The following is a 52902-nucleotide window of genomic DNA, read 5'->3' as shown; positions in this document are numbered from 1 at the left end:
GTTACATTCTGATGTACACCGACAGAGTCAAGAATGGTAGTAAATGCTTTTGTTACTGGATCACTTTCATTTTCCATATGAATATTAAAATCACCAACAATCAAGGCCTTGTCGGTAGTAACCACCAAGCTTGTTAAGAAATCTGCAAATTCCTTAAGGAAATTGCTATAGGGGCCTGGCGGTCTATACACAATGGCAATGGTGATTGGAGGTGTAGAACTACACTTAGATGTGCTAGCAAGACTTAGAATAATAAATTCAAACGTACTAAAGCTATAACCAGTATTTTCACGCACTCCTAGGTCGGTCTTAAATATTGCAGCAACTCCGCCACCTTTGCGATTATGCCTATAGCTATATTCAGCTGGAGTGGATTCATTTAGTGCCATGAACTCATTCGGTTTTAGCCAAGTCTCAGTAAGATATAGGGCACTAAGATTAGAATCAGTAATGATTTCATTTACGAGCAATGTCTTAGGAGCCAGCGATCTAATGTTCAGGAGTCCAAGTTTTAGGTTTGCATTACACCTACTATCCAGAGTTGAAATAGGTCTAATTTCTCTAAGGTTTGTAAGACACGAACTACGATGGAATGACCCCCCACGATTAAAACCGCGGGGAACAGACACAGTCTCAATAATATGAAGCCTGGGTGACGACTCTAAGCGACTAGCAGGCGGTCGGTTAAGCCGTTTTGCCTGTCGCCTTGGCTTGGCTCTGGTTAGTCAGCAATCTGCCCTAAGACTGTGAGCTATGCTTTTTGACAGGAGATTGGCACCAGCCCACGTGGGGTGAATACCGTCCCTCTTCAAAAGCCAAGGCCTACCCCAGAATGTCCGCCAATGGTCTATATAACCCACACCATTTATCGGGCACCATTCCGACAGCCAGCGATGCAGCGACGATAATCTGCTGTACATTTCGTCGCCACGTCTAGCTGCTCAGAGTGACCAGGGTTACATTCCACTACGTGTTGTGTGTGTACAACTGTGTACATGACGAATAAACCTTTTCAATCTTCAATCTTAAATTTTTGTAAAGTACAAATTCCGACCTTCCTGGCAATATATTAGATGTTCTGGGGCCTCATTTCTACATGCCACTTCTGTGGACTTTTAGATTATGCAGGGCAGCTTCCCTATTGTTACAGTGTATAGGGCAAAATGGATAATTACAAATCCTGCCCCAAACACTTTTAAATGTTTTCGTAAAATACAAATTTAGCCTTTTCCACTACTATATGCCAAGCCTGGGGGACTTATTTCTACATGATACTTCCATTTTTAAATGTAACAGATTTGCTTTGCAATTTTCTTTTTCTTTCTTGTATTAATTCTGATATAATGACTTGTACAGTGCCAACCAATGTGACATTTCTATGTGTAGATATTTCACATGAGTGTTTGCAAGGTGTACAGTAGCCTTACTTATATGAGAAAATGAAACCAGACAACAACCATTTTTATTTATTGATTTATTACAATTTATTTTACTCATCCAGAACAGGCACCCACAAACTGTGATGTTCATGGTAGCTGGACGTCCAAATGCAAATTATACGCGACTAGAGAACGCTCAACAAATGATATATATTTTGAAATATATATTTCAAAAAAATTTTCAAAAAAACCAACAATAAAATAATTGTTAAACATTAACAACAATAAGGATTTCGGACAATCGTATTGTACTCTGTAATATGGATGACAAAATTGCACTGGCTGAACGCGCAGCTGCTGCGCCTTGCTGAGCTCCTCGAACACTCATTTGTTTACATCCAGCGTATACTCCACCCCTGCAGCTGACGGCAGATCGCGCTCCACGTCACGTTTGCTGCAGACACACCTCGAACGCACCCCGTGATTAGGTAACGTCGTATGGGTTTCTTTCTATGCCACGTGATCTGTCTACGCTGCGTGTATGGCAAGCCGTTTTAACATTTAATCAAGTCACACTCCTATCCGTAATTACATTTTAGATATACATAATATAATTTCTCCTAGTCAAAATTATATTCGTACTAGTCAGAATGGCAATTACAGATATCCACAATTGCATTCTTACTAGTAGAAAATGTATTTCAAGATATCTAAAACTTTATTTCTCCTAGTCATAATGCTATTTAAGATATCTTTAAATCTTTACAAAGTATAAGTGGCCCTTTTGACATTTAATCGCTAGACTGGATACGCATTGCAGATATCCGTAATTCAATTCTTCCTAGTCAAAAAGAGCATTTCAGATATCCACAATGACATTCTTCCTATCCACAATTGTCATTTCAGATATCCACAACGTCATTCTTCCTAGGAGAAACTACGTCACTTTTGCCTTTCATGTCTATTGGGCTTTCAATTTCAGATATCCACAATTACATTTCAGATATCTAGAATTAACATTCTGGATATCCGAAATTGAATTCTTACTAGGAAAAACTCCCATTTCAGATATCTACAATCCAATTGTTACTAGTCATAATTTAAATTTCAGATATCCGAAAGGAAAAAAAAACATTCCAGATATATATTATGTAATTTCGAATATCCAAAAATACATTGTGAATAGTAAAAATGTTATTACAGATATCCACAATTCATATTATGACTAGTAAAAATGCAATTGCAGATATCTACAATTAGAATTACGCCTAGGAACAATGCAATTGTAGATATCTACAATTGTATTGTGGATATCTGTTGAAGAGTAGATAAGACGCCGTTTTAACATAAAAACGATCCATTTACTATCCACAATTACATTTTAGATATACAGAATATCATTTCTCCTAGTCAAAATTATATTCTTACTAGTCAGAATGGCAGTTGCAGATATCCACAATTACATTCTTACTAGTAGAAAATGTATTTCAAGATATCTAAAACTTTATTTCTCCTAGTCAAAATTCCATTTAAGATATCTTTAAATCTTTACGTAGTATAGATATCTTTAAATCTTTACATTTAATCGCTAGACTGGATATGTATTGGAGATATCCGTAATTCAGTTCTTCCTAGTCAAAAAGAGCATTTCAGATATCCACAATGACATTCTCCCTATCCACAATTGTCATTTCAGATATCCACAATGTCATTCTTCCTAGGAGAAATTACGTCACTTTTGCCATTCATGTCTATTGGGCTTTCAATTTCAGATATCCGCAATTACATTTTAGATATCTAGAATTAACATTCTGGATATCCGAAATTGAATTCTTACTAGGAAAAATGACGTGTATTCCGCCAGTATGTTTCCCTGTCGTCGTCATTTCAGATATCTAGAATGGCGGTGCGACGTACATCCGGTAAAAATATATAAAAATATAAGCCAGTGTGGCAGAATAGCTATTTTGGGCGCTGTGCCTTTAAATTTGCGGGGCGATTATTGGTTTCCAAGGTAGCACCCTATAAAAGTGGCAGTGGTTGGCTGGGAATCTAACGCTGGCAAGGTGTTCTTTTGGTTACCTGACTTCGCTGTTTAAAGGTATGCAGCGGGCTGTTTCGCGTTTGTCCTTGTAAGTCACCCTCGCGGCTGTTTGAATGTATGGTTTATTTTATAGATCTGCATACGACGGATTCCTTGGAAGCTACTGCTTGGTAGGTGGCGGTGGGCAATGCGGAGGGAGTTTATCCAGCCAGTTGGGAAGATCATGACGTGCCATTAAGTGCTGCTGTTTTGCCTGCTCTATTACAGCTGTGGTCTGGATTGCCTGCCCTCCAGTTGCTGCTGCTGCTTTGCCTCTTTGGTTATATTGTAAATGTGGATTGTAATTCTGTTTTAACTGGTTCTTCCAGGTTTACCTGGTTAGAGCTAGGGTTTTTTTTTAGTTTTGTGTGTTTTTTTTAAAGACTGTTCTGGGTTGATACGCCACTAGGGAGGAAGGGAGCTTTGGTGTGTGTGTGTGTGTGTGTGTGTGTGTGTGTGTGTGGCAGCAGGGCCCTGGTGTGTGTGCATGGGGGTGTAGTGCTTTTGTTTTAGGATGCCTGACTGCTTTACCTCCTGTCCCGTGTGCACCAGCCCAGAGGTTGTACTCTGTATTGTGGACAGTGTATTATTGTGTTAATAAAAGATTGTAAGTGGAGTCACGTCTTCTGCTGCCGTGTATAACGGACCTGAGTGCTTTCCTTTGTGGAGTGTTAGGAACTATTTCCCTGGGTGTAATTCCCAGGGTGGCGTAGTCGGTGTCTCCGGGGGTGGCTCCCCCAAACTCACAACTTAGCACCACGACACCAGCTAAATAATTGATGTCATCCATACTGTCGCTATGACAGTTCTCTATAAACTGCTTATTACAAATAAATTAATAACTACATACGTTTTAATAGAAAGCTAATAACTTGCACGGTAAAATATAAAACGTTCTTTGTTTCACGTTGCTGAATATAGTTTTTGCTGTTAATGCAGCAGAACAGAAAGTGATCAGCATGATACGTTTAGCTGATCTGCACTGTTCAGCACAAATACAGACTCCAGTGGAATTAAATCAGTATTAGCTGGATTTACTAGTTTTGCTCCAGTTTCATTTTTGATTTGGTCACCCAGAGGGTCTGCTGACAGACACAGCTATATACAGTATAGCGCAAGTGGCGTGTTGAGGGGCTGTCAGCTGTTCGCAGTCCCATGCAGACCAAAATTATGCATTTTGTGAATGAATGACCGTCCCAGGTCATTCATTCACAAAATGCATAATTTTGACCAGAGCATGTAAGTGGAGCTTATCGCTCACGGACCTGTACGCTCTTCCAACTCCCCCCACTCACAACCACTTCGCTCATTATCGCCCCCCTCTCGGGCCAATTTTAATCCCGCTCCAAGGAAATCGCTCACCGCTGTCTCCAAGAACGAACGTTTTAGCCTTAACTTTAGCCTGTCATCAAAGTAAATGAGCAGTCAAATCCACATTCAAGTAGAAATGGTTTATTTCTAGGTCAGTCCTGCTTCATACACAGCGTGTGAGCTGCCCCCCTGCCACGGATTGCCTCCCCTGACGTCATCGCTCCATTTAAAGGCAAAGTCGCTTCTCCAGTGCAGCAGAAGCGAACGCTCGCTGTAAATTCATTTTCTTGCCTTAAACCGACTGAAAAAACTCAAATTAGTTGTTTATTATGCCTTTTTACATTGCAACCTTAAGTTATCATTCACAACCTCCTGTAATTTGTCACAAATGTGACGGTAACTTTTTCATTAAAACGCTACAGTAATGCTTTTCCTCTCGACAATGCTCGTCTGTGCAAATACAGTACAGTCGCTTTCAGTCGCAAAAAGGGACTGATTTAGTTGAAAGGTATTTTTGACACGTTGTTGAATCCATTCGGCTGAAAATGTTCTTCTATTCTGTCGTCGTATAATATAATACGGCGTTTAACTTAATACTCAGCACCGTCACGCCTGGAAATGATGTAACATCGATCCACAGAACAAAAGTCACCAAAATTTCACCACTCATTCTTAACCCCGTGTGTACATTACAGCTAACAAGTCGTATTGCAAATCGTCCATCCATAAGGAAAGGACTCGGGGGGGCATTTTATAGCAGGCCACCTTGCCACAGAATGCCCCCCCCCCCCCCCCCCCCCCCCCCCCCCCCCCCCGTCTAACTCTGGCTGGGAAACTGCTACATGCACCAAACTTGCACCAGTCACTCATATTTACCCCTTATTTATGCTGTATGAATTGCTTTGGGCTGGGCCATAAGGCTGAGATTCTAGCTGGGGGGGCATTTTATAGCAGGCCACCCTGCCACAGAATGCCCCCCCCGTCTAACTCTGGCTGGGAAAATGCTACATGCACCAAACTTGCAACAGTTACTCATATGTATCCCTTATTTATGCTGTATGGATTACTTTGGGCTGAGCCCTAAGGAAAAGATTCTAGCTGGGGGGGCATTTTATAGCAGGCCACCTTGCCACAGAATGCCCCCCCGTCTAACTCTGGCTGGGAAAATGCTACATGCATCAAACTTGCAACAGTTACTCATATATATCCCTTATATATGCTGTATGAATTACTTTGGGCTGGGCCATAAGGAAAAGATTCTAGCGAAGGGGGGGGCATTTTATAGCAGGCCACCCTGCCACAGAATGCCCCCCTGTGTAACTCTAGCTGGGAAAATGCTACATGCACCAAACTTGCAACAGTTACTCATATGTATCCCTTATTTATGCTGTATGGATTACTTTGGGCTGAGCCATAAGGAAAAGATTCTAGCCGGGGGGGCATTTTATAGCAGGCCACCCTGCCACAGAATGCCCCCCCTATCTAACTCTGGCTGGGACACTGCTACATGCACCAAACTTGCACCAGTCACTCATATTTACCCCTTATTTATGCTGTATGAATTACTTTGGGCTGGGCCATAAGGAAAAAATTCTAGCTGGGGGGGCATTTTATAGCAGGCCACCTTGCCACAGAATGCCCCCCCGTCTAACTCTGGCTGGGAAAATGCTACATGCATCAAACTTGCAACAGTTACTCATATATATCCCTTATATATGCTGTATGAATTACTTTGGGCTGGGTCATAAGGAAAAGATTCTAGCGGGGGGGGGGGCATTTTATAGCAGGCCACCCTGCCACAGAATGCCCCCCTGTCTAACTCTGGCTGGGAAAATGCTACATGCACCAAACTTGCAACAGTTACTCATATGTATCCCTTATTTATGCTGTATGGATTACTTTGGGCTGAGCCATAAGGAAAAGATTCTAGCCGGGGGGGCATTTTATAGCAGGCCACCCTGCCACAGAATGCCCCCCCTATCTAACTCTGGCTGGGACACTGCTACATGCACCAAACTTGCACCAGTCACTCATATTTACCCCTTATTTATGCTGTATAAATTACTTTGGGCTGGGCCATAAGGAAAAAATTCTAGCTGGGGGGTCATTTTATAGCAGGCCACCTTGCCACAGAATGCCCCCCCGTCTAACTGGCTGGGAAAATGCTACATGCATCAAACTTGCAACAGTTACTCATATATATCCCTTATTTATGCTGTATGGATTACTTTGGGCTGAGCCATAAGGAAAAGATTCTAGCCGGGGGGGCATTTTATAGCAGGCCACCCTGCCACAGAATGCCCCCCCTATCTAACTCTGGCTGGGACACTGCTACATGCACCAAACTTGCACCAGTCACTCATATTTACCTCTTATTTATGCTGTATGAATTACTTTGGGCTGGGCCATAAGGAAAAAATTCTAGCTGGGGGGGCATTTTATAGCAGGCCACCTTGCCACAGAATGCCCCCCCGTCTAACTCTGGCTGGGAAAATGCTACATGCATCAAACTTGCAACAGTTACTCATATATATCCCTTATATATGCTGTATGAATTACTTTGGGCTGGGTCATAAGGAAAAGATTCTAGCGGGGGGGGGGGCATTTTATAGCAGGCCACCCTGCCACAGAATGCCCCCCTGTCTAACTCTGGCTGGGAAAATGCTACATGCATCATACTTGCAACAGTTACTCATATATATCCCTTATATATGCTGTATGAATTACTTTGGGCTGGGCCATAAGGAAAAGATTCTAGCGGGGGGGGGGGGGGCATTTTATAGCAGGCCACCCTGCCACAGAATGCCCCCCTGTCTAACTCTGGCTGGGAAAATGCTACATGCACCAAACTTGCAACAGTTACTCATATGTATCGCTTATTTATGCTATCTGGATTACTTTGGGCTGAGCCATAAGGAAAAGATTCTAGCCGGGGGGGCATTTTATAGCAGGCCACCCTGCCACAGAATGCCCCCCCTATCTAACTCTGGCTGGGACACTGCTACATGCACCAAACTTGCACCAGTCACTCATATTTACCCCTTATTTATGCTGTATGAATTACTTTGGGCTGGGCCATAAGGAAAAAATTCTAGCTGGGGGGGCATTTTATAGCAGGCCACCTTGCCACAGAATGCCCCCCCGTCTAACTCTGGCTGGGAAAATGCTACATGCATCAAACTTGCAACAGTTACTCATATATATCCCTTATATATGCTGTATGAATTACTTTGGGCTGGGCCATAAGGAAAAGATTCTAGCGGGGGGGGCATTTTATAGCAGGCCACCCTGCCACAGAATGCCCCCCTGTCTAACTCTGGCTGGGAAAATGCTACATGCACCAAACTTGCAACAGTTACTCATATGTATCCCTTATTTATGCTGTATGGATTACTTTGGGTTGAGCCCTAAGGAAAAGATTCTAGCTGGGGGGGCATTTTATAGCAGGCCACCCTGCCACAGAATGCCCCCCCTATCTAACTCTGGCTGGGACACTGCTACATGCACCAAACTTGCACCACTTACTCATATGTATCCCTTATATATGCTGTATGAATTACTATGGGCTGGGCCATAAGGAAAAGATTCTAGTTGGGGGGCATTTTATAGCAGGCCACCTTGCCACAGAATGCCCCCCCGTCTAACTCTGGCTGGGAAACTGCTACATGCACCAAACGTGCACCAGTCACTCATATGTATCCCTTATATATGCTGTATGAATTACTATGGGCTGGGCCATAAGGATGCCCCCCCTATCTAACTCTGGCTGGGAATATAATGTAAGGTGTAAAAAACAAAAACAAAAAAAAAACAGAATTTCATAAACTTTCTCAATAACTCTGTTTTTAATCTATAATAATAAAATTAACAGTAACGACAAATAAATAAATATGACATTCGTGATAAATAAAATTCTGTGGAGCAATTAATAAATTAACGCAAATTAACAGAAAATATAATTAAATTAAATCAAATCAAATTAAATTAACAAAACATTATGTGCAATAATTATTAAAGTATGCATGGGGGATGCATGCATTGCACCCTACTGGCTAGTGGCTGCCTAATATTTATGTGCATGCTGGGCACAAGTAGTCCTTGTCCACCGAAGGATGCTGGACACAGTTTATGTGGAACCATCGTTCACAAATGTCACAGCAAATCTGCAAAATAACCAGACAAACAAATGAATAAATTCTTTAAGTGTTTTTCTGACAAGTTTTAAAATCTGTGCCTACTTATACTAGAGCATTGATGTTTACACCTAGACTAATGTTAACACCAAGACTGCATTGCAGAGTGTAATCTGATTTATCAAAACAGTTTTTATATTCATTCACTCTCTCTCTCTCACACACACACACAAACATACATATTTATGTGTGTTTTAATTGCATTATTACACAAAGAAAAGTGGAGAGTGACAGGAAATTGTAGGAAGAGAGGGGGGTGAGATGACATGCAACAAGCACCCCTCGAGTTTATAATTTAAAGTTACCCATAGTGTGTCTCCTTCCTCACTACCACAATAATAACAGACACCACTGAGAGCATCTGCAAAAACAAAAAGAGGTTAAATATTAACCTAGAAGTCTTTTATAAACATTGTATACTAACAAATGTTTCTTAAATATTATTTCTACATATGATCTGAAAATGCTGTATTTTATTACGTTAGTTCTTTTTAATTCATGTCTAATTTAAACAGAAAGGGATTATTTATGGCCTTCAAAAAAGAATACACACCAGATTCCTGGAGAAGGGTTGTGGCTATATCCAGCCTCATTTTATTAATTTGTTTCTCTGAGGTGTCAAAAGTTAAATTATCCCCACTGAGAATTTTTTCTGCAAACTGAAAAAAAGTTGGATCGGTATAATTTAGAAGCACAGAATAACTAACAGATTAAAATTAAAAGATTTATGTTTACAACTGAGTTGTCATTCAACATTCTTAAAATGAATTTGCAGTTTAAAACAATAAAAACAATACGAACCTTTAACGCCAGGACACCACAGGAAACTGCATCTCTCTGGAGAGAATGAGGAAGGGTGCCGCATGACCACCTTGAACTCATGTAGCCCTTCTGCCTCATGAAGGCCCTGACATACAGAAAGAAATGCTTGTGAAAATGCTGCCATATGATTTAAAAGCACACTAATTAGCTTTTGCTTTTCAGTAAGGCACCAGAGAGAGCTGAATTTACCTTGTGGTCTCCTGGCACCTTCTCAGATCAGCTGCTTTTTCTCCCAAAGGATCCAAAAACAGGCACCTCTTTTCATGTGGATATAGAACCTATGTGTTTGTAAAGTGTGAATATTACAATATTTCAAACATTAATAAACATTATACATGTGTTACAGAAAGAGCTACTAAACAGTTCCTTTTGGAAATTTTGTATCTTAGGTTACTAAAGATTACTAAAGAATGCTGATATGGTGTTTTTCCAAGCTCAGAAATATAGAAAGACTTAGCCAAATCACTGACTCCCTGTGGAGGCTAACAAAGATATTGTAACTATTTTATTGCAGTACTCACTGCCAAAAAGTCTAAGAAATCAAGATTGTATATTTTCAGCTGATCAGATATTATTTTTTCATGTTCTTGATTTGCTAGTTCTGTATAAAGATGGATTAAATACCCTTCCATAAATCTAAATGCCATGTTCATTGTAATCTGTTGCACACGTCATAAAGCATTCAAAAGGTGAAAAAGCATATTAAATATTATTATCAATACAGTTATCTAATAATGAGATAATATGACTGATGCAAAATACTGTTTGAGAGAGTGTAATTCACAAATGATAATCTTACTGTGAGAATCCAGTGATGACTCTTGTTAAAAATCCTCACAATGACATCACTTGACATTGGATCCATCTAAGATTTCATAAAAAAAACATCATTATTTTTGCCCTCATTGAAGACATAATTACAATTGTTCAATCATGTTCCACTAAGTACCCGCAGTCTGGAGAGTTTGCGATCCCACATTGCTGTCATGGCGTAGGAATCAATGAGAGCTGCTTTGTGCCCTTTTTCTTTGTTGTATCTCTGCACCAGCAGTCTTAAGTATGCATTGATGACCTGTGAATGAAGATGACATGATTAAGAATTCATGTGAGAAAAACAGTGATATTTGGTCTAATACATTGTATTTACGTTGTAAAATTGAAGATGAGTCTTCTCATGGTTTTGATACTCCTGAATGGTTATTGATATTTATAAATATCAATTAAATATCAAATATTTACAAATAACTGTTTACATGTAAACAGTTCATAATTGATCATTGATGATATAAATGCATATTATAATAATGGGAAAATACCTCACTCTCCAGTTCCATCTTAGGACCATTTTAGCAATGTCCCAGGAAAACAATTTATAGGGTCCCACTTTAGAAAATAGAATATGGACATTCTTTCCTGCCCAAGCATCCTGCAGATCTGTGAACAGTATTAGACAATGTTGATGTTACAATTTACTGTGTAAGTTTAAAATTGATCTATGTCAACACATTTTTATCTTATAATCCTTTTACTTTCTATCTTTGTGACAGTTGGTATTTTTTGGTTTGATTTATTTGAACAAACATTGCCTGGAACTGTAGGCAACCTCAGATCCTTACTAACTAGAAATAATATAAAATAGTCATCAATACTAAATATCCATCCATCAAAGTCACCGCTTAATGCGAACTGGGGTTGTGGGGGGGACCGGAGCCAAAGAACAAGGGGCACAGGTGGGAACCAACCCTGGGCAGCAACACACCACAAGGCGCACACACTCAAACAATTAGGGGACCAACGTAGAGTTGCCAATTAACCTATCGTGCACACCTTTGGACTGTGGGAGGAAACCGGAGCCCCTGGCAGAAACCCACGCAAACAGCATGCAAACTCCACACAGAAAGGACCTACACCCAACCAGGGGATCAAACCCAGGACCTACTTGCTGTGAGGTAGCAGCGCTAACCACTGCACCACTGTGCCGCCACTGTGTCAGTATTAAATAATCACCTTTTTCTGAGGTTGCATTATATGCGTTATACTTTGCTGGTGATGGTGAGGCATGTGGTGCCTGGCAGGTCTCTGATGATGGTGCCAGGGGGGGTGGTGATGCTGCTTTGGCAGCAGGTGCAAAGCATATAACAGTGGTTGATGTGGACATAGATGTCGATGCTGGGACTGCTGGCGTTTGGGCTGAAATGTCCTTCTTTATGATCTGAGATGGAATGTGACGATCGCCTTTAATCATTAATTTTAAATGGTCAGTGTTTACTTTTTTGTGAACAGTTCCATTTTCTCCTTGTATGTCTGCACTTTTCCCCTCCAGTGCCAAAATCATATAAGGGCCCAGAAAATTTGGCTCCAGTTTGCCCCCCTTCCTTTGTTCACTTCTCTTGTTCTGCCTCCACACCTGGTCCCCAACTTTAAAGTCTGCTTTGGGAGCACCCAATTTGAGTCTCCGCTGGGTGCGCTCCTGCTGTTTCCTCACATTTTCCTGCATGATATCTCTGATAGAATCAAGTTTCTTAATGTCCTCACAGACCGCTTCCTCAGCCATGATGGCCTCCACACTACTGTGAACCTGTGAACAGAAAAGTGATTGTCCTAAAGGTGTAAGATATATACAAATTTGAAAACACACTCATACACACACAAAAACAAACACACAGACATAGACAGACAGACAGACGGATGGACAGACACACTTTACTGACCAAGTAATCCTGTGGCACTTCTGAGGGATACCGAGCTTCTCTCCCAAACATTAAAAAATAAGGGGAGTACTTGGTGGTAACCTGGGTTTTGGTTCGAAGCCCAAACATCACTGCATCCAAGTACTCATCCCAGGTTTCCAGTCTTTCCCCAACAAGCTTTCCAAGTGCTCTAAAAACATATAATAGGCATCACTATGGCAAAATAATATACATTTTACATTTATATTAACAATGTATTACATCTATTAATAATATAATATATATTAATAATGGCATACGTTATGAATATAACATATCATCATATATGTTAATATGTAATATGTAAGTGCTATCTACAAAGACAAAATAAATTTTCATGCAAAAGCATAAATTTGGTGCCACCACTCATGACGCATGTTCCTTACCTTTGGATAGTCCCATTCAATCTTTCCACTAAGCCATTGGTTTGGGGGTGATAAGGGGAGCACAGGCTTCGTTTTATGCCAAGTCTGGCACACAAACCATTATTTATCTTTGAATGAAAATATGGAAAGGCACGTTAGTCCCTGGACAAACACTGCAAAAAAACTGTATATCAGAAACACATGAAAATGTCAATAAAATGACAAAGACTGACTAAATTTATCTGTCTGATGCAAAATAACAAATAAGACAGAAATGTTGTAATGAGTTGGTAATTTTCTATTATTTACATACATATACTTACCGAATTAACTAATTCTTTCCCCTGATCGGTGAGGATTCTTTTTGGAGCCTCAAACTGATAGAAGAATCGGAGGATGCACTCTGCTACTTCTTCTGCCCGCTTTGAGGTTAAGGGGTAAGCTTGTGGCCATTTGGTCAAGTAGTCCACCATAACGCAGATGTACTTATTCCCCCTTTTGGTGACTGTCAATGGCCCTATTAGGTCCATTCCCACCAATTCAAATGGGTGTGTAACCTTAAAAATAAGTTATGTGACACTCATTTAACAGTTCAAAGTTTTAGCTGTTTTGTTTCTGGCCTACACAACAAGTCAATTACATTTTAAATTGTATGAATGCAATGTTTTATGAATGACTGATACCTTTATAGGAGTGTACTTCACCTCCTGTTTAATAACCCGCTGTGCAGCTTGGCAGGCTACACATTCTGAAACCTGTATGAAACATATATAATTAAAACTTATTTATCAGTTTTTTAAAAATAGGAATAGCTAAAAATAATGGTTGTTGTATAATATACGTAAGTATACATGGTCAAAATATGGCAGAGGACAGATTGTAACGAGTAATCAAAGGAGCTTTCTTTGGTTATTTACCCATTTGTTGATGTCAGCAGTCATTCCAGGCCAAAAAAACCTTTTAGCAATTGCATCCCTGGTTTTTTTCTGGCCTGTGTGAGCTCCCACAGCACTGGAGTGGAATTCAATGAAAATCAAATTGGCCTCTTCAGCTCCACAAACCACTTTGACTTTGTTTTCTCCTTTGGTTCCACTGACCTTGTACAACACATCTCCTGTTTTAAAATTAATACATGATTCCATCAACATTTGTGTAATATTCAGTACCAACTGATAAAAAAAAAAAACAAAACAAGTTTATATGTTATTAGGATTCCATATTTTATCTGCTTTCAAATGAAATTGATCAAATTGAAGGAATTACATGTGCAACCATTACAGAAGTGGCTCTCTTACTATTAATTGTAGTAAAGCAAGCACGATGGAAAAATACCCATAAGTAGTTAAACATGGGAAAGTGGCATCCAACATTAATACTACTGGCAATGAAATACACGGTTTGCCAATTCATGTCAGTATTCGTATGGCTATACCAATTAATGTACTGCGTTTTTTTCCATTAGCTAACACCATGTTAATCATGTACAAGATGATACGTCGATATCACTTGAACTCACCATCAAAAAGAAAACCTGAAGCTTTACGTCTTAGGTCCTTTTTTTCGGCCTTTGAAAAGCCCTCCGGATATTTGCTGTGCCTCTTATAGGCAACAATATTATTAAAGACATTGGGATCCATTCCAACTGTTCTTCTTTTCAGTTTGTAGTGTATCAGCAAAGTTTAAATGTTGCCTACAGAATAGGTGACGCCCCTCGATTTGGTACAGGATAATATTATTGGTTCCATTCTAAACGTGTCAAACTTTACATATCGCGAGAGAAGGCCTATTACATAGATCTAAAATGTCCACATTATAATTTAATTCAATAAACCACTCCACTTTTCCTGTTAATGTCACATAGTTTCCTTTAGTAAATATGTATTGTGTAATGTATTCTACTATTTATATGATTTAATGTAAATTGAACAACTTTAAACTTGGATTAAATTCTGAAATAATTAATAACTAATCGTATTTAATTATTTATAGTGTCATTTCTGTATTTCATTATCAGTGATATATCGCGCACCATGATATCATTAATTCTGTCACACATGAAAATTGAATGGTGGGATCTAACGTTTGATATATTCGAATCGTTTGCTTTACCTGCAGAGTCAACTGGTTACTATGGTTCGGGGCAGCTTTTATTACACCTCGTAGACAGCACGAATGTCGTATTTATTTATTTATTTGTTTGTTGTTACTGTTAATTTTATTCTTATTGATTAAATAAGAATAAACTTTCTCAGTTATTGAGAAAGTTTATGAAATTCTGCTTTTTTTTTCACACCTTATATTCCCAGCCAGAGTTAGAAAGGGGGGGCATTCTGTGGCAGGGTGGCCTGCTATAAAATGCCCCCCAGCTAGAATTTTTTCCTTATGGTCTAGCCCAAAGTAATTCATACAGCATAAATAAGGGGTAAATATGAGTGACTGGTGCAAGTTTGGTGCATGTAGCAGTTTCCCAGCCAGAGTTAGATGGGGGGGCATTCTGTGGCAGGGTGGCCTGCTATAAAATGCCCCCCCCAGCTAGAATCTCAGCCTTATGGCCCAGCCCAAAGCAATTCATACAGCATAAATAAGGGGTAAATATGAGTGACTGGTGCAAGTTTGGTGCATGTAGCAGTTTCCCAGCCAGAGTTAGACGGGGGGGGGCATTCTGTGGCAAGGTGGCCTGCTATAAAATGCCCCCCCCAGCTAGAATATTTTCCTTATGGCCCAGCCCAAAGTAATTCATACAGCATAAATAAGGGATATATATGAGTGACTGGTGCAAGTTTGGTGCATGTAGCAGTTTCCCAGCCAGAGTTAGACGGGGGGGCATTCTGTGGCAGGGTGGCCTGCTATAAAATGCCCCCCCAGCTAGAATCTCAGCCTTATGGCCCAGCCCAAAGCAATTCATACAGCATAAATAAGGGGTAAATATGAGTGACTGGTGCAAGTTTGGTGCATGTAGCAGTTTCCCAGCCAGAGTTAGACGGGGGGGCATTCTGTGGCAAGGTGGCCTGCTATAAAATGCCCCCCCCCCCCGAGTCCTTTCCTTATGGATGGACGATTTGCAATACGACTTGTTAGCTGTAATGTACACACGGGGTTAAGAATGAGTGGTGAAATTTTGGTGACTTTTGATTACTTTTGTTCTGTGGATCGATGTTACATCATTTCCAGGCGTGACGGTGCTGAGTATTAAGTTAAATGTCGTATTATATTATACGACGACAGAATAGAAGAACATTTTCAGCCGAATGGATTCAACAACGTGTCAAAAATACCTTTCAACTAAATCAGTCCCTTTTTGCGACTGAAAGCGACTGTATTTGCACAGACGAGCATTGTCGAGAGGAAAAGCATTACTGTAGCGTTTTAATGAAAAAGTTACCGTCACATTTGTGACAAATTACAGGAGGTTGTGAATGATAACTTAAGGTTCTAATGTAAAAAGGCATAATAAACAACTAATTTGAGTTTTTTCAGTCGGTTTAAGGCAAGAAAATGAATTTACAGCGAGCGTTCGCTTCTGCTGCACTGGAGAAGCGACTTTGCCTTTAAATGGAGCGATGACGTCAGGGGAGGCAATCCGTGGCAGGGGGGCAGATTAGGGCACAACACCTGTATACGAAAGTGGAGCGAGGTGACGCTAATTGTGGATAGTCAATGGACCCATTTTATGTTAAAACGGCGTCCTATCTACTCGTTAACAGATATCCACAATACAATTGTTGAAATCTGCAATTGCATTGTTCCTAGGCGTAATTCTAATTGTAGATATCTGCAATTGCATTTTTACTAGTCATAATACGAATTGTGGATATATGTAATGACATTTTTACTATTCACAATGTATTTTTGGATATTCAAAATTACATTATATATATCTGGAATGTTTTTTTCCTTTCAGATGTCTGAAATTAAAATTATGACTAGTAACAATTGGATTGTAGATATCTGAAATGGGAGTTTTTACTATCAGGAATTCAATTTCGGATATCCAGAATGAACATTCTGGATATCTGAAATGTAATTGCGGATATCTGAAATTGAAAGCCCAATAGACATGAATGGAAAAAGTGACGTTATTTCTCCTAGGAAGAATGACGTTGTGGATATCTGAAATGACAATTGTGGATAGGAAGAATGTCATTGTGGATATCTGAAATGTTCTTTTTGACTAGGAAGAATTGAATTACGGATATCTGCAATACATATCCAGTCTAGCGATTAAATGTTAAAACGGCTACTTATACTTTGTAAAGATTTAAAGATATCTTAAACGGAATTGTGACTAGGAGAAATAAAGTTTTAGATATCTTGAAATACATTTTCTACTAGTAAGAATGTAATTGTGGATATCTGCAACTGCCATTCTGACTAGTAAGAATATCATTTTGACTAGGAGAAATGATATTCTGTATATCTAAAATGTAATTGTGGATAGTAAATGGATCGTTTTTATGTTAAAACGGCGTCTTATCTACTCTTCAACAGATATCCACAATACAATTGTAGATATCTGCAATTGCATCGTTCCTAGGCGTAATTCTAATTGTAGATATCTGAAATTGCATTTTTACTAGTCATAATATGAATTCTGGATATTCGTAAAGACATTTTTACTAGTCACAATGTATTTCGGATATTCGAAATTGCATTCTGGATATCTAAAATGGTGGTATCCTTTCGGATATCTGAAATTAAAATTATGACTAGTAACAATTGGATTGTAAATATCTGAAATGGGAGTTTTTCCTAGTAAGAATTCAATTTCGGATATCCAGAATGTTATTTCTAGATATCTGAAATGTAATTGTGGATATCTGAAATCGAAAGCCCAATAGACATGAATGGCAAAAGTGACGTAGTTTCTCCTAGGAAGAATGACGTTGTGGATATCTGAAATGACAATTGTGGATAGGAAGAATGTCATTGTGGATATCTGAAATGCTCTTTTTGACTAGGAAGAATTGAATTAGAGATATCTGCAATGCATATCCAGTCTAGCGATTAAATGTTAAAACGGCTTGCCATATTCGTGCGTCTTTTGCGACACGTCTGTTTATAAACACGGAATCCGCTGTTTGTAAACGGTTCGCATTTTACCCTCACCCCACCAAAACAGCGTTCGGATGAAATGCTGGGCTGGTTCGTCAGTGCTGCATTTGTGCTGCAAAAAATAAGATGTGCTGCTGGCGGTCATTTTAAAAAGGTATTACAATATTAATATCCAGCTTCATGAAGCGTAATTTGTCCGTGAGTTTTTACACTTGTTTTAAATGTAATAATCCGCAATTTGCAATATGACTATGTAAAAGTATTTACTGTTGTTTCTCAGTGTTTCTGTGAATGTCTGCATGCAAAATAAGCAATACCATCTGACATTAAACATGTTTAGCATATGCATATGTAGGGTAGTAGCTCTAATGCACCGCTAACTAAGTGGCGTCATGGTACGACTTATTTTGGCTATTATCCATCTATAAGTTAGCTCCGGGACACCGTAGTCCTTACGCGGGTTTCGAGTGGATGGCATATGTTATTCTTTAATTTGCTCTTGCTACCCAGAAAGGTAAGCAGTAGGGGTGGCACGGTTCACAAAACCCACGGTTCGGTTTGTATCACGGTTTTAGGGTCACGGTTTTCGGTTCTGTACGGTTCTTGTTATTTTTTCTTTTAATCTTTAACACTCCAGAAATGTACTTCAGCATATGATATATAGCTTAATTATCCACAATTTAGGATACAGTATTAAAAAAGTTACATCATGTACACTGGCGTGCACAGATAGAGACGAGGTGGTGCTGAAGCACTTGCCCTTTTGCTCTCAGTCCAAAAAAGTGCCCTTTTGAAAGACGTGATTTTTTTTTTTTTTAAAGCTGCGCGATTTAAAAAGGTGTGAAAATAATGGCTTGATTTGTGCCCCTTCTTCAAAGACACCCGAACCCTGTCGCTTTTTCACTGTCACCGTGTCACGTGAACACGCTTGCAGTTCATTTGTTGTGAGGCGTGTAGCAGCGGCATGACATAGGACTACTTGGAGTAGGCATAGTAGGCTAACTATAGCGACTGGGAGCCACGGCGGACAACACGGCAGCTCTTTCCCTTCCCAACCAGTCAGGTAACCCATGAATCGAGTGAAATTATTCTGTTTGCCCTCTAAGACCAACCTGCAATTGTTTTGTTGTGAAGTAGCCTGTCAGAAACTGCACATGACAAACTTTGCCAGCTTGCCCCCTCCATCCATCCATATGGATAAACAAAAAAACGACACATTTAAAATGTAACCTAAACCATTTAGGCAACCCCACTCTCCATCAATTCCGACCTTTTTGCATACACTATTGAAAATATCACGTTATGCTATAGGCTACATGCCGTTAGGCAGAGGGCTCTTTTGAGCCCATTTTTCGTTACAAATTTTAGGATGATCTCACGGAAATCTGTGAATAAATACAAAGTTTTCAAACTGAAGTCAGTGACGGGAAGACATCACACTTTTTAGAGATGGAACTGCAGAAAAACCTAAAACCTTGACATGATTATGAATAATAGAATTATGGACGTTTCTCCGTTTTTGTGGATTAGCCTTTCCATAACTAACGTCAACTACTGTCCTACTTTGGTAAGATTGAAATTAATGTCTTTGACTGTCTTTAGTAGGTGTCTCCTGTGAGAAAGTTAGAACACCGTCCAACTGTCTAAAGATGCAGTCTTTAGCCTAACTGGTTGTTACTGACTCAGCGATGCTCGCAGACATTTACGCACTGTGTTGTGACCTGATTGTGACAGAACAGTGACGTTGTTATTGGTAGTTTGAAGGGTACGGTGTTGGGGGTGCATGTTAAAAGTTTTGAGAAGCACTGGTTAGACATGTTAATTTTTTTTGGTGTAACATATTGGCAACATTAACACATTAATTTGCTAAAGGAAAAATAGGCAGTTCCCAATTGCCTGTGAAAACGACCATTCTGCCCTGTTCTTGTAATGACCACAGTCAGTCTTATTCGTTCTCATACATTTTGGTCTATTTTTAGAGAATGTTTTGAAATAAAAGTCAAATTGCATTTAACCTGTGCGTTTTTTTTATTATAAAAAGAAAAGGTTTTCCACATATGCAAAAAGTGCCCTTTTTTCCCCCTGGAGCACTTGCCCCCCAAAATGTCTGTGCACGCCACTGATCATGTAATCATGCATAAACTGAATTTGACTTGACTTAAAGCACATTATTAAAATTATTAAACATTATTAATCCCAGAACAGTAATAAAATAAAAGTCTTGCCTTAACATAAATACTAAAAGAATAGATCGCTTTAATCGCTATTACAGTTTGGTATGGGCACGCGGTCTTATTTAGAAAACATACAAAAAGAGACGCATGTAATGTTTAATCATTCGTTTTGTATTTGTCCGGTCCACGAGGTTAATTGGGGATCGTTAAAATGATAGATCACCTATCTTGATTAAGCCTGATTCGGTTCGTTATATATATATATTTATACTACGGGACCGTTGAATGCTTGAATCTGATTGGCTCACGAACGTTCTGAGGTGTGCAATTATTTTCAGGGAAACGCACGGCGAACGTAGTTCCAGGCAGCTCTCTTGACCGTATTACAGTTCCATATCACTTCGCATAGTTAACTTTAATAACGGAAATTAGCATACAGTACCTATACAGCACACAGGACTAACAAAAACAACAACATGACAGACGATTTTCCGAAAGCAAATTTTAATATTTACGGTGAATATGAAACTTTCAACAACTGGGCTGCAGCAGTATTAGACAGTCCAGATGAAAAACAACATAAACGGAAGCGGACATCAAAGGCAGCCAGCAACAACAAAAGACATAAAACGATAAGCGAAGAACAGCTAGACATACTCGAGGGAGAAAAACACGAAGAAAACACCAAAAAAACAACAGCTAATGACGTTTTGGAACTAGCAAAAGAGTCGTTGGATGAGATGCGGAAGAAATAATCCTACTCACAATAGCGATTTAAGTAGAAAAACCGGACGAATCCCTTGAAATATATCATCTGATCGATGTCTTGAGGTGTGGCAACCGTAGTATAAGCGGAATAATTGACTCCGGACCGTTGAATTATTAGAAAAATAATGCACACCCGAGGTGTAACGGCCACTCCGCTTCGCGTCGTGGCCGCATTACCACCTCGGGTGTGCATTAATTTTCTAATAATTCAACGGCCCGTCGTCAATTATTCCTTATATATATATATATATATATAACGTGAAAAAATTGGTATTAATTATATTGAATGTTCTTGAGTAATCGATAAAATCAGTTTCTGTGTATATACAAGACATCAATCTGTAATAGTGCAAAATATGTCCAGTTGATATGTCTAGTATGATCATCTGGCAATAGCCTGTAGGTCTGTGTGGTGAGACACTGTGCAATAAACAGAATTTTTAGGAACATGGCAAATGTTCACATTGCAGCATGGAAGCAGGCTCACTGTTACAACGCTGACCGGGGAAGCAGAGGCGAGGAGACCTAGGATTTAATGAGCAAACGGAACACAGACAAGCGGTAAAGCAGAATTACAATATAATGACCGGACTGGAGAAAGAAACGGAAACGCGGACTAAATACAATGGAGTAATGACAAATTTGACAACAATCAGGAACAGCTGGTAAACACGGGGAATCCACACAGGGTTAACGAGGGGGCGTGGCACACGGAAGGAGCGGACGATCGGGGCATGACACTCACTGGAGAGCTTTGTCACAGATAACTTAATTTTCTTTAACAAAGTGCCTAACCGCACATTAAAGTCACACAACAAAGGCGCACAACAGTGTTCAGATGTTGTGCTATCGGTTGGCTGAAATTTAAACGTTTTCTTCAGAGACAGGGTGGTAACGCCGAAAACCAGAGCTAAACGCAGCAAACGAAAGGCTACCGGAAATTACTTAGCTGGCTGAACTTTTACCGGAACTACGTCACACCGCTCTGTGCATATAGCCTATTCTTTCGCGCGAAAGGGAAACACACTGACGTCACATACGGGGCACGAGGCTACATTGCGCATGTCATGAACCGTCGAACCGTGCGACGCATGCATGCTCCGAACCGAGACAAGCGAACCGAACGGTTCGGTTTTTTTTCATGAACCGTGCCATCCCTAATATATATATATATGTGTGTGTATATATATATATATCCATCCATCCATCCATCCATTTTCTCCCGCTTATCCGAGGTCGGGTCGCGGGGGCAGCAGTCTCAGCAGGGAAACCCAGACTTCCCTCTCCCCGGCCACTTCATCCAGCTCCTCTGGGGGAATCCCGAGGCGTTCCCAGGCCAGCCGAGAGACATAGTCCCTCCAGCGTGTCCTGGGTCTTCCCCGGGGCCTCCTCCCAGTGGGACATGCCCGGAACACCTCACCAGGGAGGCGCCCAGGAGGCATCCTAATCAGATGCCCGAGCCACCTCATCTGACTCCTCTCAATGCGGAGGAGCAGCGGCTCTACTCTGAGTCCCTCCCGAATGACCGAGCTCCTCACCCTATCTCTAAGGGAGAGCCCAGCCACCCTGCAGAGGAAACTCATTTCGGCCGCTTGCACTCGCGATCTCGTTCTTTCGGTCACTACCCACAGCTCGTGACCATAGGTGAGGGTAGGAACGTAGATCGACTGGTAAATCGAGAGCTTCGCCTTTTGGCTCAGCTCCTTCTTCACCATGACAGACCGATGCAGCGCCCGCATCACTGCGGACGCCGCACCGATCCGCCTGTCGACCTCCCGCTCCATCGTCCCCCCACTCGTGAACAAGACCCCGAGATACTTAAACTCCTCCACTTGGGGAAGGATCCCATCCCCGACCCGGAGAGAGCATTCTACCCTTTTCCGGCTGAGGACCATGGTCTCGGATTTGGAGGTGCTGATTCTCATCCCAGCCGCTTCACACTCGGCTGCGAACTGTCCCAGCGAGAGCCGAAGGTCACGGTCTGATGAAGCCAACAGGACCACATCATCTGCAAAAAGCAGAGACCTAATCCTGAGGTCACCAAACCGGACACCCTCAACGCCCTGGCTGCGCCTAGAAATTCTGTCCATAAAAGTTATGAACAGAATCGGTGACAAAGGACAGCCCTGACGGAGTCCAACCCTCACCGGAAACAAGTCCGACTTATTGCCGCTCATGCGGACCAGACTCTGGCACCGGTCATACAGGGACCGAACAGCCCTTAAAAGGAAGCCCGGCACCCCATACTCCCGGAGCACCCCCCACAGGACTGCCCGAGGGACACGGTCGAATGCCTTCTCCAAGTCCACAAAACACATGTAGACTGGTTGGGCAAACTCCCATGAACCCTCCAGAACCCTGCGGAGAGTATAGAGCTGGTCCACTGTTCCACGGCCGGGGCGAAAACCACACTGCTCCTCCTGAATCCGAGGTTCGACAATCCGGCGGACCCTCCTCTCCAGAACCCCCGAATAGACCTTACCAGGGAGGCTGAGGAGTGTGATCCCCCTATAGTTGGAGCACACCCTCTGGTCCCCCTTCTTGAAGAGGGGGACCACCACCCCGGTCTGCCAGTCCAGAGGCACTGCCCCCGATGTCCACGCGATGCTGCAGATGCGTGTCAGCCAAGACAGCCCTACAGCATCCAGAACCTTCAGGAACTCTGGGCGGATCTCATCCACCCCCGGGGCTCGGCCACCGAGGAGCTTTTTAACCACCTCAGCGACCTCCGCCCCCGAGATAGGGGAGTCCACACCCAAGTCCCCATACTCTGCTTCCACATCGGAAGGCGTGTCGGTGGGATTGAGGAGGTCTTCGAAGTATTCCTTCCACCGACCCAAAACGTCCCGGGTTGAGGTCAGCAGCACCCCATCCCCACCATAAACAGTGTTGATGTTGCACCGCTTTCCCACCCGGAGCCGCCGGATGGTGGACCAGAATCGCCTCGAAGCCGTCCGGAAGTCGTTTTCCATGGCCTCACCAAACTCCTCCCAAACCCGAGTTTTTGCCTCAGCGACCGCCGAAGCCGCATCCCGCTTGGCCTGCCGGTACCCGTCAGCTGCCTCTGGAGTCCCACAGGCTAAATAGGCCTGATAGGACTCCTTCTTCAGCTTGACGGCATCCCTCACCACTGGTGTCCACCAGCGGGTTCGCGGATTGCCGCCGCGACAGGCACCGACTACCTTACGGCCACAGCTCCGGTCAGCCGGCTCCACAATGGAGGCACGGAACATGGCCCATTCGGACTCAATGTCCCCCGCCTCCCCCGGGACATGGGAAAAGTTCTGCCGGAGGTAGGAGTTGAAACTCCTCCTGACAGGGGATTCAGCCAGTTCCCAGCAGTCCTCACTATACGCTTGGGCCTGCCAGGCCTGGCCGGCTTCCTCCCCCACCAGCGGAGCCAACCCACCACCAGGTAGTGATCAGTTGACAGCTCCGCCCCTCTCTTCACCCGAGTGTCCAAGACATGCGGCCGCAAGTCCGATGACACGACTACAAAGTCGATCATCGAACTGCGGCCTAGGGTGTCCTGGTGCCAAGTGCACATATGAACACCCTTATGCCTGAACATGGTGTTCATTATGGACAATCCGTGGCGAGCACAGAAGTCCAACAACAGAACACCACTCGGGTTCAGATCGGGGGGGCCGTTCCTCCCAATCACGCCACTCCAGGTCTCACTGTCATTGCCCACGTGAGCATTGAAGTCCCCTAGCAGAACAAGAGAGTCCCCAGAAGGAATGCTCTCCAACACCCCTTCCAGAGACTCTAAAAAGGGTGGGTACTCTGAACTGCCGCTCGGCGCATAAGCGCAAACAACAGTCAGAACCCGTCCCCCCACCCGAAGGCGAAGGGAGGCTACCCTCTTGTCCACCGCGGTAAACCCCAATGTACAGGCGCCCAGCCAGGGGGCAATAAGTATGCCCACCCCCGCTCGGCGCCTCTCCCCGCAGGCAACTCCAGAGTGGAAAAGGGTCCAACCCCCTTCAAGGAGACTGGTTCCAGAGCCAAAGCCGTGCGTCGAGGTGAGCCCGACTATATCTAGCCAGAATTTCACAACCTCGCGCACCAGCTCAGGCTCCTTCCCCATCAGAGAGGTGACATTCCATGTCCCAAGAGCTAGCTTCTGCAGCCGAGGATCGGACCGCCAAGGTCCCCGCCTTTGGCCACTGCCCAGCTCGCAATGCACCCGACCCCTATGGCCCCTCCTACGGGTGGTGAGCCCATTGGAAGGGGGACCCACGTGCCTTGTTCGGGCTGTGCCCGACCAGGCCCCATGGGTATAGGCCTGGCCACCAGGCGCTCGCCATCAGGCCCCAACCCCAGGCCTGGCTCCAGGGGGGGGCCCCGGTGACCCGCGTCCGGGCAAGGGAAAACGTGTTTCCATAATTTTTTTCATCATATGGGGTCTTTTGAGCCGAACTTTGTCTGGTTCCTCACCCCGGACCTGTTTGCCTTGGGTGACCCTACCAGGGGCATAAAGCCCCGGGCAACTTAGCTCCTGGGATCACTGGAACACGCAAACCCCTCCACCACGATAAGGTGTCGGCTCCAGGAGGGGTGTATATATAGTTTCTCTAGCGTATAAATGAACAAAAACATAATTTTGGAGAATTTTACAACTGAAATTCCGCTGTAACACACAGTTTGGTCACGTGTTTCCTGTGGAGCTCCACTTTACGCCCCTTAAAATCACGTATTTCCTGTGGAGGTGACGTATTTCCGGTGGAGCTCCACTCTACAGGCGTCTGCAGCTGGACCCTTCTCGAGAGAGAGACAGACAGAGAGAGAGAGAGAGAAACTGTGTCCTGATTTACATAACGCGCGTCAGTCTCAACCACAATCCCTAACCTGAGTGGCTGGTGTTGTTCTGCTCCTGTGCAAAGGAATCTGTTCCCTTTTAATTCAAGGTCCTGTGGAAATTCTGAGAGCTGTGCTTGAAATGTTGCATCTGAAACTCTGGGTTGTGTTTCACCAGCCGGCCAGACTCCGAAACTGCATTTCCTCAGGAGTATGCTGCACATCATGGACATGTGACAGACATTTTGAAGGACCTAAATCAATCTGTCTATCAACTGCTTGTTGTAGCGCTGACACTCCTCTTGTCCTGAGTGTGTTTTGGTCAGTGGATACAAATGCAGTGCTGCGTGAAGCACCAACATAGCGTGAGCATGTTTTTGAGGAACATTTGTTCTTAGCCAATGCTATGCTGGGCACTACTAATAGTGCATTTGAAATAATAGCAGAAATGTTGCACTCTGCACTAAGCAGCTGAAGTCCTCCTTTAATTTGTTGAGCTCCAAATATGTCCCTTAGTATTTTACCTCTCAGCATGTAGATGTCTTTTTGTACACCCTTTTCTCCCATGGTTTTCATCAGTTGAAAAATCTCCACATTGCTTGCTTCTTGAATGACATACGTACTGTAGGACATACTGTTACAAAAGGCAGTGCAGAGGCACTGACAAAATGCATCAAAAGCACAGGTATTTTTGACATTCATTCTGTGTCCACACACATTTACAGGTTGCAGGTCTCTGACATTTCTATTCCTGATAAAACCTAATTTTGTTTTTTTCGTTGTGACAGATGTGTCTGCATGTAGCCATTCTGTACATGGGGAGAGGTATGTCCCTCTTTGCTTTTTTGGTGGAACAGCAAGTTCTCACCAGTTTTCCACAACCTTGTCTTGAGGTGGATAAATTGGCTCCTGACTTTCTGAATCAGCTTTGACAGTGTCATCACAGATTTTTGGTGGGGAAATCTGGGAAACCACATCCCTTGCAACTGATATTCTCATGTGTCCTTCTAGGAATGATAAGTGGTGCATGACAAACTTATCTATACGCATTGGCAAGGTTTCATGTTTGAGGACAGAGTGCTTTAAATTATTAAATTCTGCCTCCAAAGTAGCAGAACTAGCAGTGATGTTGAATGTTTTGAAGAATGGAACCATTATTGTGCACCTGCACATTTCCATTCTGTTAGCCAAGATGTTATGGCATTGATGTCATGTTTTTCAGATAGCATCTGAACAACAGGGACTTTCATGGCTGCTTCTTTGCTTCCAGGTATTAACACACCTTGATACAAAAAAATGTGTCCAGATACGCCTTGTGGACGCTTTAGTTTTTTGACGAGGGATCCAGTAACATCAAAAGAAACAATACTGGAATGCTGTTTTGATTGCGTTTTATATTCATACATCTGTGATGTAGACCAGGGGGGTATTCCAGAAAGCAGGTTATGTGACATACCCGGGTAAGTTTAAGGGTAAGTTAGTGGATAACCTCATCTTTCGGTTCCAAAAACGTAGGTTAACTTTCTGGGTATGTACGTAACCATAGCAGCTTACTCTCTGAAGATAACCTGCTACTGAGCAGGTTATGTTCCAGGGTCAGTTTGTTGCAGAAGGTTACTGAGCATGGCGTGCCCTTTTGATGACGATCCTGTGGACTTGGAGGCACAAATTATACAAGGTTTTTTTCGCCGGGAGAGAGTTATAAGACCGCGTATTGATGTCTTTTCATTTCCTAATGATTATTTGAAAAAACGTTATCAGTTTTCAAAAGAATCGTTAATTTACTTAACATCTCTTGAAACCGCATATTGCAAATGTCACAAACCCAAACCGCGGGTCTGCGCTTAGCACAGAAAACATTCTGTACATAGCACTTCGGTTTTTTGCGTCAGGGCATTTTTTGTACAATATGGGTGATGCAGAGCATGTGGGAAAGGCAACTGTGTGTAGAGCCGTTCGCACAGTATGTCTGGTACTTAACGCTTCTTACACACGTTTGTACAGTTCCCTGTCCATAAAGCTCTGCGTGTTATTAAAGAGGAATTCCACAGAGTGGTAGGTTTGTCCTTTGTAGTAAAATCTATGATGCATATTTAATATGTAGTCATGCTATTTATATCTATACATGTATTCATCCTGCACGCACACACACTTGATACTTCCATATATGACTTTCTATTTCAGGGTTTCCAAATGTAATTTGGAATAAATGTAATACATGTATAGTGAAAATAAAAGGCATTCATTCATTCATAATTGGGTGCATTGATGACACCTACATTCCTATTAAAGCTCCTTCAATAAATGAGGGAGACTATGTTAATAGGAAATCTATTCATAGTATCAATGTGCAGGTAACTTGATTTTGTATCCTTAATTTTTTGCCTTGTTAAAATCATCAAACTCATTACTTTTTACTCATTACTAACTATAGGTAATCATTACAGGACAGTACAATGCTGGTTACCACTGGTTGCCCTCAGATGGGGTGAGGGGAGGTGGTGGTGGGCCCCCGCCAGTTAGACGGGCTTCAGCCTTTTTTCTGTTAGCTACATGACAGAAAGAATATACTAAATCGTTATTTTTTGCCAAGCCAACTCTCTTTCTTTAGCCGATGTAGCCGTATTGCTTTTATTCATTATTATTGGCTTGAATTCCTCATATGCGTGCATTAAAACGTCTAACTCCGCCTCTGTGAAGTATGCCGCTCTCTTTTTTTCACTTTGATTTTCCATTTTGACTCGTGAAATTGAAAACGTCTTTATGTATGCACGGTGCACGCGCATTAACTCTGGGTAACCAATAGGAGGTTGATTGAACATACTCTTCTCAGGTGTTTTGGAACCGACATACTCATGGTATGCGGGTTTGGGGTATATCAACCCAGAGGTTAAGATTTACCAAATGGTAAGTTAACCAAGCTTTCTGGAATACCCCCCAGTAGTGTTATGTATTACGGGCTGGTGAAGCCACCGTATTAGTTACCATTGCTTTATGGGTAATGTAGTTTGTATATACCGGTGAGATCTGTATGTGCAGAGCATGCGGGAAGTTGTACTGTTTTTTCTGCCTACTGCAATTGCATTAAAGGGAGCAGTAGGAATGGCACCTCTGAGTCCGTGTATCTCTTTCTTAGTGGCCATACACAACAAAGAACTGGCGACGAGGTTTGACGGACCTGCGTGGCTATACTTCCGAGGGGAGGACACACACGTCGTGGTGCAAAAAGAAAAAGAAGAAAAAGGTTTTATTTATTTTTTAAAAAAAGGGGGGGGCGACATGGCGAACTCACTGACGGGTGCCTTCGGGGAGTTTGATGAGATGGCCGAACAGTGGACCTCCTACACAGAGAGGTTTGAATTTTTTGTGTTGGCTAATGGTGTTACTGAAGAAAAGAGAGTAGCAACTTTTCTTAGTGTGATAGGTGCTAAAACCTACGGGCTGCTCAGAAGCTTCCTTCAACTGGTAAACCCTGGCAGTAAAAGTTATGGTGAAATAGTGAAGACGCTGGTAAAACATTTTGCCCCTAAACCACTAGTTATCGCCGAATGTTTCAGATTTCACAAACGCAATCAAGAAGACGGAGAATCCATTGAGCAATATGTAGCTGTGTTAAAACAGTTAACTGAACACTGTGAGTTCGATGCAGCTTTGAATGACACGATCCGGGATAGATTGGTGTGTGGCTTGCGTAGTGAAGCAATACAAAAGCTCTTACTTAGCGAAGCGAATTTGACACTCCAAAAAGCAATAGAAATTTCCGTGTCAATGTAATTAGCGGCGAAAGAGGCTCAGCAACTAGGAGCTGCCGCCCGTGTCCATCGGGTGGATGCTGTATCTGGGAAAGAGAAGCAGAGCTGTTTTCGTTGTGGCAGGTTTGGACACTGTCCATTGGAGTGCTGGTGTAAAGACCTAACCTGCAGGAAATGTGGGGAAAAAGGGGCATATTGAAAGAGTTTGTAAAAGTTATAGAGAACACACAGTTACAAGCTCAGAAAAATTAAAATCTGGGAAGCCGTGGAAGCTAAAGAAAAACAATATTCATGCAGTAAATGAGAGCACACTGCTAAGCAGTGGGACAGAGTCTGATGAAGAATTTCCAGTTAAAGTGCTCAGAGTAGAAGGCAAATCTCCAGCTTACTATGTCACGCCACTCCTAGAAGGACGACCAATCAGAATGGATGTGGATACAGGAGCTGCAGTTTCATTAATCTCACAGACTGTATTCCAAGAGCATCTAAAGCACCTCCCAGTAGCACCGGTCGATGTTAAATTGAAAACTTATACTGGTGAAACAGTGCCCATGCTGGGAAAATTGACTGTTCATGTTGAGCTAAATGGACAGAAAGCAACACTACCTGCCTATGTGACTGAAGGCAGTTTTCCATCCCTGTGGGGTAGACCATGGTTGGAAAAGTTTCGGCTGGACTGGACAAGGGTGCATGCCATTTCTGTGGGAGAGCAATGGTTGGCTGGTGTTATAGAGAAGCATGCTGATGTTTTTAAGGATGAGTTGGGCAGCATGAAGGAGATCACAGTGAAGCTTTCAGTGAAATCCGACAGCCAACCAAAGTTTCTGAAAGCGAGAAATGTTCCTTATGCATTAAGGCCCAAAGTTGAAGCTGAAATTGAGCGCTTGGTTGGCATGGGAGTACTCAGCCCAGTGTCTTGCAGCGACTGGGCAACCCCAGTGGTGCCTGTCATTAAGCGTGATGGTTTGGTGCGGCTGTGTGGCGACTTCAAGGTCACTATTAACCCCGCTCTCATTGCTGAGCAATACCCACTTCCAGTAATTGAAGATCTCTTCGCTTGGTTATCTGGAGGAAAGAAATTCAGTAAAATTGACTTGAGCCAGGCATATTTGCAAATGCACTATTATTGTCACACATAATGCTCTCCGGTGAGGACAGGCCTGTGGCATTCGCCTCAAAAACTTTGAGCTGTGTGGAAGCCAAATACCCCCAAATAGAAAAAGATGCTGTAAGGCTGGAGGCCTTGCAGGCCCCGTCGGTCTGAGCTCTGGCAAGCCTGTAATGCTCCACTCAGTGTCCTGAAGCAAAGGTCCACCGGCTCCGACAAGACTGGACCCAAATCACCTGATCACCACATCAAAAGGGACACCTCACCCCCACTGGGCGGCCAGAACCCCGCAGTCAAATTCCAGTGATAAGGCCTGGCTGCGTCAAGACACAGATGCATCCTACATTCACTAACTCACACTTACACAGGAGGTATGCATTAGGGACACATACACATACACCCATGTATGGTCACAGTACGATGGGCATAATACTCTCAACCTTAAAACGGCACGTTTTCACATAAGAGAAATATAGAAAATAAGACTAAACCCACCAAAGTGGAGGATCTTATCACCTGGTAGAACAAAGGAATTGTCACATTCCTCCTAAAGCAATTTGATTGGCTGAGGACCTGAGAATTGATAAGATCAACAGTTCTCCAGGACACACACACAAGATCAGAGCAGGCCCTAAAATAATCAATCACAACCTTTGATACAGTCTGTCACTTGGTTTGGAATACTTAAGGAAGAGCTCCAGAGTAGCACGGAGAGTCACTCTGTAATCAGAGCTCCCATATAGTGCTGTATGAATCTTCATCTGCAATCAGATATTTTCTGCAGTTACTATGTGTCCACTCAGCTGAGATATGGAATTGCTATATACTGTTAATTGGATTATATAGTTTAGGAATTGTGGCCACATGTTAAAATTATTGGAATGCTATATTTGGTTAAATTGGTGTAATGTAGATTTTGTGAATAACCTGTGTTTGATTACTTCTTGGCTGTCTGACTTTGCTGAACCTCTGCATGTTCCTCAGGGACTGGGGTAATTCTAACACTCTCTTGCAGCCTCTGACTCGACCCCGTTTCTCCGAGACCCGATGCGGCTGCCCAAGTTGAGTTACGGTGAATGCCGGCTCAGCCTCTGAGGTGCGCACAAGCTGGGTTACGGCAGGTCCGGCCCAGCCTCTGAGGCGCGCACAAGCTGAGTTACGGCACCAAGTCCGGCTCAGCCTCTGAGGTGCGCACACGCTGGGTTACGGTAATAGACCGGCCCAGCCTCTGAGGTATGCACACGCTGAGTTATGGCACCAAATCCGGCCCAGCCTCTGAGGCGTGCACACGCTGAGTTACGGCAGACATCGGCTTAACCTCTGTGGCCCTCACTAGCTCAGATTCGGCAATGGTCAGCTGAGCCTCTGGGGTGTTAAGGGCCGCCGGGTCATGACGGGTATCTAGGCTGGCACTGTATTACATTGTAGTGGTTGTCCAACTTCTAAACCTACATAGCAGATCCACGGATCGCCTTATCGGCCGAGGCGAATCCGATGCGCCCCATCGTCCGGGATTAGTGAGAGGTCAGCAATAGAAGGCACAGCCCAGAAGTAATCTAAATAACAGAAATGTCATGACTAAAATTGCCAATAAAGATCTTTAATTAAATTGGAGTCAGATATAATTCGGTCTTTACCTACAACGGGTAAGTAACTTTACAGAAGCGCTCGGAAGGATCCACACGCATTTCAAGCCTTCGGCTGTCCAATTGGATTCCGCCATTGGGCCAGTGGACGGTTCCCCTACAATGCCCTGAATATAGTATTTGTAATTAAGAAATTTCACCAGTATCTATTTGGACGGAGGTTTGTTTTGTTAACTGACCACAGACCTTTAACATCCATCTTTGGCCCCCACACAGGTATACAGTACCATCACTAGCTGCAAGTAGACTGCAACGCTGGGCACTCATCTTGAGCTATGACATCAAATATCGACGATCTGAGGCACATGCCAATGCTGACGGGTTGTCTCGACTTCCACTGTCTGGACATTCATCTAGAGCTGTCAGTCAGCAGGATATATTTTACTTCAGGATGGTGGAAGATGCTCCTGTTACTGCCCACCAGCTCAAGAGAGAAACTCGACTTGACCAAATTCTGTCACAGGTGCTTGACAGGATGATGCGGGGAGATGTCCATTGCACCACGGATGTTGTATCTGATCTGCGACCATACCTAGTGAGGGGGAAGGAGTTGACGGTAGTAGCAGGATGTTTGCTCTGGGGAATGCGTGTCATCATTCCACAAAGGCTGAGGAAGTTGGTCCTTGACGAGCTACACTCAGGACACAGTGGCTCCTTATTACTGCAGCAGCTCAGTGGGTAACACCAGCTGGGTGGGAGTCCAGTCTTCATGGACTCACTGGGTTTGCACTGCATTCCTCTCACAGTCCAAAAGACATGCAGGTAGGTGAACTGGTACCTCTGAATTACCCTGTGTGTGTGTGTGTGTTTATGTGGCTCAGGTATACCTTACCTTGTGGGGACCAAATGCCCCCACAATCGTGATAAATGCCAGTTTTTTTTTTTTTTTTACTTTTGGGGAAACTGTATTTTATAAAAAGCCATGACTTAAGGTTGTCATAGCGTTAGCATTTTTCCCATTGAAATGAATGAGCGGTCCCCATAAGGATGTTTACCCTACATGTGCATGCGTGTGGGTGTATGTGGTTCCCTGGCATTGCTTTCTGGTAATTCATTTTTGTCCTCTGCAGAGGACATTATGTTCTGCTCATACCCCTCACATTATACACGCCACTCTATTAAGACCTGCTGGTCCTTACAGAGGCCAGTGAGAGCCCTAAGATGACAGGACATATGTGAGGGTGCTAACTTCTGCTTCCTGTCAAATCAAAATCAGAATTCAAATTAAAAATGTTTTTCCCTTGAGCTCTTTCATCCTTCACACTCCCATTTCTCAGAGCACTAGGTATGGGACGATGGTGCCACCTGGTGGCTGGTAGGATGCCTCGCAGTTGTGGAAGGAGATGTCATCCAGAGTAATGCTCAGAGACGTAATGTTGAACGTCAACACGAGGGAGCTGTTGAAGACAATCTGCAAGGGGGGGGGGGGGCAGCCAGCAGTCAGGAGGAGGATCTTTAATATGTATGTAATGGGGGGAGGGCGTGAGACTGAACTATGATAATTGTGGCACACTGACGTCGCCAATGAATTCCCTGTATTTGACATAATTAACATGCACATGCAAACCTAGCCAGGCAGAGAGGTTGGCTTTTTTCTATTAAACTCTGGCCAATGAGATGAAGGGGCGGGTCCTCACTGGCTCACTTTGTATGGCTGAGGCATGGAGCGCACATTGAGGATCTCTGGAACCCATTGAGCGCTCCGTCCCCGATTTGGCACCAGCCTCCAACAGGAAGACATACAGGCCAGCCCTTCCACCAGGGGTCACCATAAGGGAAACCTACGGCGGTCATGCCCCACCTACCTGATCGGTGGTTAGAAGTTCCATTTTTTGGATGTTGCTGACACCCATCTGTCAACCCCAAGGCATGTTACACTGTTACCGTCACTGTGGAGTTTGTCTGCACATGTTAACTAACATAAGAACATAAGAACATAAGAACTATACAAACGAGAGGAGGCCATTCGGCCCATCGAGCTCGCTTGGGGAGAACTTAACTAATAGCTCAGAGTTGTTAAAATCTTATCTAGCTCTGATTTAAAGGAACCCAAGGATTCAGCTTGCACTACGTTATCAGGAAGACTATTCCATACTCTGACTACACGCTGTGTAAAGAAGTGCTTCCTTAAATCCAGTTTGAAATGTTCTCCCGCTAATTTCCACCTATGGCCACGAGTTCTTGTATTTGAACTAATGCTGAAGTAACTATTCGGTTGAACAGCATCCAAACCTGTTAGAATCTTATAGACCTGGATCATGTCCCCCCTCAGTCTCCTTTGCTTGAGGCTGAACAGATTTAGCTCAAATAACCTTTCCTCGTATGACATTCCTCTAATACCAGGAATCATTCTTGTGGCCCTACGCTGCACCTTTTCTAAGGCCGCTATGTCCTTTTTAAGATATGGTGACCAAACCTGTACACAATATTCTAGGTGAGGTCTCACCAAGGAATTGTATAATCTTAGCATTACCTCCCTTGACTTAAACTCCACACACCTGGAGATGTACCCCAACATCCTATTGGCCTTTTTTACATCATCTGCAGTAGGGGCTAGACGGGGGAAGCCTTGGACTCAGCAGACGGGCATTGCCCCGGATTTGCTTTGGGCAATGTTGCATTTTCCTTGGACAGCACTCATGTAGGAGCCTGAGGAGAGAGCATTTGTACTATTCTCTACATTTTAGAATAATTATAAAGACATCAAATCTTTGAAATAGCATACATTATATGTATTATATATATTATATACTGACCAAAAAAAGTATTACACTTTTTTCCAGCTGTCCTGATGGAGGTCCCACATATATGCTGAACACTCATTGGCCGCTTTTCCTTCACTCTCTGGTTAAATTCAAAAACCTTTTCTATTTTCTTTAGGTCAGGTGGCCAAGTCCTGTGATACGACACTGTTACTCTCCTTTGTAGGCAGCTTTGTGTGCCAGAGTTCTCACAAACACTAAAAAATTTGATCACATCACACCAGTCTTATCCTCCCTTCATTTTTTACCAGATAAGCCTCGGATTGACTATAAAATACTGCTATTAACCTATAAAGCACTGTATGGCCTTGCACCAGAATACCTTAGTGATCTGCTGACCACATACAACCCCCCGCGCTTGCTTCGTTCTCAAGGTGCGGGATATCTGTTAGTACCTAGGGTAGAAAGAGCTACGGCAGGCTGCAGAGCTTTCTCCTATAGAGCTCCTCAGCTGTGTCTTCCACCGGATGTGGGGGTTTCAGGCTCACTCTCAATATTCAAGTCTAGACCAAAAACACACCTGTTTAGTTTAGCTTATAGGGACACTAGTTCTAGCTCTAGCTAGCTTCTCACTCCCAGTTATACCTATAGTGTGAGGTGTAGAGCTGGGTGGGGATCAGTGCCATAGCTTTGGATAAACTGAATTGACAGTGCTGTCGCTCTAGCTTTATAATCACTTGTGGGATTGGAGTGCTGACATTTCAGGGACTCCCCATGCCTGCATTCCCACCTGCCTCTCCCTCCTACTTATGCTGCCATAGCCATATCTGCTGGAGCATTGCATTTCATATTGCACTCATCTACCTTTTAGCACTGCCTATAGTCTCCCTTACTTTGACTAATTGCATTTTTCTTCCCCTACTTCTCCTGGGGGGAGCTGCCGGGAGACCTCAATCAATCAAGATGTCTAGCCTCTAGCAATGACATCCGTGCATCCAGCTCACCGTTCTGCCTGTGTCATCCTCCTTGTATGACCCGCTCTCTACCTTCTGGTTGCCTGGCGATTGGAGGGAGCGTTGGCACCGGCTTGCCATCTCCCCCCTGCTCCCCGTTTGTGTCTCAGATTTAACTGTATTTGACTCTCCCTGCCGGCCCCTGGAGGATGGGCCCTCCCAAGGTTTCTTCCTTCTAGGGAGTATTTCCTTGCCACTGTCGCCCATGGCTTACTCACTGGGGGCTTTGGGTGGGGATGCTGTCAAGCGCTTTGAGACGATGTAATGTTGTGATAATGTGCTATACAAAAATAAATTTGTTTGTGTGTCCAAACTTTTGACTGGAACTGTACATTCTCCCTGCAGCAAAGTCAGATGGGCAGGTACCTGTGCCTGTGGTATGGTCGGGGTCTGTGGGCACAGTCGCTCTCTGTCTCTGCCACCTGATGTCCCTCTTACTCACATCCATCCACACTGATTGTTCTCAAAGGTACAAGGTCCTGGGAGAGACATTTAATATGTTGAAGACGTAATTTATACATTATTACTGAAGTGTACAACTTGGCCACCTAGTTGAAAGCAGTCAAGGAATCGTTTTTAGGGTTTAATATATTTGCACTAAGATTCAATGTCTGTCTCACTGCAGCTCTGCTCATCTTCCCCTAGAGGGCAGTCTTTGGTGTAATCACACTGAGAACTGGTAGGGATACAGGTCACATCCTCTGACAGCCAGCAGAACTCATCTGCCTGGGGTGCAGACGGGATGGGAACAACAGACACACAAGCAAGATTCAAAGAAGTCATCTGATGCACTGTGGTGATTGACTGAGTGCCAGAAGCAGGGCTGTTTGCAAGCACTTGGCATTGGGCTTGACCTTTGATCCAGCTAGTTCTGGTGGGCTGACCTTACAGGGCGTGGCGGAGGGGGATGTAGAGGGCGGGGCTGTGGGGGTAGCTGGTTGGGGGTAGTGCACTGTTCCTGGAATCATGGGCACACTGGAGAGAGAAAGAGACGTCGTCCATTGCCACATCAGCTCCAGTGCATGCTGGTCTCTCGTAACGCAGCACGACCTGCCAGCACACAGCACAGGACTGGCCTCAGTATGCTGACCCAGTATGCGCTGGTACTGTGAGCTGCTACTCTGCCAATCAGGTCTGCTTAAGAACAGCACAATGCTCTTTCTGCCTTAAAACAAGGATTCATGAGTAGCAATAAACAAAAATGAAAAATGTCTACAAAAATTAAGTATACATCATTCCAAGTTAAAAACCTCATATTTATCATTTTTCTTTTTCTAAATAATTCTTTAATTCTATATGATCAGGGCTCAGATACCAAACAGGACTATTCCTGATTTCTGAGACTAAAATTGCTGCAAATTCTTTTCAATCAGCAGGTCACGATGCATTCTGATGCTGATGAAATTCATCACACTCTCCATGCTAGTCACTGACCTGCTATGCTCTAGCAGAGAAGGGGCAAGAAAGACCACCTGCAGGACTGTGTCCTCTCACCTTGGCGTGCACAGCGGCGGAGAAGGTGACCTCCACTCACTCCCAGAAGAAGGCCCGTGACCCCTCTCTGACCCACAGCACCTGGTCGCTGCTTGCACTGAGGATGCTTCTCAGCCTCACTGTCAGCTCTCCGGAGCCCTGCCCAGTGTTCTGGCTGTAGTCGGAAAAACACACCTGTAGGGGGCAGCAGAGATCACCTCCTTAGAACTTGGTTCGAACCACCACATCCCGATAAGGAACGGGGCGCATGTGGCTTTTCTCTGAGCAAACAGACAGGCTAGGTGGGTAGAGGAGGATGTAGAGGGAGGAACTGCTGATGTACAGTGCAGTTTACGCTGGGCAGTAAGGTGGAAGAAACCATTTCTGACACGTCACTCCGTCCAGGAATCGCATAGTGGCCTCTAAAGAGAGAGCGGTTTGCGATTCCTTACACCTGCAGGAAAAAGTTACATTTCTGACAGTAAGGCTACGTTCACACTGCAGGACAAATGTGGCAAAAATCTGATTTTTTGCTCGTATGTCACTCAGATCACATTTTTACATGACAATGTGAACAGCACAAGTCACATGGAATCAGATTTTTTCAATTCCGATTTGGGCCACTTCAGTATGTGGTCATAAATTGGATACAGGTCTGATTTCTTGCAATGCGACCTCAGTCTGAACAGCGAAATTGGAATTCATGCGACTTTTACGTCACTCTCGATTGACGTTCGTCACAATTCTGCGCAGGTGGAAGTCACCATATTTGTCCGTCAGAGTGCCAAACATGGAGAAGAGCACAGAAGTTGGCCAGTGAGGGGCTGGATTTTATTTTGAGCAGACACACCGGTACCACCATGCTGGAGATTGACTTCCTGCATCAATAAAGTGACGTCGTTGTTTTTGCGCATGTGCGTCATTGCGTCTTTGTTGTTTTGTGTGCATGCGGGCCAGTTTAGTTTAGTGAACCGTTCACATTGAAATCTGATATTGCCCACATTAAAAAGAGTAATGTGGACAGGCAAACAAAAAATCTGATCTGAGCAGGAAATCGGAATTGAGCATTAAGGCCGGCAGTGTGAACGTAGCCTAAGTGTTGGCAGGCAGCACTGGACTTATCTAAACCAGACTTTGTTAAATCAGGGCTTACAGTACATTTATCAGACACTCTTATCCAGAGCGACTTCCATTTCTGGACAGAAAGACAGTCCCCCAGGGGCAAATTGGGGTTAAGGGTCTTATTCAGGGACCCAATGATGGTGGTACCAGAGGTGGGACTCAAACCAATAATCCCTTGGTCCAGAGGCAAGCATTCTAACCACTAGACCACCAACACCTCAATACACATAAAGAGTACGAGTACAGAGTCCAAGGTTGAGCTTACAGAAGCATCAATGCAAAAAGGTGACATATGTGTTCTTCAGTACGTACTACTAGTAAATTTTACCTTATTTGTTTTTTGGCCTGAATGATAAAATATGGTAAAGCGAAAATGTTAGGTTTGACTTACACAAGGGTTTTTAGAACAGATTACTTATGTTATGCAAAAAATGCCTGTATTTCAATAATATAGATGGAGGAACCATATAAAAATGTGTGTAAGCATCAATACGCGCTTCTGATCTCAGCAGTTTTATTGAAGGAACAGTCCTCCAACAGCTCTTACCTGCTGCCGAGTTTCAGGTGTGGTGCACGGGGGGGTGGGGGCGGAGGTGAGGGGGGGTCCAGCTGGGCGGGGCTCTCTGCCTCACCCACTCGGCCCCGGGGGCCCCCATGCTGCTGGGCCCCCAGGTAGACAGGCCGTGCTCGAAGCCGCACCTCTCCAGGTAACCCTGTAGCTCTGCGTGGAGGTCGCGCCGTTAGAGGAGGGGTTCACTGAGCCGGTCTCTATGAAGGTGCTGCCTAATTCTGCCATTACTTCAGGAAGTATCAGCATTTTGCATTGAGGAAGGCCCCTCTCCACACACACACACACACAGTAATATGTCACTAAATAATAGTAAATATATCTTTGTGGGCACTCTCCATTCTTTTCTATGGGGAAAGCTCTAATCCCAACATGAAGACCTTAACCCCTACCCAGCCCTAACCTTAACCATAAGTAACGAAGCAAAATATAAGACTTTTGGAATTTCTATAAAATTGAATTTCCCTTGTGGGGACTGAACAAATTGTCCATACAATGTCAAAGTAACAGTTTTTTAATCAGAAATGTCCCCACATTGTAATGTATACCTGGACCCCCCTCCCCCCCCCCCCCCACACACACACACACATACACACTATCGGTTGTCTGGCCTCACCGCAGTCTGTCTCGTCGCTCCGGTCCCCGCAGTCATCGGTGAAGTCACACACCCTTCAGGGCCTGACACACACGGCACTGGAGCATCGGAAATTATCCGAGGGACATCAGGCCTGGGGCTCAGGGGCGGAGAGAAGAGGACTGTGACACAGCAACTCACTTCCTGCCTCTGTCCTGCCCTGGGGCTCAGGGGCGGAGAGAAGAGGACTGTGACACAGCAACTCACTTCCTGCCTCTGTCCTGCCCTTGGGCTCAGGGGCGGAGAGAAGAGGACTGTGACACAGCAACTCACTTCCTGCCTCTGTCCTGCCCTGGGGCTCCGGGGCGGAGAAAAGAGGACTGTGGCACAGCAACTCACTTCTTGCCTATGTCTTGCCCTGGGGCTCTGTGGCGGAGAAAAGAGGACTGTGACACAGCAACTCACTTCCTGCATCTGTCCTGCCCTGGCATCCAGGACATTTTTGCCAATAACAATTTAGTTGCAGCCAACCAGTATCCAGAGCTGCGAGCAATGCAGAAGGGAGATGTCGTCTATGGCGGTGTCTCCCAGCATGCTGTAGGTACGAGTCACCTCAAAGAGCAGCCAGAACACCACCTGGATGCGACCCACATGTACGGAGGCTCATCTCCACTCCCGGTCCTGGTCCCCCAAGAGGCTCCACAGCTGCGTGAACCCCAAGATCTCATGAAGGCGCACTCCCAGCTGGCCGATGCCTGGACACCCACACTGGACTGAATGATTCCCGCGCAGACAGAAGCAAATGCTCACAGACAGAACCAAAGGCACACCTACCTTTCCCATTCATGTGATAGTAGAACTACAGTTGGCACTGTGAGCTCACCTCTTTCATAGCCGGGCTCCACAGTGCCGCAAAGTTGTTAATGTCTCCCTGGCTCGCATCCACCTCCATGTACCACCCTGAGATGGTCACAGGTGTTTATTTAAATGTACTGTAGAGGGCAGTCTAACCTGAATTAATGTCTACAGTGTACGTCACTCACTTGTACAAAAGGCTTCGATAAATAAATAAATATAAATGTAAATGTACTGATATAGCCTCATATAGCTAAGTGTGTAGTGCTTACTGTAGAGGGCAGTCTCACCCAGCTCAGTGTGTGTAGTGCTTACTGTAGAGGGCAGTCTCACCCAGCTCAGTGTGTGTAGTGCTTACTGTAGAGGGCAGTCTCACCCAGCTCAGTGTGTGTAGTGCTTACTGTGGACGGCAGTCTCACCCAGATCAATGTGTGTCGTACTTACTGTAGAAGGCAGTCTCACCAAGATCAGTGTGTGTAGTGCTTACTGTGGACGGCAGTCTCACCCAGCTCAGTGTGTGTCGTACTTACTGTAGAAGGCAGTCTCACCAAGATCAGTGTGTGTAGTGCTTACTGTAGGGGGCAGTCTCACCCAGCTCAGTGTGTGTAGCGCTTACTGTAGAGGGCAGTCTCACCCAGCTCAGTGTGTGTAGTGCTTACTGTAGAGGGCAGTCTCACCCAGATCAGAGTGTGTAGTGCTTACTGTAGGGGGCAGTCTCACCCAGCTCAGTGTGTGTAGCGCTTACTGTAGAGGGCAGTCTCACCCAGCTCAGTGTGTGTAGTGCTTACAGTAGAGGGCAGTCTCACCCAGCTCAGTGTGTGTAGTGCTTACTGTGGACGGCAGTCTCACCCAAATCAGTGTGTGTAGCGCTTACTGTAGGGGGCAGTCTCACCCAGCTCAGTGTGTGTAGCGCTTACTGTAGAGGGCAGTCTCACCCAGCTCAGTGTGTGTAGTGCTTACTGTAGAGGGCAGTCTCACCCAGCTCAGTGTGTGTAGTGCTTACTGTAGAAGGCAGTCTCACCCAGCTCAGTGTGTGTCGTACTTACTGTAGAGGGCAGTCTCACCCAGATCAGTGTGTGTAGTGCTTACTGTAGGGGGCAGTCTCACCCAGCTCAGTGTGCGTAGTACTTACTGTAGGGGGCAGTCTCACCCAGCTCAGTGTGCGTAGTACTTACTGTAGGGGGCAGTCTCACCCAGCTCAGTGTGTGTAGTGCTTACTGTAGAGGGCAGTCTCATCCAGTTCAGTTCGTGTAGTGCTTACTGTAGGGGACAGTCTCACCCTGATCAATGTGTGTAGTGCTTACTGTAGAGGGCAGTCTCACCCAGCTCAGTGTGCGTAGTACTTACTGTAGGGGGCAGTCTCACCCAGCTCAGTGTGTGTAGTGCTTACTGTAGAGGGCAGTTTCACCAAGATCAGTGTGTGTAGTGCTTACTGTAGAGGGCAGTCTCACCCAGCTTAGTGTGTGTCGTACTTACTGTAGAAGGCAGTCTCACCCAGCTCAGTGTGCGTAGTACTTACTGTAGGGGGCAGTCTCACCAAGATCAGTGTGTGTAGTGCTTACTGTTGGGGACAGTCTCACCCAGCTCAGTGTGTGTAGTGCTTACTGTAGAGGGCAGTCTCACCTAGATCAATGTGTGTAGTACTTACTGTAGGGGGCAGTCTCACCCAGCTCAGTGTGTGTAGTGCTTACTGTAGGGGGCAGTCTCACCCAGCTCAGTGTGTGTAGTGCTTACTGTAGGGGGCAGTCTCACCCAGCTTAGTGTGTTTAGTGCTTACTGTAGGGAAAGTCTCACCATGATCAGTGTGTGTAGTGCTTACTGTAGAGGGCAGTCTCACCCAGCTCAGTGTGTGTAGTGCTTACTGTAGGGGGCAGTCTCACCCAGCTTAGTGTGTTTAGTGCTTACTGTAGGGAAAGTCTCACCATGATCAGTGTATGTAGTGCTTACTGTAGGGGACAGTCTCACCCTGATCAGTAGAGGTGTAACGATACGCGCATTCCTATTGAACCGCTTGGTACGAGCCCACCAAACATGAGACGTCCATCAGACGTGCAGATCATGTCTAGATGGGGTCGGTCGGTCCAGAACCATATCTGGATGTCTACACAACGTGCAAATCAGGTGCAGTATCTGCACGTCTAACTCTGACCCCTCTTGGACGTAGATATGTTGTTCAAGCTGAACGTCCAGGTAGGCGACTTTTGGACATTTGTAGACAGATCGTCAATTCCATGTAAACATTGTCAGCGTCTATTCTGGTGCCTATTGTAGCTCATGCTATTGTAATTTTAATGTTTTAAAATGTCCAAGAATAAACTGCTACACGTAAGCAAATCCCATAATCACAATTTGCCGATGCACGTCCGGTGTGTGGTTTGGCCAAGTTCTGTTGCCGTAGCGCTAAAAAAAAAAAAAAAAAGCCGACACTGTCGCACATGCGCTCTTGTGAGTGCGGGAACGACTTCCATTTTGCAGTAAAGCGGTTGTGAGAAACTGCACGTCGTTGTGGACAAGTTTAAAGTTTAAGGTAAGTAGTATTTAGCATTGTTTAGTTGTGTACATTGTTTAATAATCGCATTGCTGACTTTTTTGCAAACCAATATGTCCACATAATTAATCTGAAGGTAAGACACATCTGTACATATGGAACTCCAAAGTGTATTATGTATTATGAAATATATGAGAATGATATTGTGAAATACAGCTCATTATTGTGAAATATATTGCATTCTGTTATATAAATTTACTTATTGTGAAATATGATTTCATATATTTTTAGCGCTCTTGTGAGTGCAGAACGACTTCCATTTTGCAGTAAAGCGGGAAAAGTAAAGTATTTCATCATTCAGCGTCATGAAATGATGAAATAAGGCATCATGAAATGATGAAAAACGGCATTATGAAATAAATACTGACTTTGAAAAAAAATATATACATATTTCACAATAACCCAGCAAACATTGGTCCGACGGCGACGTTGTGTCCCCGGCCAAAAACAGTCGAGGTAAGACGGCATAAATCGGTAAAAATATGTGACACAGAACATTGCCTAAAAATGCATTCAGATACATTTGTACATGTCTACAGTTGTCTGGGGTTGCATGTATAGCTGTCACTTTGAGTTTTAGCTAAGTGCATTTTAATAGTGAGTGCATGTGTGAGCGAAGGTCCACTATGTGACGTCCTTTACACGTGCATTTACAGTCCATCATGATCCTTTATTAAATCCACTGTGAAATTGAGCACGAAACATGCAAATGCGATTGTGCTTACACCTTGGTTAATACTGCAATAAAAAGTAAGTGCCCGGAGTAGTTTTTAAGAGGTTGTGAAAAGACAGCCACTGACGTCCTTTACACGTCTATTCAAGCAAGACTCATTGTGGGGGGAAAAGGATATATTTTTTAAATGAAATGCACAATAATGTTTATTTACATATTGTTTTATGACAAATTATTCACAAAGTGCTCTGTGATTGTGAAGCCACTGCATTTGGCATTATGCGGCCCGTGTTTTTGAATATAAAAAAAATATTTTATTTTTATGAAATTTATGCATTTACATATGAACAGGTATATATCTGGTTACCATTTAAAGTCCGAATCGGTTGTGGATTGTCAAATAAAAAAAAAGTTTACTCGCTTTACTCTGCGTGCGTTTTATTTCTCCATGTGGATACATAAAGTTTTTTAATTTGAATTTGGAAACAGTGCCGCCACTAGTTGGCAGTCTCGCGATATACCGCGATATTCCAGATTATCTTGAGAGAGAGAAAGAGAGAGGAAAAGTTAACGCATTTTCACGAGTCTTATTTACTGACAAGAAGAGAGGAGAGTGAAAGTTAATATATCTATATAAAAAAACTACTGTTGGGTAAGTCCATTTTGTATTGTTTTATAAATTTTACGTTTGACATGAAGGAACTAAAATGTAGTTTGAGTTTGGCTAAAATTAACTAGCAGGCTAAAAGTTAGTAGTGTTAACGTTAGGCTGCTCCTAAAAACACAGCATGAGTTCGCAGGTATAAAGCCCCATGCGGTCTCAAGGACACCTGGCCTAATTGTTTTCTAATTATCCCTGCCCTACCCACTGCTGGTTACCTGGATCAGGTGTGTTCAGTCAATCAGAAGCTGGAAGATATCATTTCAGATAAGATAAGATTGGAGTGGGGGAGGGCAAATCAGTTGCGTTTGGTAGGGTAAGAAGTGCTATTGTAACTGCTTAAATTGACTTTAAAGCGAGATGTTTAGTGAAAGATCTTTTAAATAAAGTAAAAAAAATTAATTTGTTAAAACCCAAGCAAATGGTAAATATTGTAGTAGCTATGAAATGCAGTCGATAATAGCATACCAGTATGTTTTAATGATCCAGTAAGTTTTACTGTTCAATGTAGCCTTTTGAGATTTTTCAAAAAGTAAATTACCTGAAAGAGACTGTGAAATGTTGAGCAAAATGTAGGAAGAGCTCAAGAATAACATGGGCTGGTGTCTGTAAATGAATTTTAACATGGATGTTTTCAGTAACTACTTTAAAATAATTTTGTAATTTTAGATTTGCTAAACATGTCCTCTGAGTACCAGAGGAAGTGGAGACGACGAAGGGCAAAGGTTGATTCCTTAGTGGAATATGATAGCAGCTCTGATTCTGAGGGGTCAGTGGAGCCAGCCTTGGCGGGAGAGGGCAGTCCCCTCACGGAGGGATCAACACACGACAAAATACATCCTGTGGTGGCCTGTAGTTCTTCTGTTAGCACAGCAGTGGTGTCAATTAGACATGAAGAAGAATACAATTATGATACTGATTCTACTGAAACTGAGTCTGGCAACATACACGGCAAGTTGACGTCAAAGACGTCCGTTCAACTTTCATTTCGGAACTATTTTTCAACCATGACGGGACGTGTCGGAGGGACGTCATTTCAACGGTCATCAAACGTCCAAATGTTTGCTGGGATATTCAATGAAAGGAGCCAGAAATAGTGACATGAGTTCGGGTTTTTCTTATTTATAAATCCAACTGAATGTTGCAACTACACCATTTAGTCATCTTCATGTAGCCAAGACTTTGGTGATCAGATATCTGTGACCAAAACAAACTGCCAGCATTGCTTACTATGTACTTTTATAATGTGTCTGCAATTGTTCCAAACTGCATTTTGCAATGTCTATACTTTGATGTCAAATTACAAACTTAACATAAATCTGACATATTTACAAAGTACACTAAGATAAAGATGAGTTTAATGCCAAAACAAATATATAAGAAATAATTTATTTGCCATGAATTAAGTTTATGATATTGAATGAAATGTGTGACCATGCCCCAGTCAGTGAAAGTGTGTTCCCTACCCCTAGACTCCAGAGGGTTAACCACCCTGCCTACCTCAGCCCCAGTGATGGGCAAGTCCCCCCCAGCACCCTCGGGCTCTGTGCCCTCAGATGTCTCAAAGGCAGTCCCTATACTGTAGATGTATCTGAGGCAGGGTAGATGTATCTTAGGCCTACCAGGTCTGACCGGCTTCCTCCCCCGTCACCTCAGCCAACTCACCACCAGGTGGTGATCAGTTGACAGCTCTGCCCCTCTCTTTACCCGAGTGTCCAAGGTGGAAGGCTGCAGATCAGATGATACGATTATGAAATCGATCATTGACCTGTAGCTCCGGGCATGTTCATACCATGTACACGTATGGACACCCTTTTGCTCGAACATGGTGTTTGTTATGGACAAACCATGCATTGCACAGAAGTCCAATAACAGAACACCACTCAGGTTCAGATCAGTGAGGCCGTTCCTCCCAATCACCCCCCTCCAGGTCACACTGTCATTGCCCACGAGAGCGTTGAAGTCCCCCAGCAAAACGATGGAATCCCCTCGTGGCACGCTAACCAGCACACCACTAAGGGAGTCCAATAAGGCCAGGTACTCTGAACCGTCATTTGGCGCATAAGTGCAGATGACAGTCAGAGACCTATCCCCGACCTGAAGGAGCAGGGAGACAGCCCTTTCGTTCACTGGGGTAAACTCTGTTGTTAATGCACCGAGCTGTGGGGCTACCAGTAGCCCCACCCCAGCCTGGTGTCGCTCACCTGCCGCAACTCCAGAAGAAAAGAGTGTCTAGCCCCTCTCCAGGAGATTGGTTCCAGAACCCAAGCTATGCGTTGAGGTGAGCCCAACTACATCTAGTCGATATCTCTCAACCTCACGCACAAGCTCAGGCTCCTTCCCCACCAGAGAGGTGACATTCCATGTCCCGAAAGCCAGTTTTGTCAGCCGGGGATCGGACTGCCAGGGCCTCCCTTGGCCGCCACCCAATCCACAATGTATCAAACCCCTGACATTTCTCTTGCGGGTGGTGGGCCAACCTGGGGACAGTCCTGCGTGCCTTTTTCGGGCTGTGCCCGAGGAGGGGCATCAAAGCTGCCAAGACGGCACAGAAACTGAAAATGTAGGACCACTTCACAGACAGTAACCAGGGCGGGTGTGGCAGGGAATACAGCAGATCACATACTTCAAGGGCAGCAAGACCGCTACTGTTAATGCAGACGCCCTACTGGCAGGGGAGCTAAACAGCTTCTTTGCTTGCTTTGAGACACACAGGTCAGACACAGTCACACTGCCCCCCCCAGCCTCCAGCACTCACACACTGACTCTGCAGGAACACCAAGTGAGATGTGCACTCAGGCAAGTCAACCCAAGGAAAGCTAAGCTAAGCTAAGCTAAGATAAGATAAGATAAGATAAGATAAGATAAAAGATAAGATAAGATAAGATAAGATAATCCTTTATTAGTCCCACAAGCGGGAAATTGCATCATCACGGCAGAAAGTGGACAGTACAAGATAAGAGCAGCAAAAATGAAAAACAATATAATAAAAACTATACCAACAGTACAGTATAAAACATACACTATACAAACAATCTGGAAACATAAACATGGATGAGTGATTAAAAAATATAAATGTATAATATAAATGGAAATATTGATATATAGAAATATAAATAGAAATATTGCACATAGAAACTACCATGGGGTATTGGATGTGTGTGTTTGTTAGCCTATGTGTGTATGGTCAGCTGCAAGGACTTTGTTGTAGAGTCTGACAGCGGCTGGAAGGAAAGACCTTCTGAATCTCTCCTTCCCACATGGTGGATGCAGGAGCCTGCCACTGCTCAGTGCCATCAGAGTCTCCTGCATGGGGTGGGAGATGTTATCCAACAGGGATGACAGCTTGGATAACATCTCCCACCCCATGCAGGATGTTATCCAAGCTGTTATCTCCCACCCAAGCTGCTGGTCCTGACAGAGGATCAGGGAACGTACTCAAAGCATGTGCTTACCAGCTCTCTGGCATCTTCACCAAGATCTTCAATGTCTCCTTATCCCAACTCACTATCCCTCCCTGCTTGAGGTCATCCACCATCATTGCTGTCCCAAAAAAGTCTGACGTATCCTGCCTCAATGATTCCAGGCCAATCTCTCTCACCTCAGTAGTGATGAAGTGCTTTGAGGGGTTGGTTGCACATCACATCAAGGCCAGCCTCTCTCCCTCCTTCGATCCCCATCATCAAATTCCTGAGGATACACATCTCTGAGAAGCTCTCCTGGTCTACCAACACCTCGACACTTGCTAAGAAGGCACAACAGCGACTCCATTTTCTTAGAGTATTCATGAAAAACAAGCTGGATCAGAAGCTGCTTTTGGCCTTTGATCACTCCGCCATCAAACGCATCCTGGCGTACTGTATTACAGTGTGGTATGCTGGCGTACTGCATTACAGTGTGGTATGCTGGGGGCTCATGTGCAAAGAGGACAGTCCTCTAAAGGGTTATAAAGTCTGCCCAGAAAACCATCAGCTGCTCTCTGTCATCCCTAGTTTCATGACCTGCTCGTCCGGTCCTCCCGTGTGCCATGCCCCCCTTGCTACCTCGTGTTGAATCCCCGTGTTACCAGCTGTTTTTCATTGTGAATTAGTCTGATGTATTTAAGTCTCCAGATCCCTCTGCCTCTCCAGAGCCCAAAACATCATCAGAGACTCTGCCCGTCCCGCACGCCACTTGTTTGACCTGCTGCCCTCTGGTAGGTGCTACATCTAAACACGCACCTCCAGACTCAAGGACAGTGTCTTCCCTTGGGCCAAAAGATCACTGAACAACAACAAAAATATAATCCGTGTACAATATTAGTCTTTATCCATCCATCCATCCATTTTCTCCCGCTTATCCGAGGTCGGGTCGCGGGGGCAGCAGTCTCAGCAGGGAAACCCAGACTTCCCTCTCCCCGGCCACTTCATCCAGCTCCTCTGGGGGAATCCCGAGGCGTTCCCAGGCCAGCCGAGAGACATAGTCCCTCCAGCGTGTCCTGGGTCTTCCCTGGGGCCTCCTCCCAGTGGGACATGCCCGGAATACCTCACCAGGGAGGCGTCCAGGAGGCATCCTAATCAGATGCCCGAGCCACCTCATCTGACTCCTCTCAATGCGGAGGAGCAGCGGCTCTACTCTGAGTCCCTCCCGAATGACCGAGCTCCTCACCCTATCTCTAAGGGAGAGCCCAGCCACCCTGCAGAGGAAACTCATTTCGGCCGCTTGCACTCGCGATCTCGTTCTTTCGGTCACTACCCATAGCTCGTGACCATAGGTGAGGGTAGGAACGTAGATCGACTGGTAAATCGAGAGCTTCGCCTTTTGGCTCAGCTCCTTCTTCACGATGACAGACCGATGCAGCGCCCACATCACTGCGGACGCTGCACCGATCCGCCTGTCGACCTCCCGCTCCATCCTTCCCCCACTCGTGAACAAGACCCCAAGATACTTAACCCCGGCGGTCGGCGGTCCTGCCGGCGGGATCTGACAGAAATTTCGCAAAACCATCTAAATAACTCCGCGAGTTTTTGTCATATACACATTTAAGAAATACTCTCAGAAACCTTGGACGGTCTACTTTTCAAATATATATAGGTAGAAACTAAATATATTTTTACAGCTTCGTGATACGAATTGAAAGAACAAGAGTGACTGACTTAAGAACAAACAACGGTTGGTGAATGAGGCCCATTACTTTTAAGTAAAAGTGACTGCTCTAATAAATATTTCAATAATGACGCGAAATGAAGAACACCTTCCGAACTGTTTACAAGAACCTATACTCCTCAGAACAAGAACCAGATGCAGTTGATATAGAATAATTTTTAAATAATCTAGACTTACCCATATTAACCAATGAAATAGCAGATACCCTTGATGCACCATTAACATCAGAAGGACTCGATAAGTTCCTCAACCAAATGCCTAACAATAAAGTGCCCAGACCGGATGGTTTCCCTGCAGAAATCAATTAACATTTTTGGGATGTATTATCTCCAGTCTTCAACAGACAGATAGAGAAATTAAACACACATCACAAATCCCATCACATATGAGCACAGCGACCATTACAGTGTTATTGAAACCTGATAAAGACCCAACACAACCATCCAGTTACCAGCCACTCTCACTAATGAATACAGACTTGAAAATCATCACAAAAGCTCTCGTCACTTGGTTAGAGACAGTCATTCCTACTATAATCCATCCTGATCAGACAGACTTCATCAAGACAAGACATGCCTCGGAAAACATCCGTAGATTATTTAATTTAGTCAATATTGCTCAGCATATCCATACTAAAATCATAATTACATCATTAGAAGCAGAAAAGGCATCTGACAGTCAGTTGGACATTTCTCTTTAATACATTCCATAGATTTGGCTTCGGAGAGTCGTTCACCCACTGGGTTAAAATACTGTACACCTCACCCAAAGCTACAGTGGTCACAGATGGGATCATATCACCTGCATTCACACTCCGACGGGGAAGATGGCCTGCCTGCCCACTCTCTCCTTCATTGTTTGCCATCTTCATAGAACCACTTGCGGCAGCAATATGACAGAACATTGAAATAAATGGAATTCATACCGATAACTCAACAGAAAATTCTCTATGCAGATGATATCTTGCTGTTTGTACAAAACCCTCAACCCTCACTACATGAAATTTAAATTTTATTAATACCTTTTCAAAACTATCAAACTACATAATAAACTGGAATAAACAACAAAAGATGAATCTCCCACTCTGACTAATAGGACATATTTCAACAAACAAAATAAAAATTCTCCTCCAGATTAATTACTATTTCTCAATGCTTTCTATCATACCTTCAGAAAAATTCTTTCAAACTCTGAACTCATTAATTTTCCATTTTTACTGGAAAAACAAAAACGCAAAAATCAAACATTCCACATATGAAAATTAATCTCAAGGCAGATTACAAGCTCAGATTTTTCTTCATTTTTACTTAGCAAATCAACTGCAACACTTAACTAAATGGTCACACTACATGGTTAGAGCAGGAGCAGCTGTACTATAAAAATCTCAGACGTGCAGACTTACACTTTCTCAATATTTATTTAAAGAAACATAACTGCTTTAACAATACTGCCATTTGCACAATGCTGACAGCCCAGTGGAAAGCCATTAAAATCACAAACTGCACTCTCATACTCTGTAAATACACCACAATCTGGAATAATCCGAATTTACAACTTCACAATCTCACTATTCACGATCACTCACTGGAACAGAAAGGGATTACACATCTCCGCCTTCTTTTCGATAACAGTCATTTCATGACATTCAAAGACTCAACCCATAAATACGGAGTTGAGAATAGGCAATTTTTGGGTGTCACAGATGATTATCTGCATGCACTGTGGGCCTGTATACCTGCTCACAGTGCACCATGGGGGTCACAGAAAATTATCTGCATGTTCTGTGGGCCTGTATACCTGCTCATAGTGTACCATGGGGGTCACAGACAATTATCTGCATGCTATGTGGGGCTGTATACCTGCTCACAGTGCACCATGGGTGTCACAGATAATTATCTGCATGTTCTGTGGGCCTGTATACCTGCCCCCAGTGCACCATGGGTGTCACAGATAATTATCTGCATGCTATGTGGGCCTGTATACCTGCTCACAGTGCACCATGGGGGTCACAGATAATTATCTGCATGCTATGTGGGCCTGTATACCTGCTCACAGTGCACCATGGGTGTCACAGATAATTATCTGCATGCTATGTGGGCCTGTATACCTGCTCACAGTGCACCATGGGTGTCACAGATAATTATCTGCATGCTATGTGGGCCTGTATACCCAGTCACACAAAAATGTTTCTATGTTGGCTATCCTTCAAAATGTTATTTGTATCCAGGTAATCTACCATTTTCACTTGGATTATAGCTTCCATTACTTTTCCGGTTATGTGAGTTAAATTAATAATTATTTGCTGGATTACTTCTATCCCCTTTTCTCAATATGGGCATTATATTAGCATGCTAACTGTCCTGCCCCGCTTGTCCACTCCTCCCTTGTGCCACGCCCCCTCATCTACCCCGTGTGGATTCCCTATGTTCACCAGCTGTTTCCTGTTGCTGTCATTAGTTCAGTGTATTTAGTCCGCATTTCAGTTTGTTTCCCCAGTCCGGTCATTAACGTTATGTGTGTTCTATCGTGTTTTCCCCGCGAATAAAGTCGTTTGTACGTATCCACAATTCCCTTCGCCTGCTTCCGTGTTGGATCGTGACACTTCCAATCAGAAGGTATCACACCAGCAGATAAGGATTTCTGGAATAGTAAAGTTAAAGGTTGGCTAATAATATCCCTCATCTTTTAAAACTATAGGTAGTATGCCATCAGGGCCCTGTGATTCATTTATTTTGAGCTTAGCTGGGCTTTGTACCACATCAGCGTCAGTTATACATACTGTACAGTGCCCTCCGAAATTATTGGCACCCCTTTGTACAAGGGTAAGAAAAAAATCCACCTTGCTTCATCTCACACTGAAAAAAAATGAGAAATTCAACCTTTCACTGAAATAAATTTATTAAAAAAAAAAAAAAAAAACCTTCAAGAAATAGTTATTTTTAACAAAAACACATGTGGCAGCCCTGCAAATTATAGTGAACACAATGGGTTTGCCCAGATCCTGCCCATATGGGGCCCATTTCGTTCAGTCCACATTTAACCCATATGGGTTTGCCCAGATCCTGCCCATATGGGGCCCATATCGTTCAGCCCCATATGGGTTTGCCCAGATTCTGCCCATATGGGCCCCACATGGGTAAAATGTGAGCTGGGCCAGCCCAGATGGCCCATGTCTTTCCCATATGGGCCCCATATGGGAATGCTACCTGGGTTACGTCAGTTTGCAAACCCTACAGACTATTTACAAGGTAAAAAACTTACATACATGTAAATGTGTGTGTAGAACAGAAAATCTCACTCTGTGCAAGGGAGCTGTGTGCCCGTGATCTTCTGTGCTGAGTTCACCACACGCTGCAGAGCTCTGTTGTCCTGAACAAAGCAGCTGC

General features: G+C 43.9%; 1 protein-coding gene and 3 long non-coding RNA genes across 5 annotated transcripts; 2 read left to right on the top strand and 2 right to left on the bottom strand.

The window, feature by feature from the left end:
- The first annotated feature begins 3381 nt into the window (after window positions 1-3381).
- Window positions 3382-4036, top strand: LOC140582922 (uncharacterized). Its single transcript, XR_011985732.1, has 3 exons — window positions 3382-3480; window positions 3557-3593; window positions 3691-4036. It is a non-coding gene; the product is annotated as an uncharacterized lncRNA (long non-coding RNA).
- A 4647-nt stretch (window positions 4037-8683) lies between these two features.
- Window positions 8684-11224, bottom strand: LOC140577573 (uncharacterized). Its single transcript, XM_072707440.1, has 8 exons — window positions 11105-11224; window positions 10738-10860; window positions 10588-10653; window positions 9978-10066; window positions 9768-9873; window positions 9520-9625; window positions 9272-9327; window positions 8684-8936 (listed from the first exon to the last, which is right to left on the bottom strand). The coding sequence occupies exons 1-8, from the start codon at window positions 11120-11122 to the stop codon at window positions 8844-8846; spliced, it is 657 nt and encodes a 218-aa protein (XP_072563541.1). The 5' UTR covers window positions 11123-11224; the 3' UTR covers window positions 8684-8843.
- Window positions 11225-13230: 2006 nt separating this feature from the next.
- Window positions 13231-14525, bottom strand: LOC140582926 (uncharacterized). 2 transcript variants are annotated; one of them, XR_011985738.1, is made up of 4 exons: window positions 14399-14525; window positions 13800-13996; window positions 13566-13637; window positions 13231-13439 (listed from the first exon to the last, which is right to left on the bottom strand). It is a non-coding gene; the product is annotated as an uncharacterized lncRNA (long non-coding RNA). The 2 variants fall into 2 exon arrangements; XR_011985737.1 differs by lacking the exon at window positions 14399-14525 and having other exon boundaries at window positions 13800-14023.
- A 14234-nt stretch (window positions 14526-28759) lies between these two features.
- LOC140582924 (uncharacterized) lies at window positions 28760-33590 on the top strand. Its single transcript, XR_011985734.1, has 3 exons — window positions 28760-29029; window positions 32399-32944; window positions 33460-33590. It is a non-coding gene; the product is annotated as an uncharacterized lncRNA (long non-coding RNA).
- The last annotated feature ends 19312 nt before the right edge of the window (window positions 33591-52902 follow it).

The sequence above is a fragment of the Paramormyrops kingsleyae genome, chromosome 25, assembly GCF_048594095.1.
Source record: "Paramormyrops kingsleyae isolate MSU_618 chromosome 25, PKINGS_0.4, whole genome shotgun sequence".
Taxonomy (NCBI): Eukaryota; Metazoa; Chordata; class Actinopteri; order Osteoglossiformes; family Mormyridae; genus Paramormyrops; species Paramormyrops kingsleyae.
The sequence above is the reverse complement of the archived record's forward strand: the minus strand, read 5'-3'. Positions and strand labels throughout refer to the sequence as shown.

Excerpts from the sequence above, each read along its gene's own strand:
- LOC140577573 (XM_072707440.1), bottom strand. Across the intron at positions 10,067-10,587 it reads GTCATCACTGGATTCTCACA|GTTCTATATCCACATGAAAA; the intron begins GTAAGATTATCA and ends ACAAACACATAG. Across the intron at positions 9,328-9,519 it reads AACCCTTCTCCAGGAATCTG|ATGCTCTCAGTGGTGTCTGT; the intron begins GTGTGTATTCTT and ends TTGTTTTTGCAG.